Source organism: Bubalus kerabau, chromosome 17, assembly GCF_029407905.1.
Source record: "Bubalus kerabau isolate K-KA32 ecotype Philippines breed swamp buffalo chromosome 17, PCC_UOA_SB_1v2, whole genome shotgun sequence".
NCBI lineage: Eukaryota > Metazoa > Chordata > Mammalia > Artiodactyla > Bovidae > Bubalus > Bubalus kerabau.
In genome coordinates this window covers 49142892-49211173 of record NC_073640.1, presented here as the reverse complement: position 1 = coordinate 49211173, position 68282 = coordinate 49142892, and the positions used below count along the sequence as shown (strand labels likewise).

At 52.5% G+C, this 68282-nt stretch overlaps 4 protein-coding genes across 8 annotated transcripts; all 4 read right to left on the bottom strand.

The window, feature by feature from the left end:
* Positions 1-15434: 15434 nt before the first annotated feature.
* On the bottom strand, positions 15435-33352 carry MAG (myelin associated glycoprotein). Of its 3 annotated transcripts, none has more exons than XM_055551918.1 (11): positions 32828-33352; positions 29267-29334; positions 28742-29110; positions 26817-27113; positions 26431-26688; positions 24671-24931; positions 17894-18181; positions 17456-17552; positions 16907-17006; positions 16614-16652; positions 15814-15946 (listed from the first exon to the last, which is right to left on the bottom strand). In XM_055551918.1, the coding sequence occupies exons 2-10, from the start codon at positions 29310-29312 to the stop codon at positions 16626-16628; spliced, it is 1743 nt and encodes a 580-aa protein (XP_055407893.1). In that variant the 5' UTR covers positions 29313-29334; positions 32828-33352; the 3' UTR covers positions 15814-15946; positions 16614-16625. The 3 variants fall into 3 exon arrangements, with proteins under 3 accessions (XP_055407892.1, XP_055407893.1, XP_055407894.1); XM_055551919.1 differs by lacking the exon at positions 15814-15946 and adding an exon at positions 16315-16402; XM_055551917.1 differs by lacking the exon at positions 16614-16652 and having other exon boundaries at positions 15435-15946.
* Positions 33353-37611: 4259 nt separating this feature from the next.
* On the bottom strand, positions 37612-39251 carry HAMP (hepcidin antimicrobial peptide). Its single transcript, XM_055553522.1, has 3 exons — positions 38926-39251; positions 37922-37981; positions 37612-37831 (listed from the first exon to the last, which is right to left on the bottom strand). The coding sequence occupies exons 1-3, from the start codon at positions 39010-39012 to the stop codon at positions 37730-37732; spliced, it is 249 nt and encodes an 82-aa protein (XP_055409497.1). The 5' UTR covers positions 39013-39251; the 3' UTR covers positions 37612-37729.
* A 2556-nt stretch (positions 39252-41807) lies between these two features.
* USF2 (upstream transcription factor 2, c-fos interacting) lies at positions 41808-51427 on the bottom strand. Of its 2 annotated transcripts, none has more exons than XM_055552749.1 (10): positions 51357-51427; positions 51040-51086; positions 50814-50932; positions 50470-50670; positions 49900-50050; positions 49679-49766; positions 49316-49374; positions 42812-42906; positions 42541-42669; positions 41808-42441 (listed from the first exon to the last, which is right to left on the bottom strand). In XM_055552749.1, the coding sequence occupies exons 1-10, from the start codon at positions 51416-51418 to the stop codon at positions 42352-42354; spliced, it is 1041 nt and encodes a 346-aa protein (XP_055408724.1). In that variant the 5' UTR covers positions 51419-51427; the 3' UTR covers positions 41808-42351. The 2 variants fall into 2 exon arrangements, with proteins under 2 accessions (XP_055408724.1, XP_055408725.1); XM_055552750.1 differs by having other exon boundaries at positions 50551-50670.
* A 1140-nt stretch (positions 51428-52567) lies between these two features.
* LSR (lipolysis stimulated lipoprotein receptor) lies at positions 52568-67592 on the bottom strand. 2 transcript variants are annotated; one of them, XM_055552355.1, is made up of 10 exons: positions 67259-67592; positions 65719-66063; positions 60056-60175; positions 57983-58039; positions 57289-57435; positions 54151-54312; positions 53927-53986; positions 53696-53827; positions 52781-53412; positions 52568-52697 (listed from the first exon to the last, which is right to left on the bottom strand). In XM_055552355.1, the coding sequence occupies exons 1-10, from the start codon at positions 67395-67397 to the stop codon at positions 52662-52664; spliced, it is 1830 nt and encodes a 609-aa protein (XP_055408330.1). In that variant the 5' UTR covers positions 67398-67592; the 3' UTR covers positions 52568-52661. The 2 variants fall into 2 exon arrangements, with proteins under 2 accessions (XP_055408330.1, XP_055408331.1); XM_055552356.1 differs by lacking the exon at positions 57983-58039 and having other exon boundaries at positions 67259-67589.
* Positions 67593-68282: the final 690 nt, after the last annotated feature.

Genomic DNA, 68282 nt, shown 5'->3' with positions numbered 1-68282 from the left:
AGTGAGCATAGAATGTATACCAAGATCAACCAAATTTAAGGCCATAAAACAAGCCTCAAAAAAACTGAAATAATTGAAATAACATACAGTATACGCTTTAACCACAATGGAATCAAACTAGAAATAAAAAACAGAAGCATCCTCAAACACCTGAAAACCAAACAGCACACTTCTAAATAACCTATGGGTCAAAGGGAACATCTTAAGGGAAATTTAATAATACATTGAACTGAAAGAAAATGAAAATAGAGCCTATCAAACTTTGTGGGACACAGCTAAAACACAAGGGAGAAATTTATGGCACTTTAAGTCTTGAGAGTTTCCTGGTAGTCCGGTGGTTAGGACTTGGTACTTTCACTGCAAAGAGCCAGGGTTTAATTCCTAGTTGGGGAATTAAGTTCCTGCAAGCCAAAAAATAAAAGTAAGCCTCAAATCAATAACATAAGATTCCATCTCTAGAAACTAGACAAATAAGAGCAAAACAAATCTAAAACAGGCATAAGGAAAGAGATAATAAATATAAAAGCAGAAACCAATGAAATTGAAACCAGACAAATAATCAGATCAGATCAGATTAGTCACTCAGTCGTGTCCGACTCTTTGCGACCCCATGAATCGCAGCACGCCAGGCCTCCCTGTCCATCACCAACTCCCGGAGTTCACTCAGACTCACGTCCATCGAGTCAGTGATGCCATCCAGCCATCTCATCCTCTGTCGTCCCCTTCTCCTCTTGCCCCCAATCGCTCCCAGCATCAGAGTCCTTTCCAATGAGTCAACTCTTCACATGAGGTGGCCAAAGTACTGGAGTTTCAGCTTTAGCATCATTCCTTCCAAAGAAATCCCAGGGCTGATCTCCTTCAGAATGGACTGGTTGGATCTCCTTGCAGTCCAAGGGACTCTCAAGAGTCTTCTCCAACACCACAGTTCAAAAGCATCAATTCTTCGGTGCTCAGCCTTCTTCACAGTCCAACTCTCACATCCATACATGACCACAGGAAAAACCATAGCCTTGACTAGATGGACCTTTGTTGGCAAAGTAATGTCTCTGCTTTTGAATATGCTATCTAGGTTGGTCATAACTTTCCTTCCAAGGAGTAAGCGTCTTTTAATTTCATGGCTGCAGTCACCATCTGTAGTGATTTTGGAGCCCAGAAAAATAAAGTCTGACAGCGTTTCCACTGTTTCCCCATCTATTTCCCATGAAGTGGTGGGACTGGATGCCATGATCTTCGTTTTCTGAATGGTGAGCTTTAAGCCAACTTTTTCACTCTCCACTTTCACTTTCATCAAGAGGCTTTTGAGTTCCTCTTCACTTTCTGCCCTAAGGGTGGTGTCATCTGCATATCTGAGGTTATTGATATTTCTCCCGGCAATCTTGATTCCAGCTTGTGTTTCTTCCAGTCCAGCGTTTCTCATGATGTACTCTGCATATAAGTTAAATAAACAGGGTGACAATATACAGCCTTGATGAACTCCTTTTCCTATTTGGAACCAGTCTGGTGTTCCATGTCCAGTTCTAACTGTTGCTTCCTGACCTGCATACAAATTTCTCAAGAGGCAGATCAGGTGGTCTGGTATTCCCATCTCTTGAAGAATTTTCCACAGTTTATTGTGATCCACACAGTCAAAGGCTTTGGCATAGTCAATAAAGCAGAAATGGATGTTTTTCTGGAACTCTCTTGCTTTTTCTATGATCCAGCAGATGTTGGCAATTTGATCTCTGGTTCCTCTGCCTTTTCTAAAACCAGCTTGAACATCAGGAAGTTCACGGTTCACATATTGCTGAAGCCTGGCTTGGAGAATTTTGAGCATTACTTTACTAGCGTGTGAGATGAGTGCAATTGTGCAGTAGTTTGAGCATTCTTTGGCATTGCCTTTCTTTGGGATTGAAATGAAAACTGACCTTTTCCAGTCCTGTGGTGGAAATAAAATACCTGGTTCACTGAAAAGATCAATAAAATTGATGGATCTCTAGCAAGACTGACAAAAAGAGAGAGAAATTATTAATATCGAAAGTGAAACAGAGAATATTTCTACATACCCTGCAGATGTCAAAAAGATAATAAGGGAATATCATGAAAAACTCTATCTACTTAGAGTAAATGGATCAATTCCTCAAAAAGTACAAGCTACCACAACCAATCAATATGAATCAGATAATTTGAATAGCCCTGTAACTACTAAAGTAATTTAAAAAGTGCAAAACGAGCATTCAGGTCAATATGGTTTTACTGGAGAATTCTATCCATCATTTAAGGAAGAATTAACACAATTTCTACATAATCTATTTTGTAGAAAATGGTAGACAGAATGCTTTCCAACTCATTCTATGAAGTCAGTATTACCCTGAAACCAAAACAAAACAAAAAAGACAAATACAATACAAAACACAGAGACTCTCCCGGGACTCTGTGGGGTCCTCACAGAGTCCAGGCACCCTCCCAGAGGACTCCACAGGACTTGAAAAGGTCAGCTTTCATTCCAATCCCAAAGAAGGGAAATGCCAAAGAATGTTCGAACTACCGCACAATTGCACTCATCTCACACGCTAGCAAAACAATGCTCAACATTCCCCAAGCCAGGCTTCAATAATACATAAACCATGAACTTCCAGATGTTCAAGCTGGTTTTAGAAAAGGCAGAGGAACCAGAGATCAAATTGCCAATATCCACTGGATAACAGAAAAAGCAAGAGAATTCCAGAAAAACATCTACTTCTACTTTATTGATTACACCAAAGCCTTTGCCTGTGTAGATCACAACAAACTGTGCAGAATTCTTTGAGATGGGAATACCAGGCCACCTGACCTGCCTCCTGATAAATCTGTATGCAGATCAAGAAGCAACAGTTAGAACCAGACATGGAATAACAAAATGGTTCCAAACTGGGAAAGGAGTGCATCAAGGCTGTATATTGTCACCCTGCTTATTTAACTCATATGCAGAGTACATCATGTGAAATGCCGGGCTGGATGAAGCACAAGCTGGAATCAAGATTGCCAGGAGAAACATGAACAAACTCAGATATGCAGATGACATCACCCTTATGGCAGAAAGTGAAGAGGAACTCTTGAGTGAAGAGCCTTTTGATGAAAGTGAAAGAGGAGAGTGAAAAAGCTGGCTTAAAACTCAACATTCGAAAAACCAAGATCATGGCATCCGGTTCCATCACTTCATGACAAATAGATGGGGAAACAATCGAAACAGTGAGAGATTTTATTTTCTTGGGCTCCAAAATCACTGCAGATGGTGACTGCAGCCATGAAATTAAAAGATGCTTGCTCCTTGGAAGAAAAGCTTTGACCAATCTAGACAGCATACTAAAAAGCAGAGATGTTACTTTGCCAACAAAGTTCCATCTAGTCAAAGCTGTGGTTTTTCCAGTAGTCATGTATGGCTGTGAGAGTTGTACTATAAAGAAAGCTGAGTACCAAAGAATTGATGCTTTTGAGCTGTGGTGTTGGAGAAGACTCTTGAGAGTCCCTTGGACTGCAAGGATATCCAACCAGTCCATCCTAAGGGAAATCAGTCCTGGGTGTTTATTGGAAGGACTGATGCTGAAGCTGAAACTCCAATACTTTGGCCACCTGATGCAAAGAACTGACTCATTTGAAAAGACTCTGATGCTGGGAAAGATTGAAGGCAGAAGGAAAAGGGGACGACAGAGGATGAGATGGTTGGATGGCATCACCGACTCGATGGACATGAGTTTGAACAAGCTGCGGGAGTTGGTGATAAACAAGGAAGCCTGGCATCCTGCAGTCCATGGGGTCACAAAGAGCCTGACACAACTGAGCAACTGAACTGAACTGATAGTATGAAAAAGAAAACTACAGACCAATATTCTTCATGAAAATGGATGCAAAAGTTCTTAACAAAATGTTAGCAGATAGATGTCAGCAATATATCAAAAGAATTATACAACTATAACCAGGCAGGGGTTATTCCAGGGATGCAAGTCTGGTTCAATATTTGAAAATCAGTCAATGTAATCTCACATTAATGGGACAAAGAAGAAAACTCACCCGATCATATAAATTGTTGCAGAAAAAGCATTTGGCAAAATTCATCACCCTTTTATGATAAAAACTCTCTGAAAACTAAAAGTAAAAATTTTTCAACTTGATTACCTACAACTAACCTACAAAACATACTTAATTCTTAACAGTGTTAATACTCTCTCCTTCTAAGCTTGGTAACCAGGCAAGAATGTTCACTCTCAGTTACTCCTATTCACTATAGTACTGGAAGTTCTAGACAGTATAAGAAGATAAAGAAAAGCAATAAAGAGCATATAGATGTGAAAAGGAGAAATAAAATCTATTCACAGATAACATAAAGGTCTGTATAGAAAATCCCAAGGCACCTACAAAAAAATTCCAAAATTAATAAGTGAATTCAGCAAGGTTGCAGAATACAAGATAAACACAAAATTAGTCACATTTCTTTATATTGATAATGAATATTTAGAAACTGAAATTTAAAGTACAATTCCAGATTTCTTGGGCTTCCAGTTCCAGAGGACGGAGAAGAATACACGCTCATTTTCTTCTTCGAGAGCACCAAAATCACAACTAGCTGTTGAACAACCGTCGATAGGAGGATGCTGAACCTACTGAAAAAAGACACCCCATGTCCAAAGAAAGAAGAAGCCACAGAAAGACAGTAGGAGGGGCACAATCACTATTAAATCAAATCCCATATCCCCCAGGTGGGTGACCCACAGACTGGAGAACAATAATACCAAAGAAGTTCTCCCACTGTTCTGAAGGTTCAGAACCCCAGGTCAGGGTTCCCAGCCTGGGGACCTAATTAAAGGGACTGGGAACCCCCAGGGATCTGGCCTTAAAGGCCAGTGGGACTTGATTACAAGACTTCCATGGGACTGGGGGAAACAGAGACTTCAGTCTTGGAGGGCACAAATAGAAGCTTGCAAACACCAAGACTCAGAGGAAAGGAGCAGTGACTCCACAGGAAACTGAACGAAAACCGCCTCCTAGTGTTGGAAGGTCTACTGTGGAGGAGTGGGTTGCGTTGGCAGGGGCTTACCACAGGAACAGGGGGACTGGCAGCAGGTGTTTGGGAAGGTCCCTTTTAGAGTAAACTCTCTTGGAGTTTGCCATTAATTAGACCATAGAGCCCATGGACCCCAGGGCTGGGTCAGTTTAGCCACTCAATTGTGTCCAGCTCTTTATGACCCCATGGACTGCAGCACGCCAGTCTTCCCTGTCCATCACCAACTCCCGCAGCTTGCTCAAACTCATGTCCATCGAGTCGGTGATGCCATCCAACCATCTCATCCTCTGTCGTCCCCTTTTCCTTCTGCCTTCAATCTTTCCCAGCATCAGGGTCTTTTCCAATGAGTCAGTTCTTTGCATCAGGTGGCCAAAGTATTGGAGTTTCAGCTTCAGCATCAGTCCTTCCAATGAATATTTAGGACTGATTTCCTTTAGGATGGACTGGTTGGATATCCTTGCAGTCCAAGGGACTCTCAGGAGTCTTCTCCAACACCACAGTTCAAAAGCATCAATTCTTTGGTGTTCAGTTCAGTTCAGTCTCTCAGTCATGTCCCACTCTTTGCGACCCCATGAAATGCAGGATGCCAGGCCTCCCTGTCCATCACCAACTCCCGGAGTTTACCCAAACTCATGTCCATTGAGTCAGTGATGCCATCCAACCATTTCATCCTCTGTCGTCCCCTTCTCTTCCTGCCCTCAATCTTTCCCAGCATCAGAGTCTTTTCAAATGAGTCAGCTCTTCGCATCAGGTGGTCAAAGTATTGGAGTTTCAGCTTAAACATCAGTCCTTCTAATGAACACCCAGGACTGATTTCCCTTAGGATGGACTGGTTGGATATCCTTGCAGTCCAAGGGACTCTCAAGAGTCTTCTTCAACACCACAGTTCAAAAGCATCAATTCTTAGGCATTCAGCTTTCTTTATAGTACAACTCTCACAGCCATACATGACTACTGGAAAAACCACAGCTTTGACTAGATGGAACTTTGTTGGCAAAGTAACATCTCTGCTTTTTAGTATGCTGTCTAGATTGGTCAAAGCTTTTCTTCCAAGGAGCAAGCATCTTTTAATTTCATGGCTGCAGTCACCATCTGCAGTGATTTTGGAGCCCAAGAAAATAAAATCTCTCACTGTTTCGATTGTTTCCCCATCTATTTGTCATGAAGTGATGGAACCGGATGCCATGATCTTGGTTTTTCGAATGTTGAGTTTTAAGCCAGCTTTTTCACTCTCCTCTTTCACTTTCATCAAAAGGCTCTTCACTCAAGAGTTCCTCTTCACTTTCTGCCATAAGGGTGATGTCATCTGCATATCTGAGTTTGTTCATGTTTCTCCTGGCAATCTTGATTCCAGCTTGTGCTTCATCCAGCCCGGCATTTCACATGATGTACTCTGCATATGAGTTAAATAAGCAGGGTGACAATATACAGCCTTGATGCACTCCTTTCCCAGTTTGGAACCATTTTGTTATTCCATGTCTGGTTCTAACTGTTGCTTCTTGATCTGCATACAGATTTATCAGGAGGCAGGTCAGGTGGCCTGGTATTCCCATCTCAAAGAATTCTGCACAGTTTGTTGTGATCTACACAGGCAAAGGCTTTGGTGTAATCAATAAAGCAGAAGTAGATGTTTTTCTGGAACTGCTTTATTGATGATGCAAGGTAAGTTGGATGTTTGACCTGAGGGCTGGATCACCTTAGGCCAAAAACTACCAGGGAGGGAGCCCAATCCAATTATCAGCAGATAATTGGATTAAAGCTTTACTGAGCAAGGCCCTGCCCACCAGAGCAAGACCCAGTTTTCCCCACCACCAATCCCTCCCATCAGGAAGCTTATAAAAGCCTCTTAGCCTCCTCCATGAGAGGGCAGACAGAAGCAGGAAGAAAAACCACAATCCCACAGCAACTAAAACAAAACCACATTACAAGTTAATCAGCATGAAAATGCAGAAATTTATGTCCCAGATGAGGGGACAAGATAACCTCCCAGAAAAACAACTAAATGAAGTGGAGAGAGGCAACTTTCCAGAAAAAGAATTCAGAATAATGATAGTGCATATGATTCAGGATCTAAGAAAAAGAATGGAGGCAAAGATTGAGAAGATGTAAGAATTGTTTACCAAAGACCTAGAAGAGTTAAAGAACAAACAGATGAATAAAACACTAGAAGGAATCCATAGCAGAATAACTGAGACAGAAGCATGGATAAATGACTTGGAGGACAGAATGGTGGAAATCACTGCCACAGAACAGAATATAGAAAAAAGAATGAAAAGAAATGAAGACAGCCTAAGGGACCTCTGGGACAACATTAAAGGCATGAACATTTGCACTATAGGGGTCCCAGAAGGAGAAGAGAGAGAGAAAGGACCTGAGAAAATATTTGAAGAGATAATAACTGAAAATATCCCTAACATGGGAAAGGAAATAATCTACCAAGTAGAGGAAGTACAGAGTCCCAGGCAGGATAAACCCAAAGAAGAACACACTGAGGCATACAGTAATCAAACTGAGAGAAAAATTAAAGCCAGAGATAAAGTATTAAAAGCAACAAGGGAAAAATGACAAACAACACATAAGGGAACTCCCATCAGGCTATCAGCTGATTTCTCAACAGAAACTCCACAAACCAAAAGGGAATGGCATGATACATTTAAAGTGATGAAAGGGAAGAACCTATAACCAAGACTACTCTACCCAGCAAGACTCTCCTTCAGATTTGATGGAGAAATTGAAAGCTTTCCAGACAAGCAAAAGTTGAAAGAATTCATCACTACCAAACAACTTCACAACAAATGCTAAAGGAATTTCTCTAGGTAGAAAACAAGAGAATAAAAAGCCCTACCTATAGAATATAAGCCCAAAACAATTAAGAAAATGGTAATAGGATTATGCATATCGATAATTACCTTGAATGTAAATGGGTTAAATGCACTAGTCAAAAGACTGGCTGAGCAGATGAAAACATGCACATATGCACTTCCAGTTTGTAATTATCTTACACTGTTAGGTTAATCATGTTCCCATTATGGCTTGCGATTGTAATTTTCTTTTCTTTTTTTGTCCGGCTATTGATTGTGAAAACGGATAATATCTTTTACTATTGTGATTACGTAACTATTACTTACTTAATACATTGTATCATAATTGGTCAACAGTGTTCCCTGGAGGTGAGGTGACAGCCCCAGCCCACAGGCAGGACACAGCCAAAGACCCCACTCCCACCCCAGAGCTTGGTCTGCCTGGAACATCATCTCTGGGGCACAGGCGGGGAACCACGATCTGGTCTCAGAGGGCCTCTCTATCAAAATCAAGCTAGAGATGAGCAGCCAGAGGTATGTGTGACATGATGTCACCATGGAGTACCTGTCAGGCAGAACAAGGGACTATCAGCAATAACGACAGCACACTTTTACAGAGTGATGCTCATTTCATGACCACCACCGTGCAAAGTGCTTTGCATGCTCCTGATAGCTCACAGCACACTCAGGAAGTCAGAACCACCCATGTCTGCACCATCCTTAGAGGGGAAACTGAGGGACAGCTCACAGTTGACAGGTGGCAGGACTGGGATTTGAACCCAGGTCTGTTCACCAGGTGCTCATCACATGTCGTATGTCATAGGCAGCTGAATGCAGCATGTGTATGACCTCACTTAACCCTGTGAGAAAGGTGCTGCCGTCCCCATTGTTCAGGGCAGGTGACACCCCAAAACAGATACCACCTACCTCTTTGGAGGAAAAGATGTGAAGGCGCCAGAGCTATGTTCTCAGGAATCCTGATTCCTTAGCCCTGCCTCCTCTGTGCAGCCCTTGACCTCTAGAAATCAAGGCATGCCCTTGAACTCCCTGACCAATTTCCTCCTGTGACCATCAGCAATGCCTGGAGCTATGCCAGCAGACACTCCTGGCTGGTGAGCCAGAATATACATCCCCAGTAGGTCCCCTGTTGAAGATTGAGATCTTGTCCCCTGGCCTGGGAGTCCCGCGCTGAGATCACTGGGTTGGTGTTTTTTTTTTAACTTTTTATTTTGAGATAATTATAGACTCAGAGGAAGTGACAAAGATAGAAAAGTCTGGCGTGCCCTGTGATGAGCTTCTTCTGATGGTTACTTCTTACATAATTAGGTGTAGTACAACCTGTATGTGGTTCTAAGTCTTTTTATCTCATATCTAGATGTACATAACCATTGCAGACAAGATACAGAATTATTCTATTATTGCCAAGATCACCCTTGTAGTCACATCCACCTCCCTTTCCTCCACTATCTCTAACCAGTAATCTGTTCTCCATCTCTACCATTTTGTCATTTTGATAATAGTACATAAAAGGAGTCATATGGTACATCACCCGTTAGGACCTTTTAAATATTTATTTATTTGTCTGCACTGGGTCTTAGTTTGGGCATGCGATATCTTTAGTTGCACCACGGTAACTCTTTGTTGCATCATGTGGGGATCTAGTTCCCTGACCAGGGATCAAACCCGGGCTCCTTATATTGGGAGTGCAGTGTCTTACTGCTGGACCATCAGGGAAGTCCTTGGACTGTTTTGTTTGTTTTTTTTTAACTCAGTTTAATGCCCTTCAGAATTTTCCAAGTTGATGTCTGTCCCATACCTCATTCCCTTGCTACATAGTACTTGCTACATAGTACTCCTGGATATATCACAATTGTTGGCTGTATTCCAGGGAGTTGTGATACATCCACAGAGTACTATGTAGCAATGGAATGTATTATGTACATTGTACTGTGTAGCACATAGATGTATCACAATTGTTGAACCATTTAGTATTGAGGCACATGTAGATTATTTCCAATTTGGGGCTATTACAAATAAAGCTGCTTTGAACAACCATGTACAGGTTTTGGTGTGGACATGAATTTTTATTTATTGGGCATCAATGCCTAGAAGTGCAATTGCCAAGTCATATGGTAGGATTATTTCATTAGTTTTTCAAGAGTGGCTGTACCATTTTACATTCCCACCAGCCATGTATGAATGATCCAGTTTCACTGCATCCTCACCAGCATTTACTATCATTATTATTTTTAATTTTACTTGTTTCATTGGTATGCAGTGATTTGCACAGTCTTGATTTGCATTTCACTAATGGCTAGTGGTGCTGAACATCTGTTCATGGGCTTCTGTGCCATTTGTGGATCCTCTTTGGTAAAGTATCTTTTTAGGTCTTTTGTCCATTTTCTAATTGCCCATACAATCCACCTACTTAAAGCATACCCGTCAGTGGTTTTAAGTGTAGTCACAGCATTGTGCAAATCCTCACCACAGCCAATTTTAGATCGTCTCATCACCCCAAAATGCTCATCACCATTAGCAGTCACCCCCTGTTTCCTCTTGACACTTGCACCCCAGCCCTAGACAACAACGAAATCTACTTTCTGTCTCTACAGATTTTCTTTTCCTGGTCATTTCACAGGAATGCAATCATACAATATGTAGCTTTTTGTGATTGACTTCTTTCACTTAATGTTTTTAAGTTCATCATTTTGCAGGATCTGTACAGCACTCCATTTCTTTTCATTGTCAAGGAGTGGTATTTCATTGTATGGATATATTGTATCTTCTTTATTCATTCATCACTCGATAGACATTTGGGTTGTTCCCATGTTTTGGTTTTTATGAGTAATGAGCTATCAACAGTTGTGTTCAAATTTTTGGGTGGATGTGTTTTCATTTCTCTTGGGTAAATACCCTAGGAATAGAATTTCAGAGGCAGATTGGAACTCTAGGTTTAACCTTTTGAGAAACTGTCTTGAGACTGTTTTTCAAAGTGGCTGGACAATTTTACATTCCCACTAGCAATGTATAAATGCTTTAATTACTACACATCCTTTCTAGCATTAGTTGTTGCCACTGTTTTATACTTTAGCTGTCCAATAGGTGTATGAGAATGATAGCTCATTGTGATCTTAACTTGAATTTCTCTAAAGGTTAATGATGTTGAACATCTTTCTATATGATTATTTTCTATCCAAGTACTATCTTCAGTGAAATGTCTCTTCCTGCCTTTTGACCACCACCCCCTTTTTTTTTCACTTATCTTTTAGTTGTTTGATGTTTGGTGTTTTTGAATGTTGAGAGTTCTTTATATACTCACTCTAGACATGAGTTCTTTGTCAGGTTAAGTGACTTGAGCTATTTTCTCCTAGCCTATAGTTTGTCCTTTCATTCTCTTAAAAAACTTTCCCGGAGCAAAAAGAAATTGATTTTGAAGTCCAATTTATATTAGGGGTCATGTTTTGCAGAGTGAGGAAGGTGGGGAAAGAAGGAGGCGTGGCTTCTCCTGAGCAGAGCTGTGGGGTTCCTCCTCCCACCCCCAGGAGAGTGGCCAGCACACAGCCTGGAGCCCTTTCTTCGTTGGGTATGTGGAGCTGCCTGCCCCAGGCACTAGCTTTCAAGATAGGGTGGGAGACCCTGCTGGCCACTGTGTAGACGGTGAGCACAGGGGATCATCAGGCCACGGGCTCTGGAGGCCATGACTCCTGTCCAAGAGAGATGTTTGAGGATGGCGTTTCTCAATCAGGAATGACCCAGGAGTTTGGTGGGAGGGGAGGGACAAAGCAGTCCTTGTTGACATGCCCCGGTGCCTGGCCCCTCCTTCACCAAGTGGCCCCTCCTTCCTGACAGGTGCAGCTGTGAGAGCAGCCCAGCCTGGCCAAAACTCTTCTCCTGCTTGTGTCCCTGGCTCTGAGTCATTGTGTCATGGGGGCTAACTCTTCCTCAGCTTGAAGTGTCCTGAGAGAAGAGTCCTGTCAGCCTTGCCTGTCCTTGAACATACTGAGTGCTGTGTTCTCCACCAAGCTAGCTCCTCTCGGCCTCTCCAGCACCTAAGAAAGCTGTCAGCATCTCGGGCTCCTCTCTTCCTTCCCCTCCGTATCAGCCGGTCTCCTCAGGGCCCCCTCCAGAACAGGTCCTGACTCTCTTCCCTCTCACCACCCACTTCCCCTCTCTCTTGGACAGGAGTCATGGCCTCCAGAGCCCCTGGCCTGATGATCCCCTGTGCTCACTGTCTAAACAGCTGCCAGCAGGATCACCAAAACCCATCCCTAATGTTCCTCTTTGTGTAAGTCTCCAGCAGCTCCCCAGTTCACTCAAAGTCTGAGTCCCGCTGTGATCCAGCTCCCTTGGGCAACTTCTCACTCCTATACAACATTCCAGCCATGCTGGTTGGTTTCCTTCTTGTTCCATGGCCACCACAAGTACATTCCTGTGCTGGACATTTGCACCTGATCTCGACTTTTCCGGGACCCTCATTTCCCAGAAATCGACTGAGCTCCCTCCGTCCCTCCCTCCCTTCCTTCCGGTCTCTACTCAGTTGACTGCTTTCTAAATTAGCCAACTTGCAGGCACATGCTGTCCTTCTATCTCTCTTAGCTTCCTTCTTAGCCCACTCGCTATCTGACCACACTTTTATCTGGTCTTTGTCTATCTCTTCCATTTGGTGTCAGTCCCAGCAGCCCGAGTGTGGGTCTTTTGGTCTGTGCAGCAGCCCTACCAGGAAGTGCTCAGTAACCTCGTGTTGATGGAACTGGTGAATTCTGGGGGGTCCAGGCGCTGGGCAGAGTGTGATAGCTGAGTGTCATCACTAAATGTAAGCCTAAGAGATGGTCTTTGTGTCAGATCACAGCACTGTAACCCAAACTTTAATGGTTTGCCTGTGACCTTTAGGACTTTTGTCCTGTCTGTGAACCACCTGAAGTATTGTTATTTCGTACGTTTCTTGAAATCAATTCACTTGATTGGTTTTTTAACTTACTTCTTCCTAAGCTTTTAGCAAAAAAAAAAAAAAAAATCAAATTTCTGAATATCCCTTTGGGGATGGGCATGTATGCACTGCTGTATTCAAAGTGGATAACCAACAAGGACCTACTGTATAGCACATGGGACTCTGCTCAATGTTACGTGGCAGCTGTATGGGAAGGGGGTTTGGGGGAGAATGGATATATGTATATGTATGGCTGAGTCCCTTTCCTGTTCACCTGAAACTATCATAACATTGTTAATCGGCTCTACTCTGGTATAAAGCAAAAAGGTTTTTGAAAAATTTAAAAACAATCACATTTGGCAACCTAGTTTCCTTTTGCTCGGACATAGACTAAGTGAAGTATGACTATTCACCTAAAAGTCCCTCCACACGGCTCCCCGGGACACCCAGCTCACCCGGGTGGCACTCTGGCTGCACCTCAGGCAGCACAGGGTTACTCGGATGGCTCCGATTATTGACATTGCTCTGCCTCTCAGGGCGAAGTCCTTAGGGGTATTCCTCCCCAGCCAGACCTGCTGGAGCCAGAGGCTGTTGTCAGGGGACAGGTCTGTCAGGGCAGGTTCCCACACATGCACAGGAGAACTGGTCAAAATGTCTAGTGGGGCAGCCTTGAAGTCCCTGCTGTTCTCTGCCACCCTCTCCGGTTTTGGTTCAGCTCCTGGAACTTTGCCAAACGTGTTTCCACTTGGGGACTTCACACAGGGTGTCCCTGAGTGACATTCCTGCCATACAGACACTTCCCCAACCCCGAGACCCTAAGTCTCCTTTCATTCTAGTCTCCGCTAGCCTTCCCTTTTGGGAACAGGTGTCACGTGTAGTGGCCAGGTGTTCTGTCTGATGTCATTTATTTAATGTCCTTCACCCTGAGTGACTGCCAGCACCGGGAGGAAGGGGCAGGCCTCAGGGTGGGGTCCCGCCCTGCTACCACCTGCCTCTCTGCCTTTCTCCTGCATGGGGACAACCCATTCCAGCTAAAGTAGCCTTGTCCCCTTCCCACTCAACACAGTTTAGTTATTTCTGCCTCTAGACCTTGACTTTGGTCTCTGATGTACCCCCCACTTTCTCCAAAAAAAAAAAAAAAAAAAAAAAAAGCCAGGGCACAACCACCTTCCTTAGGAATCGCCCGAATCCCCCATAGCCCTGCAGCTCTATTCTTACTGCTCCTTCGGCACCCTCATACTCACAAGCTCCTGCTGCTTCTCACTGAAACGGCAGTGCTGTACAATTGTCAGTGCAGGGGAGGGGGTGGGACTCTAGGGCCAGGTCCCAGGTGGGTGCTCAAGTCGGGGCTGCACAGTCCTCAGCTGGGGGCCCTCAGGGAAGTCATGTCACCCGTTGCCTCGGCTCCTCCAGATTCTCCATATCAGTGCACGAGAATCACCAGACGTGTACGTGCATGCTGAGTCACTCAGTCGTGTCGGACTCTTTGCAGCTCCGTGGATTGTAGCTCACCAGGCTCCTCTGTTCATGGATTCTCCAGGCAGGAATACTGGAATGGGTTGCCATGCCCTTCTCCACCAGGAAGAGTCATGAAAACACAGACTGCTAGGCCTGGGTATGGCCTGAGAATCTGCCTTTTTGGCAGGTGCCCAGGTAAGGCTGATGCTGGTAGTGCCAGGACCCCACTTGGAGAACCATTGTCAGAGTCGTCAGGGAAGGCGGATGGAGATTAATTCATGTAAACCAGGTAGAATCATGGGGCACATAGTAAGCACTCGGCAAAAATGTTAGTTGTTGATACCAATTCATGCCAGAAAGTCTGGCCTTCTTTAACTTCAAGAAGACTTGAGTCCAGGGTCTGGCCACACCATTTCCTGGCTCTGAGACCCTGGGAAAAATCACGGGGCTTCTCGGAGCCCCAGAGTTCTCACAGGGTTGTCCACCAAGAGGTGGGGGTTCCCTTCCCAGGATAGCCTGAGCTTCCTAAAGGGGTTCAATACACAGCTGGTGCCTGATGGATATTTCTTGATTCAAATGAGGTTTGAGAGATTGAGAATTTCCTGGTGGTCCAGTGGTTAAGAAGCAGGGCTTTCACTTCTGGGGCTAGAATTTGATCCCTGGTGGGGGAAACTAAGATCTCACAAACGACATGGCACAACCAAAATAAATACCTCATTTAAAAAGAAAGATTGAAGCTGCAGAATGCAGTATAAATGTGAGGCATGGCAGTCAAGCTGACACAGGCTCAGGAAACACTGAGACCCGGGGTCCCCCTGGGACCCACAGGGGGCAGGGGGGAAAGTCAGTGAGTGAAGCCAACCGGGTGGGGACAACAGGGCATGGTGGGCACTGTGGCAAGTCAGGAGCCAGGCTCCTTCTGAAGAAGCAGCCGCCATCTCTGTCAGTGAGACACGGTGGTATGGAAGTGGGAGCCTTGGGCTATTGGTCACTCTGACTGTGGCACAAGCAGGAATGAGGGTTGTTAGGTGAAATCACCCAGCAGTCAAACATGACCTCCCGTGGACCAAACCCAGCCCACAGCTGCCAGATCAGAGGAGCAACAACTTAAGAATGGCTGGCCTGGGTGCCGGGCTAGAATCCCAGAGGACCCAGGGGGAGGGCAAGGAGGTGAGTGGCAGGCTTCCCAAGGATGGGTCAGAAATCATCAGGAACTAGGTGGGTATTTGGTTTCAGGGCATTTATTTCACATCCCTCCGTACAGGTCCTGGGGCCAGGTGTGGGGGCAGGAGACCAGGCAAGGGGTAGCAATAAATAACATGGACAGACAGAGCTCCCCTCCAGACAGATGAGGTTAAAGGAGGTTAGAGGGAAGCCACAAGGTGGAGGCGGGGTGCTGGCGGGGTGAGGCAGCTGGGAAGGAGAGGGAGGCCAGGCCCCCAGAGCTCTCCGTCACCTGCCCCGGCCCTTCCCTGCCCCAGCCCCCACGACTTTGGGGAGGAAGGGAGCCCACAGCCAGTGGGGGCCAGTGAGGGTCTTGGAGGGGGTGGGTGACCGCACAGGGTGCCCCCAGCTCCCTCACTTGACGCGGATTTCAGCATACTCAGCTAGCTCCTCCGTCAGGGTATAGCTGTCCTTGGTGGGTCGTTTTCCCAGGTCCGAGTGAGAATAGCTCAGGTCCAGCTCCGGGGGTTCTCCCCGAAGACCCAGCAGCCTCCTCTCTGATCCCAGGCGCCTCTCACTCTATGAAGGGAGCCAACCCATTAGGCGGTCCTGTCCCACCTTTCCCAGCTGCAGATGCTGGGGTTGCTGGCACACCCATGGCTCTAGAGCATGTGTGAGCCTCCTTCCTCAAGGACCACCCACCCAGCCGACCCCATGGTCCTGGGTCGCCCTTGGGAGCCCTGCCCGCACCAGTGCCCCCTACACAAAACAACCTCCTCGCTGCTAAGCCTGAAAGCTGCCCACAAATTCATTGTCTCCGAGAAAACTTCATCAACCTGGGAATTTGAGGGGCACACAATTCAACCCATAATGCCTTTCTAGATGGAAGCCACCTGGTCGGGAAGCCACTTTTCCCAGTTGTTGTAAGTGCCTGGCTCAGCAGGTTTGGGTCTGGTGTGGTCCCTCCTCAATCTGGGACATCCTCCAGGTGCAACTTCAGCTTCCCCATCACACCTGCCATCCTTGACCTCCCTCCTTCAAACACACACACACACAGGACAGTGGCCACAGACATACAGACGGGAGCAGTAGTGGGACAGAATAGACAAGGCCAGGGGCTGCTGGGCAAGGCCACACTGAACTGGGGACCAACCTGGACACCTGACGGGGACGCACACACATGCACGCCAACCCCAAGGCCCAACACGGGCCCAGTGGTGGGCACACTGAGTCCCCCGGAACCTACCTCCTGGGGTGCTCATTCCAGGGTAGAGACCTCTCTGGACTATTGGAGAAGGAAATGCAGTCATAGACCCAGGCGGGGAGGGTCAGGGCTTCTCATGGGCCCCGAACTCTACAGCCCCGCTCGCAGCCTCAGCCTGAGCGCCCTGTCCCAGCCCAGGGCCGAGCCAGTCTCAGCAGATCTTTCCTCCCTTTCTTTGGGGCCAGCTCCCCCTCCACCCAGAGCCTCCCAGGCCCTCAGTGTCCCTGGCACCCAGGATCTCCAGCCAGCTTGGCGCCACGGGGCTCTGGCCTCACCTCATATTTCTCCGGCGCCCCGGAGATGCGGAAGTCGCTGCTGAACACCACGGGGGGGTTGTCTCCCCCCGAGAAGCTGGGGCTTTCCGTCACGTTCTTTCTGCAGGGCAGGACATGTCAGCCCCAGTGCGACTTTTGGGTTCCCTACTCCTCTCTCTGCAATCCCTTCTACCTTAGGAGTTTGGCCCCATCCCTATGTGTAGTTGTTGGAGTTTATGGAACCCACTGTGACTGATGCTGTGCCCGCAAGCCAAGGTACTGGCTCTCCACATCACAAGGGAGGGGCAGGAGGAGACAGCAGAGAATGTGGGGCACCCGTGATGACTGGTGGGAAGGGTCCCGTCCAGGCACCGACACCTGTGACCCGACCACGGCGGCTCCTGTTGGCCAGAGTCCACTGTCCTCCACCCGGCTGAATTCTCACAGCGGAACCTGCCCTCTCTTACCCACGCCCAGCCTCCAACTGGTCTGCCCTGCCCTGTCCCTGGAGGCTTCCTGCACCCACCCCCTGCCCTTCCACCCCACCACACTCCAGCTCAGCCCACTCACTTTCTGCGCGTCTGGGTGATGTAGCACACGATGGCGATTAGGATGGCAAAGGCCACCACAGCTCCCACAGGCCCGATCTTGGCCCACATGAGGCGGTCTGAGGAAAGAGAAGACCCAGGCGCCCTCAGGGCTGCTGGTGGGAGGAGGACACCAGGGCTCTTAGGAGACGGGCTGGGGCAGGGGCGGGAGTGAATGTGTTTACACAGTAGGCACACCCTTGCACTGACTGGTTAGTTGAGCTATTGGAGGGGCCCGTAAAGTGTCAGCAAGCTTGGGGCAGCCTCTCCTAACTGGCTGGGAAGCGCATCTTGACCATTTGATCAACAGCATAGCAGGACCATCGCTCAGTGGCCGATAATCAGCCTCGGCGAGGGGAGCTTAGATCCAACGGGGGTCCCATCTGTCTCCTGACTCCCAGCCCCCGGCCACATCACTCACAGGCTCCCTGGAAGGGCAGCTCCAGGCTCTTGGTGCCGTAGAGGTTGTGGGAGGTGCAGATGACCCGGGGTGGGGCCTGGGCCTGCCCCCGCAGCGTCAGGATGCTGGTGAGCAGGAGGCCGCTGCGCTCTGAGTACACGAACTCGCGCTCCGTCTCGTTCACCGTCACGTTGCGCAAGGGCAGCTCGAAGGCCACGGAGGGCTCTGGGTTGGCTTTCACCACGCACAGGCACTGCACCGTGTCACGGGCTGCCGCACAGTGGGACTCCAACAGGATCACAGGAGCGACTGTGGGGGCGAGACCAAGACCTGGTAGGCTGGAGATGGGGACTTAGGGGCTTCTGGGCTGAGATGAGCTACCTGTGCCCCCTGCACTCTCTCTTGTGCATGCTTGCTCAGTCATTTCAGTCACGTCCGACTCTTTGCAACCCCGTGGACTGAAGCCCGCCAGGCTCCTCTGTCCATGGGATTCTCCAGGCAAGAATCCTGGAGTGGGTAGCCGTGCCCTCCTCCAGGGGATCTTCCCGACCCAGGGACTGAACCTATGTCTCCTGCATTTTCTGCATTGCCAGCAGATTCTTTACCACTGAGCCACCAGGGACGCCCCACACTCTCTCTAATGCCCTCGCCAATGCTGCTCACCTTGTATAATATAAATCAGATCATAGAGACTTCCCTGGTGGTCCAGTGGCTAAGACCCTGCACTCACAGTGCAGGGGGCCAGGTTCAATCCCTGGTTAGGGAGCTAGATCCCATGTGCTGCAACGAAAACATCTCCCATGCCGCAGTGAAGATCTCGAGTGTTGCAACTAAGACCTGGCCCAGCCAAATAAATAAATATATATTTTAAAAACATGAGGGGCTTCCCTGGTGGCTCAATGGTAAATAATCCACCTGCCAACACAGGAAACACAGGTTCGATCCCTCACCCGGGAAGATCCCGCATGCCACGGAGCAACTAAGCCTGTGCTCCACAGCTACTGTGTGCTCTAGAGCCCGGGACCTGCAACTACAAAGCTCATGTGCTGTAGCTACTGAAGCCTGTGCGCCCTAGAGCCTGTGGTCCTGCAACAAGAGAAGCCACCTCCGTGAGAAGCCCAGGCACCGCAACTAGAGAAAAGCCCATGCAGCAACTGAAGCCCAGCACAACCAAAAATAAATACAATTTAAACAAAAAAAACCTGAAATAAAATCTTTAAAAGTGATCATTATAATATAAATAAATAAATCAGATCACGGCACTCCCTGCTTAAACTCACCCCCTCCAACTGCTCCCCGCGTCACTTAGAATAAAACCCCAATACTTTGCCTTGGTCTGCAAGGCCCTGCAGGACTTGGCCACACTCAGATCTTCTGCTTTCACTCTGGCTCACTCTCTTCTGGCCACACCAGCCTCCTTGCTGTTTCTCATACTCGTGGAACTTTTTCCCACACCCAGAGTCTTCCGTTTCTCCCTCAGCCTTGAGCACTTCCCTGACACCTGCCGTGCTCACACCCTCACTCCAGGCAGCTTCTGTGCAGACCACGCTCTTTCTCTGACCACACCATGTAAGCGGCACCTTGCTGCACTAACCATTCACTCGGGTTTGCTCCTCAGCACTTACGTCTACTGGGGTCACATACTGATGTGACTGCTCTCTTATTTCCATCCAGACAAGTACTTGCTCTGTCTCCACTCTGTCCCCACTGTTAGAATATCCTTTTCTTTTTTCTTTTTGCCACACTGAGAAGCATGCGGGAACTTAATCCCCTGACCAGGTATCAAACCCATGCCCCTTGCAGTGGAAGCTCAGAGTCTTAACCACTGGAAGGTTTCCAGAACATCCCTTTCACCTGGCAGGAGCTCTGGGAAGACTCATGGGATGAGTGGCTGAGTTCAGCCAGCTCCGCCTCCTGGCCATCCTGCAGATGTCCCCACTCACTCCCCAGAGACCCTGCATCCTGACCCTCCCTCCCTCATAGGACACACCAGACACCACCCTCCACTCAAGATAATTTTGTTGACCTTTGCTGCCATTTGAATTACAAAAGTGATACTGGATAAATTTAAATTAAAAAAGAAAAAAGAAGTGATACCGGGATGGTTTTTCCCCTTTCATTTCCCAATATGAAATTATAATAGAACATTGAATGTTGCTTTTTAATCTATGTTCTCTTTCCTTCTGAGAGTTTGGCACTCACCTCTGCTCACTCTAGTCTGACCTTCAATTTCCATCCAAAAAGAATATGCAGGTAACAGTGATGGGGCAGGGAGCCATGAGACTTGGGTATTTGCAATAGGGATCATTCCATTTGGAATGGGTACATATCTCTAAGTCTAGTAAATCAAAAGTTAAATAGTCCAAATTCTGCTTAGGTAGACATGTATATGCTTGCTATGTTGTTGTTTAGTTATTAAGTCATGTCCAAATCTTTTGGGACCCCATGGACTATAGCCTGCCTGCCTGTCTCCTCCCTCCATGGGATTTCCCAGGCAAGAATATTGTAGTGGGTTGCCACGTCCTTCTCCAGGGGATCTTTCCAACCCAGGGATTGAACCTACGTCTCCTGCATTAGCAGGGGGATTCTTTACCACTTAGCCACCAGGGAAGCCCGATGCTTACTATAGTATTAACGAATTAAAACACCACAGAGTAAATTAGTAATGACCATCCTGAACTGACAGTGATTATTTTAAAAAGTAAAAACCTTTTCATTCTAGACTGTACCGCCAGTACAGCTGTGGCAGGGCTGCGGGAATGCTGACACCTTGCGGTGTGCTCAGCATCTTTGCAGAGTTGCCGGCAGCCCCGAGACCTGTGAAGCCCTGACTGATACTAGACAAACCCCAGGTCTCACAAAAGATGGGAGGTTTGGGGCGTGAGACAGCTTTGGCTTGAATTCCAGCTCTGCCATCTACTGGCTGGTGGCCCGAACCAGGCCACCCAGCTTCCTGGACCTGCAAGACGGACTTCTCTTCTGTGCAAACAGGGGTAATGGGTGCTTGACTTGCCAGGGGCTACAGAGAATACACTCTGAAGTGGGAGTACGAGTGTATTGAAAAGAAAGCTTAACATCCCACCTAGGGATTTAGGATTAGATAAAGCGACTGAGCCGAGCGCGACTGAGCGACTTCACTTTCACTTTTCACTTTCATGCATTGGAGAAGGAAATGGCAACTCACTCCAGTATTCTTGCCTGGAGAATCCCAGGGACGGGGGAGCTTGGTGGGCTGCCGTCTATGGGGTCGCACAGAGTCGGACACGACTGAAGCGACTTAGCAGCAGCAGCAAAGGGACTGAACACGCACGCATGCACATAGAACTATTCCAGCAGAGGGCGCACGTGAGCAATGCCTTGGCAGCAGGAAGGCAGCGGATATCCATCCAGCTAGGAGTTCAGGGAGATGAGTGGGAAATCAATAGGGTGTTTAAGACTTACAGGGCACGTGGGCTCCTTAGTGTAAGATACTGTCATACCCATTTTTCAGAGAAGAGAATCAGAGCTCAGCAAAGGTGAAGCCACTCGTCTGGGATCACACAGCAAGACGGAAACAGAGCTTGGATTCAGACCCAAGTCCATTCAGTTCTGTCAGGAGCTGGACACTAGTAACACTTCCACTTCTTCATATCAAACTGGGGTGACAAGCGATCCCTACCCCCAGTCACATTGTTGTGAGAACGAAACAGGTCAATATGTGCAAAGGGCTCGGACCTGCTCGTCACAAGATCTCAGTGAGGGTGAGCGCCCTGCAGGTCCCCTGCTGGGACCCCCTCCTCAGGAGCACCCACCGTTGTCAGTGAGCATGGAAGCCCCAGTACTAGGAGACACAGACTTTGGGGACAGAAAGGGGACTGAGGGATGGCTCTGCCCAGCAACCTGGGGCTGGACTCCCAGAGCGCAAGCACTGTGACCCAGACCTCAGAGCCCAGCGATGGGCTCAGCAGGGGTGGGGGTGGGAGCACAGCTGCTTGTCCCCTTTGGCACATTGAAGGCCTTGAGTCTTGGGTACCAGGGACTTCAGGGGAACTGAAACAGCCAGAGGTTTATGAACTGGACAGACAGGGTCCAGAAGAGTCTTGACACTGGCCAGCCTCCCAGCTGCATGGCCTTGGGGAATTTTGTCCTTCCGTTTCTCCTCAGTGAAGGGAGATGATGACAATATGCAGCTGCTTCAAGAGGTGACCAGGGAGGGGGATGGGGACTTAGTGTTTAATGGGGACAGAGCTTCAGTTTAGGAAGGTGAAAAATTGGGGAGATGGGTGATGGTGAGAGTTGCACAACAGTATGGATGGACTTAGTGCCACTGAGCTGTACTGTTAAATATGGTTAAGATAGTGTGTTTTATATTATGTGACTTTTACAACAATTAAAAAAAAAAATTAAAAGAAAAGAAAGAGGCCACCACAATAACACGTGCTGGGGATGCAGTCCTGGCTCAGGGTAGGCCCTTCAGCGTTGTTTGCTGCTGCCACTCTTATTGTGCTTCTCTGGTGGCTCAGGTGGTAGAGAATCTGCCTGAAATGCAGGAGACCAGGGTTCAAACCCTGTTGGGAAGATCCCCTGGAGAAGGAAATGGCGGCCTACTCCAGTATTCTTGTCTGGAGAATTCCATGGACAGATGAGCCTGATGGGCTACAGTCCATGGGACAGGATGGTCTGTGACTGAAAATGTACATGAGGTAGAATTGTGTGTACATTCAGGGGCTTCCATCAGGTTCTCGAGGGGTTCTCTGGCTCTTACACCTAAGAAGCTCTGATTAAGGAAGTAGATATAATGGGGAAGACCAAGAGGAAGAAGGAGGGGCATGTATGAAGAATGCAGAGTATACACAACCCATACACATATCACATATTGATGCTGGGAGGGAGCAAACTGGGAGGAAAGATGTCCCCAAGATGAAAGGTCAGCAGAGCAGTGATGGCCATCACGTTGCCCTGGAATAATCTATCTCCACTTTGCTGACAAAGCCATAGTCAAAGCAATGGTTTATCCAGTAGTCATGTATGGATGTGAGAGTTGGACCATAAAGAAGGCTGAGCACCAAAGAACTGATGTTTTGGAAATGTGGTGCTGGAGAAGACTCTTGAGAGTCCCTTGGACTGCAAGGAGATCAAATCAGTCAATCCTAAAGGAAATCAATCCTGAATATTATTGGAAGGACTGATGCTGAAGCTGAAGCTCCAATACTTTGGTCACCTGATGTGAAGAGCTGACTCATTGGAAAAGACCCTGATGCTGGGAAAGATGGAAGGCAGGAGAAGAAGGGGGCAACAGAGGATGAGATGGTTGGATGGCATCATTGACTCAATGGACTTGAGCTTGAGCAAACTCCAGGAGTTAGTGAAGGACAGGGAAGCCTGAAGTGCTGCAGTCCATGGGGTTGCAGGGTCAGACTCGACTTCGCAACTGAACAACAATTGACTGTGGCCACTTGCAGACTGTTGAGTATGGACTGTGCTCAACACCTTCTAACAGACTTGTGTGTGGGGACCACAGTAGGTGGAATAAGTCAGTCTGGAAGTGGTGACTTTGGAGACAAGTGCCAGAGGCCAGGCTGGGGTTGGGGAGGAAGCAGAGAGAATGGAAATATGGAGGTGACATTCCAGAAGGAGGTGCTGGAGGAGGGGAAGTGGAAACCATGACTTCGGAGCTATGACCTGAATGATGGCTGGGGTGGGAGCGGGGTGTTGCCAGTGCTGTCCAGAGAAGGGAGGTCAGGAAGGGGACTGGTTGGCAGTGGAACAATGAGCTCCATTCCCGAGACAGTTAGCTTTTTATCTGCACCCATCTCATCTCTCTGGCTGTGCTGTATCTGTTAACATGCTTGGCGTCCTCTCGGTCCTATCCCCCACCTCCCACTGAGCCACACAGCTCGTGCACATAACAACGGCTTGACCAATGTATTCTGATGTCATAACACAGGATGAGGTCAGCTTTGGGCATTATAGAAGAGTGGAACCAGACTCCTGCATCTGAATCTCAGTTCTGCCTGGGTGACCTGGGGTGAGTGACATAACCCTTAAGGGCCTCAGTTTCCTTCTCTGGAAACTGGGGACAGTAATAGAATCTCCCTCACTGGGATGTCAAAGAGGTGAAAGAGTAGGTTCCTGTCAAGAGCTTCCAGCAGGGCCTGATTCCTAGCGATGCTCCACAGGGTTAGAGGTTGCGGTTTTTGTTTTAGTTAACGCATGTATGCTTCCCTGGTGGCTCAGACAGAAAAGAATCTGCCTGCAGTGTGGGAGACCCGAGTTTGATCACTGGGTCAGGAAAATCCCCTGGAGAAGGGAATGGAAACCCACTCTGGTATTCTTGCCTGGGAAATCCCACGGACAGAGGAGCCTGGTGGGCTACAGTCCATGGGGTCGCAAAGAGTTGGACATGACTGAGGGACTAACACTTCTACACTTCGGAGAAGCAGTGGCCACAGGATTCAGAAATATCCTTGGTCAAAAGCCCATCCCAGGGTGTGGGAATATTATATTCTCAGGTGGGACTTTTTTTTTTTTTGGCCAACCTGCACGGCATGTGAGATTTTAGTTCCCCAACCAGGGATTGAACCCATGCCCCTGCATTGGAAGTGTGGAGTCTTAACCACTGGATTGCCAGGGAAGTCCCTTAGGTGGGCCTTTTCTTGCTGTGGATTTAGCTTCCCCACCCCCAACTGCTGGAGCAAAGCTGACCCTTGGTTGGGATGCTGAGTGTCCCCCATTGAGCTCTGCCACAGGGGTGGGTGGGCAGGAATCAAGCCCACCTGCTCTCATCAGGGGAAGAAGGTCGAGGAGGGGGGTACTCACACTCCACAGACAGGTTGAAGGCGGTGGCCCTCTGGCCGTACTGGTTCTCGGCCACACACCAGTACTCTCCGTCGTCCTCGGGGGTGACGGCCGGCAGCTCCAGCTGCAGCTCACTCTCATAGATAACCGTGGCCAGAATCTGCTTCTCCTTGAAGATGGTGAGAATAGGATCCGGGTTGCTCTGTGTGGAGCACAAGATGGAGACTGTCTCGCCCTCCACGGCCACCACTGTCCCGTTCACTGTCGGCTTCCAGGGTGCATCTAGGGGGCAGGACAGGGGGCCAGTGGTCAGAAGCCAGGGGGGCCTCTTCTGCCAGCCAACTCTCACCCCTAAATGTGACCCTCAACACCCCAACTGGAACACACCATCTCAGGACAGCCCGGGTAACCCCAGGCCTGGCTGTCTCCTTTACAGAGATTCTGCAGACACGGTGCTTGTGTCTGAGTCCCGGCTGTACCCCTTCCCAGCTGTATGTGGACCCATGTCTTAACCCTTCGGGGCCCCATTTTTTAAATCTGGAAACTAGACTTAAAAATATTCCCAACTTCATAGGGGGTCACTGAGAATAGACTATGACGTGCGCTGCTTTGGCCTGAACAAGGCAGATGAAGATCTCTGTCCATGTGGACAGGTGCTGTATAAGGAAATCAAGTATATAGTTGGCAAGATGGGGAGGAGCACTTTGGAGAAAAATAAAAGTGGGATGGGAAGTCAGGGTAGTTATGGCTTTAACTAGGATGTGGAGGGAAGGCTCTCTCGAGACTAGAAGGGGGCTGGGAGGAGGCAACCAGCCGTGGGGATGTCTAGGGAAGGACCACTTGCATAGGGCATTCAGAAACTGCTGAGGAAATCAAACGCTGCCTGGTGCTGCCATTTTTATTATCCCCAGTCCTGGGCACTGTGCCTCAATAAATATTTGTGAGCGAATGAATGAATGAATGACCTCTCCTTGGCTCCCAGCCAAGAATCCTGTTTGACCCGCCCCCTCCTCCTGAAGCCCCATAATGTTCCAGGGTGCCCACAGGGGCTGGATCAGGCTTGGGTTCCCCTCAGCCCTCCCACTGGAACTGTAATAGGGCTCATTTTAAAATGCAGATTTCAGGGCTTCCCTGCTGGTTAAGAATCCACCTTGCAATGCAAAGGACATGGGTTTGACCCCTGGTTGTGGAACTAAGATCCCACCTGTGTGTGTTCAGTCGTGTCCGACTCTTTGTGACCCCATGGACTGTAGCCTACCAGGCTCCTCTGTCTGTGGGATTCTCCCAGAAGGAACTGGAGTGGGTTGCCATTTCCTTCTCCAGGGAATCTTCCCAACTTAGGGATCAAACCTATGTCTCCTGCATTGGTGGGCAGATTTCTTATGATTGAGCCGTCTGGGAAGCCCCTGAGATTTTAGGCCCGCATGATACAGCCAAATAAACATATTTTAAAAAATTATAATAATAAAATGCACATTCCTGGGGCCAAGCCCAGCTCTACCCCCCAGGAAACTGAATTTAACAGGCTTTCCTGGGTGCGCAGAGACCACCTCTGATTCTCTCTTCCTATCTCCATCTCCTCCTAGCCAGGAGATAGATGCCCAGTAGGTGTTCAAGAATGAAAGAACTCTTTAACCTGAAACTTCCTCTCCATCTTCATCTCAACTGCAGGCATGGACCTGACCGCCATCGCTACCCTCAGCCCCGGCCCCCCAAATCTGCCCTGGGCGAGGTTGGTTCCCCAGTGTCCGGTGTGTGGGGCGCACAGGGCGGCGACTCACACATGACGCTGAGCTCTACGGTGCGGTTGTCCTGGCCGTAGGTGTTCTCAGCCAGGCAGAGGTAGACGCCGTCTTCGGCAGGGGTCACTTCGTCCACCTCCAGGGATAGGCTCTCGGCCACGGCCTCGCGGAGCACCGTGCCATCCCGCATCCAGGTCAGCAACGGCGGCGGGTTGCTGTCGGCCCCGCAGAACAGGCTGACGTGGGAGCCCTCGATGGCCTCCACCGTGGAGTTTATCTCCACGATCACCGGGGGGTCTGTGGTGCGGTGGGAGGACACAGGACTTCAGGGGGCGCTCGCTCATTCCCCGCCCCCGGCCCTGACCCCGCCCCCTCCCTAACCCTGACCCCACCCCGCCCCGCCCCTGGCCCGCACCCAGGCTCACACTTGATGTCCAGGCTGGCGTAGCCCTCGAACTGCAGGGTAGTGTTGGGGAACGAGGCCTGGCAGCCCAGCCGGTGGCCGTTGGTCTCCCTGGTGGGCACAAAGTGCAGCAGCGACACCTGCACCCAGGTACCCTCCTCCTCGCGCAGCCGCCCCAGCACAGTCGGCTCACCGAGCCCCTCGTGGCCCAGCCAGCTCAGCTCTGGGTGCAGCTCCGGGCAGTTGTCAGGTACCATGCAGCTGACCTCCACTTCTGTGCCAGCCATCACTTCCGGGGGGACCACGATGTTGGGGGTGTCTACATGAGCCCGGGAGATGGAGGGTGAGGAAGCAGCGTCGCCCACCAGCCATCCCTCACCCGCAGGCCGCTGTCGGACTCCATTCCTGGCTCCTGGTTCCCTCCCCGCCCTTGGATGCCGAGTTCCCCACAACCGGCTCTTCTCCTAGGTACTGTTCACCAAGAAGCCCTCTGCAGATCCAACGAGGGATGTAATAATAATGGAAACAGCAATATAGTGTTCTGAGTACTTCACTGGTTTTTGACCTGCCAGTCCTTCCAGCCATGCTGAAACTAGAGGGTGGGTAATGTTATTTTGCTCATTTTACGGATGAGGAAGCTGAGGCCACAGCTGGTACCAGATAAAACTGAGCTTCAAACCCTGTGGCTCTTGCTTCATCATCTGTGCCCTATGTGCGCATGCTCAGTCACTTTCAACTCTTTGCAAGTCCATGGACTATGTAGCCGACTAGGCTCCTCTGTCCATGGAATTTTCCAGGCAACAATACAGGAGTGGGTTGCCATCTCCTCCCCCAGGAGATCTTCCCAACCCAGGGATGGAACCTGAATCTCTTGCATCTTCCTTCATTGACAAGCAGATTCTCTACCAACTTTGCAACCTGGGAAGCTCTGTGCCCCAGACAATATATTATATTCCTCAAGAAACTTTTGTCCTTCTCATGTTTGCTTTGCTTTACCTTCCACGTGTGTGTGCGCGCATGTGTGTGGTGTGTCCTGGAGCTGTGTCTGTCTGTCTGTGGCAGTTTGGAGTTGGGAGCGGGGTCTCTTTCTGCATCAGGGCTATAATCTGGCTCCTCACATGGTCTCAGAGCTGATGGGGAACCTGAATCTAAGGATTCCATGCCTCTCAGGGCCTCTCAGAAATGAGGCAGTGGACCCTACTCTGCCCAAACTGGCCCAGAGCTGCCTTTTATTTGGCGTAAACTTAAGACATTAAAAAATATATATCTGAAGTAGCAGCCTATGCTGAAAATACACAGTTCTGATTTCCCTTGAAAATTCAGAGAATTTCCTGGCCATTCAGTGGTTAGGACTCCAAGCTTCCACTGCAGGGGATACGGGTTCTATCCCTAGTCAGGGAACTGGGATCCCCCATGCCACTTGGCATGGCCCAAAACAAAACAAAACAACAAAAACTCAGACTGCCTGATATCTATGGCCCTGCATTCTCATGCTACCCCATTTAGCTCGAGCCAGGCTCCATGTGCCAGGCACTATTTTGAGCATTTGACAACTATTCCTTTATTGAACTGTAAATGCTGTTCTTATCGCCATTTTACAGAAGAGGATAACAAGGCCCAGAGAATTTCAGCAAACTGCCTACAGTAGCCCAGCTAATACAGGGATGCAGAGGCCTTACCGCAATCCCCGAGCCCCACTGCCTTTCTCCCAGGTGTCTCTGAGGAGTAAGAGCCACTGCTTTCCTCGGGGGAGGACCACACAACTTGGGGCCCTGCTTTGCCCCTTTCTGTCATCTGCCTGCTCATGTGGGCCAGAGGCTTGGCACCCCTCCCTCCAGCCAAACCAGCAAGTCCTTGGTTCTGCCGACCAGACCTTCCCAGAAGGGCACTGGGAGGGCTTCCTGTTTCCCATGGTCCCCGCCCCCGGCACAGCCCCCCGAGACTCACTGATGATGTCCAGGACGCTGTGCTCGGAGAAGGTGTACTGGTTGTAGCCCCCCAGGTCCCCTCGAAAGTAGTATTTGCCGCCCAGCTCGGGGCTTAGGTTGCTGAGCAGGAGGGTGCAGTTGCGCAGGCCCAGGTCCCCCAGGAGGCGGCTGCGTCCCTGGAAGCTCTCGTGCACCACCTGCGTGCGTGACTTGAAGACCACCGGAGGGTAGTTTTTCGGATAGGGGCTATTGAAGTACCAAACGCCATGCACGACGGCCGGCCGCAGCTCATCAGGGAAGCTGAAGCGGCAGGGGATGGAGACGCACGTGCCCTCAAAGGCCGAGATGGACGATGGCATCCAGGCGCCCCACTGACCCCCACGAGAGGCTGTGGGTGAGCAGGACCGCTGAGGCTGAGAGACACATTCTGCCTGGGTGCCCCCAACCCCCACTCCCATCACCTCCCACCACCTGAGGGGTCCAGGGACCCCAGCCTGCTCAGGGGCCAGGACCCACAGACCTCCAGATCCCCATGCATTATTACCTGAAATCATAATCCAAAATAGAGACAGTGCCGTGAGGAATATCATTTTGTACAGCAAGTGAGCAGAGCTGGAGAGGGGAGAGGAGAGTGTTCAAGGCCCAGGGAAGTGAAAAGTAAGACTTCTGGTAAGATTTTGGGAAGCAGCCCGTTCAGATGTTAGCTGCTGCTGCTATTAGTATTTATGATCACAGACACATCTATGGCATCAACCATGTACCACCCGTGGTACTCTACAAATTCATTTGAGGTAGGTGCAATTATTATCCTGTTTTTGTAGCTGAGCTCCAGCAAGATTGAGTAACTTGCCCAAGGTCACACAGCCAGCAAGCAGCAGAGCTAGGATTCAAGCCCTGTCTGCCTGTCCAGGGTTGTAGACTTCACCACCAAACTGTCCTGACTCTCCATGTGTTTGTTGTTATTCAGTTGCTCAGTCACATCCAACTCTTTGCAACCCCATGGACTGCAGCACGCTAGGCTTCCCTGTTCTTCACTATTCAAATTCACATCCATTGAGCCAGTGAAGATATCTACATGGTTAGTGATGTGCTAATAATTATCTTCATCACCATCATGCCCTTGGGGATCTCCAGAAAGTAAGGATAGAGCCAAGTTTGGATGAGCAAGAGGAAGCAGGAAAAGCAAGGAGGAAGGGAAGTTGGAACCCTCCCCCCTCACCTCCGACTCCCTGAGTTGGGAATGCCTTCTGGTCCCACTTGCAGCTGTCAGCCGGCCAACCTGGAGCAAGAATCAGACAGGTGCAAGGAAGTGGGGACCCGAACATCCCCACCCCCGTTCACAGGATCCACCACGAGTCGTGGCCTTTGCCAGGCTGCCCACACAGCCTCTGTTGCCCATGGCCTCTGGATGTTTGAGACCCTCCCACACAGCCTCAAAGCTACTCTGTGGTCACCTCCCGTGGCAAGCCATGATGGATAACTCCAGGGAAGCAAAGGGGAGCAGCAGTGCTTTGGGGTAGGGGGAGGCGAGGGGTGTGAATGGGGCAAGGGAGCACTTGTCCCATGGCTGAGACCTGGGGGTGGCAGGCAGGGACCCAGCCCCATCAATGACTGGGTTTCACAGCATCAGCATTCCCAACATGCCGCGGGAATTCCTGCCGCCCTCTCCCGCCCCACAGATGGCCCCTGGTGTCCTCACCCTCCAGAGGCCAGAGCCCGGTTACAAAAGAGGCCTGTTCCCTCAGGGTGAGGGCGCCTCATCCTGGGGGGCTTCTGAGGTAGGTGGGGTTGAAAGAAGAGCTGGGAACGCCTGGCCGGGCTCTGAGTGGAGCCAGGAAGGACCAGGGACTGGGGTTAGTGAGTCCCTGGCACCCGGCTGCTCCGTGGGTCGCCTCGGATTGGAGCCAGAGTTTCCAAGTGGCTGCTTTTTTGGCCTCTGACACTGTCTTCCCACGGACAGATGCACGTAGTCAGACACATGCTGGCATGAAATGTTACAGATCTGGACAAAACCAGAAGGAGCCGGCTCACACCAACAGCACTGCTCAGGACCCTGCACACACCAACAGGCACCGGGACCCACGTGCAGCAGATACCCACATACACCTCACCCTCCTGCCCACCACACCCCTGCACAGCTACAGGCAGGGCCATCAGGCACACACACTGCGTGCCATGCTCCCAAAGGCACTTGGACCAGCACACACATGGAGGTGTGGCTGTGGCCAGACCCACCCAGACCCATGCCGAAGAACACAAGGCAGATGCCGTCTTTGTACCTGCCACAGGGAGGTACAGCGGGTAGACACAGGTGAGGGCCACGGGCCCAGACTTATGAACCAAGCATGTAGACCATGCATTCTGAATAAGGATGAAAACTGGTTCTTGGGGATGGGGTCCAGATAAGCCTGAGTTATTATGATGGTTTGTGGCTCTTTAAAGGGCTGTGGTACATAAACACAAACAGTCCATCCATTATCTTAAGATTTCATGGAGGAAGTGGGTTTAGGAAAAGCAAGTCTGAAAGGTTTCCTTAGTGAGATGTTAAAAAAAAGATCGAGAAACACTGACGTGGATTAAGGCTCACTCAGAGAGGTGCACCCCTGTCATGTGCTCAGTGCTGGAACTTGCCCACTCAACCCCCCCTCCCCATCCCCTCCCAGATGGCAGGATACAGACCTGTGATTACCTGGGCATCCTTTTGGTCTTCTCCTGGCCCTGGACCACTTCCACCCCAACTGCCACAAACCTAGGAGCCCCAGGGCAGAATCTCCACTGGAGGGGTCCCAAGGAGGGAGCCTCATTCTCTCTCTCTCTGTGGTTTGCTCCCAAAGCCCAGTCAGTGTCCGTGCCATGATCCCAGCCCACGCCCAGCGCGGTCCTGAGCAGCACCCTCCCCCATCCTAAATTAGTGGCAGCTCACAGCCACCATCCATGGCCCAGAACGCCCTGCGTTGCATGCACCCTGGCTGACCCTGCCCCGTGCTCTCAACCCAGGTCCTTGGCTCTCCTCCCCGTCCCCAGCCCTCTCAGCTGCAGTACTCACTTGATGCTCTTGCTTCTGCACCCTCTGCTCCGCCAGCCCTGCTCGCAGTCCCCTGGCCTCCCAGGGTCTAGGCCCCCACTCGCCAGCCCCTCCCCTCCCCCCGGGTGCCAGGGGCCGCCTGCCTCCAGGGCCCAGCTCCTCCCTGCCCCCGGGGGAGGGGGGCACAAAGGGCCCTTGTCATCACAGAGCGAACTGGGCAGCCTGACGCCTGGGTTCCACGAGCTCCTTCCTGGAGGGGCTGGGGGTGGCTGCCTCACTCGTTCCCCGCTCCATCCCTGCGCACCCTAGTTCTGGGTCCCTGGGAGGAGGGCGGGGGGCGTGTCTCTAACATATCTGGAAGTCTCAGGCTAAGGGGCAGAATGTGTTGTCCTCAGCTTCTGGGGGATCTTGGTGGCAATGCTAGTAATAACCTTAGGCCCAGGAGGCCACAGAGGCCAGTGTGACCAGAAGGAGGCAGGCTCTAGAGCTTGCTCTCGGCTTTAGTCCCCTCCATCCTCCCTAGAGGGTGTCGTCTTTGGTGCCCACACCCTGGTCTATTCTCTTCCAGGCTCTTCTTGCCATTGGAAATGACTTTATGTGTTAACTGTTTCCTCCTGCGAGAACATGACCTTCAGGAGGACAGGGCTTTGCTTCCTCCCAATCTACCCTGTGGGCAGATGGACTCCTGAGTTAAACTTCCTAACCACAGAGTGGGTGCACGAGTGTGTTCCTCAAATACCCTCACTGGAGGCCTTGGCACTGTTCCTTCCTCCTGGAAATTCCCCTGCCCTATTCCACTTTCCGATCTGCTGCTGACCAGCCCCTATCCGCCAAGCTGAGCCCCGCTGTTTAAAGGCTGCCCCAGGGGCTTCCCTCATGACTTAGTGGAAAAGAATCTGCTTGCCAACACAGGAAACATGGGTTCGATCTCTGGTCCAGGAAGATCCCACACGTCACAGAGCACCCACATCCTTGTACCACAACTACTGAGCCTGTGTTCTAGAGCCCATGCTCTGCAATAAGAGAAGCCACTGGCAAGGAGAAGCCCTCATTCCACAATGAAGAGTAGCCCCCACTCACCTCAAGTAGAGAAAGCCCGCGAGCAGCAGTGAAGACCCAGCACAACCATAAATAAAATATTTAAATGCTGCCCGGTCCTTCCATGGCCCTCAGCACCTCGTTCGCCCACCTGCACCCTCAGTGAGCTGCTTCCCCACTGGTATCTGAGCTCAGGCTTCCGCCTGTCTGTCTGTCTGTCTGTCTTGTTCACCCTTGTGTTCCCTAGCACAGTGCCTGGTGCGCGAGGGTGCCCAACCCGGGCTGTGCTGACTCTCTGAGCTGGGTGGGGACCCTCTGTGTGCAGATTCCATGGGGATCCTCCTGCTGCCCCAGGCCCAGTCATGACCTTTGCCTGGTGGTGGTGTGACTAAGTGTTCAGTTCAGTTCAGTTACTCAGTCATGTCTGACTCTTTGATACCCCATGGACTGCAGCACGCCAGGCCTCCCTGTTCATCATCGACTCCCGGAGTTTACCCAAACTCATGTCCAGTGAGTCGGTGATGCCATCCAATCATCTCATCCTCTGTCGTCTCCTAAGTGTAGTAGTGGCTTGATCGTGAGCTGCTCAGCCACACTAGGGCATCTTCTGTCATCCTTTGGGCCAGAGCAGCGGGGAGGAAGGGAGGGAGAGAGGGCCCTTTCTCCCAAGGGAGAACCCGGCCCTGAGGCACAGGGATGGGTCGAGGCGGGGAAATCCCCAGACTGGGGAGTGAGGAGTCAGAGAAGCCTGGGGCGGGGGTGGGGGATGAGGAGTCCCACCCCCACCTCAGGCTTCATGATGTCAGACTCTGCCCGTGCCTTTCCCAGGCAGGGACAAAGGCCCATTGAGAGTGGGGTGGGGCCTGAACGCCTGGGTCTCAGAGAAGAGAGGGACCTGGTGCGTGGGCTTTGGGGGAGGACACGGAGATCTTGGAGGACTCAGATGTCACAGCCTTCCACATCAACACCAGCCACGTTGGAGTTGTGCGTCTAGTTTAGGGGGTCCGCCATCTCTCTGGGTGTGAACCGAAGGCTGTCCCTGGGGGCGGGCTGCACAGTTGAGTGTGTCCCACAGAGGGTGCTATTGCTGAGATCTGCACCCGGGTCCCCAGCCCACAGGAGGACTCAGGGACCTGAGAGCCTGTGCCCTCAGAAAGGTGAGGTGCCACTCAGATCCTGCTACCAGTGCTGCCCAATCACCAAGTCTTTCCAGGCAAGGCAGGTTTGCTAGGGTGATTGTGACAAAGCCTCATAAATCAGGTGGCTTAAAAAATAGAGTTTATTGTCTCATGACTATGGTTTCACCAGTAGTCATGTATGGATGTGAGAGTTGGACCATAAAGAAGGCTGAGCACCAAAAGACTGATGCTTTTGAACTGTGTGTTGGAGAAGACTCTTGAGAGTCCCTTGGACTGCAAGGAGATCCAACCAGCCCATTCTGAAGGAGATCAGTCCTGGATGTTCATTGGAAGGACTGATGCTGAAGCTCCAATACTTTGGCCACCGATGCTAAAGAGCCATCTCACTGGAAAAGACCCTGATGCTGGGAAAGATTGGGGCAGGATGAGAAGGGGATAACAGAGGATGAGATGATTGGATGGCATCACTGACTCAGTGGACATGAGTTTGAGCAAACTCCAGAAGATAGTGAAGGAGAGGGAAGCCAGAATCAGACACGACTTAGCACTGAACAACAGCAACAAATTGTCTCATGGTGCTGGAGACTAGAGGTCTCCACATCCACGTGGTGCTCTCCTATATGGGGGTCTCTGTGTCCAAATTTCCACTTTTTATTAGCACAACAAAGCTACTGGATTAGGACCCACCTAATGACCTCATTTTAATGTGATTATCCCTATAAAGACTCTATCAAAGGACATCCCTGATGGTCTAGTGATTAAGACTCCACACTTCCAACACAGGGGATGGAGGTTTGATCCCTGGTGCAGGAACTAAGACCCCACATATTGAGCCAAGCAATCAAAAGAATAAAAAAAAAAAAAGACCCTATCACCAAATAAGGTCACAGAATTGCATTGGGGGTTAAGATGCCAACATTTACATTTAATTAATTTATTTATTTATTGGTCATGTGGCTTGCAAGATCTTAGTTTCCCAACCAAGGGTCGAACCCAGGCCCCAGCAGTGAAAGCACTGAGTTGAGTTCTAACTACCAGACTGCCAGAGAGTGAAAGTCACTCAGTCGTGTCCGACTCTTTGCTACCCCATGGACTATACAGTCCATGGAATTCTCCAGGCCAGAATACTGGAGTGGGTAGCCATTCCCTTCTGCAGGGGATCTTCCCAACCCAGGGATTGAACCCAGATCTCCCACATTGCAGGCAGATTCTCTGTATCATCTGATCCACCAGGAAAGCCCTGCCAAGGAAACCCCAGCATATAAATTTCAGAGGGACCTAGTTCAGTCTGCAACAGCAAGAGTTCAGATTTCTATGTGAAATATCTCAGTCTTTAGGTATTTGCCCAATTTTTGCCTAAAACATTGTACAGACTGAGCAAAACTCATCTCAGGATAGAATCAAGCCCTTGCGCCCCCTTGCTCCACATGCTCTTGACTGGGAGCAGGTGCTTGGTCTAACCCAGAGGCGCTCTCTGCCGTCAGCCAACAACAGGAGTCTTCGAAGTGTGGCCCCCAGGCCAGCAGCAGCAGTATCAGCTGGGAGCTTGTTAGAAATGCTCATTCCAGGGCCCCACCCTGGACTTGCCAAGTCTGCCTTTCACTAGGCCTTCTGGGAGATTCAGGTGCACACTGATGTTTGGGTACCTCTGCTTCCCATCACTAGGACCACCTGGAGGACTGGCTAAGCTGAGAGAAGAGCACTGGTGTGGGGATGACTCTGGTGGTCCAGTGGCTAAGACTCTGCTCCTGACACAGGGGGCCCAGGTTCACTTCCTGGTCAGGAGCTAGATCCCACGCGCTGCAACAAAGATTACGCATATTGCAATTAACACCCAGTGCAGCCAAATAAATAAATAAAAATAAATATTCTTTCAAAAAGCCCTGGTGTCATCAAATGCCATCAGCGATTTCAAGTTTCCCACCTCCAGGGTATTTATTTATGAGGAGGGTCTGAGAGGCCTCCACCTCCTGTCAGTACGAATACTTCCCGTTGATGAGGCTTTGGATGGTTTCCAAAACCGCTTCACACTCTTCTGTTGCTGAGCATCATGACAGTCCAAAGAACTGAGGACTCTAGAAGCTTCTCTCCTTTTACAGATGAGGAGGTGGGGTTTCAGAGTGGGGCGAGGATGCCTCAGAAATCCCACAGCTGAGAGGTGCAGCCAAGCTCCCCACACAGCTCTTCCTCTCCCTGTCCTTCCATCTCTGTTTAGGAAAACTTCTGGCAGAGGACGAGCCTCTTGTGGCTTCCAAGGCAGAAGCTGATGGTGTGCAGAACCAATCTGGCTCCCAGCTGGGTTTAGTTTGGCTCCCAGAGTGTTGATTTTTAAAAAATTGGATTCCTTTCATCAGTTGCCAAGATTTTAGGAATCAGGAAATTTCACATAAAAATAAGGATCGCCACCTTCTTTTGAAAAGTAGCTCTAGTGATGTTTGGCTTGCCAGTGGGCGCAGCAGCCCTGCCTGGCAGCCCTCATTGAAGGGGGCCCCCAGCCTCCCCACTCCCTATCTTTACACGACACTGAGGCCAAGTGGCTGAGGCCCTTTATCATCATGCTAGCGCCGATGTGCTCTCACGGGCTAAGATCATAATGAAATGCATCTTGCATCTCCTCTTCTATCAAAAGTGGGCAAATCACATAAGTTGAGAGGAATGCAGTTTTCAAGAAGAAAGGGAGGGAATTCAAGCCCTGTGGAGGTGAATGGTATTGTCCTATGGGTCCTAGGCCAAGCGTGGCTTAGCTGAGAGCATACAACTGAAGACGCTCCTGTGAAACAAATCCATCAGGCCTCACTCATTTACTGCACCTGTCTGCTCCCTGAAGGCCAGTGGTTCTCAAACTTTTTGGTCTCAGGACCCCTTTATACTCTGAAAACTTGTTGAGAACTTCAAAAATCTTTTGTTCTAGTGAGTCATCGCTATAGTTGCTTTATCTATTAGAAATTGAGACTAGGTATTTTTTATCTTTTATTATTTTTTTGGCTGCACTGGTTCTTCGTTGCTACGAGTGAGCTTTCTCTACTTGCAGCCAGCGGGGGCTACTCTGTAGTTGTGATGTGCAGGCTTCTCATTGCCATGGCTTCTCTTGTTGTGGAGCCTGGGCTTAGTTGCCCCACAGCATGTGGGATCCCAGTTCCTGTAGTAGGGATCGAGCCCGAGACTCCCAGATTGGCAGGCAGACTCTTAACCACGGTATCACCAGGGAAGTCCCGAAACTGGGACATTTTTAAAGCACAAGACACAGAGCACACCATCAGCTAGCTGTCAGAAGGATAAGATCAACACATGTCATGGGGCCTCTGGAGAGCTCCACAGTCTGTTCTCAAGAGAATGAGTGTGAGAAAGATAGGTAGCATCTTTAGTTGTCTCCACTATGTGGGGCCTTGGAGGAGTCCCCAGACCTTGCTCTGAGAACCCTTGCTAGGAATCTGAATTTACCCCTGTTTTTAAGAAGATTTCAAAGAGGAAACTTGAACTTTCACTCCCTGCTGTTGCAAAGTAAATTCAAGGTCTTTTGAAGTAGGGGAAGAAGAGAAAACATATCCTTCACCAAGCTTCCTTGCGACCTCCCAGTACACACAGACCCTGCACACCCCACCGAGGAGGACTGGCCCTCTGAGACAGAGCCCAAGACAAGCCTCTGGCCTAGACCTGGGCAGGGAGCAAAGACAACAGAGACTCTGGTTTGGAAAACAGGAGCTGGAACCAGCCATTTTATTTCAAGGCTATTCATCGAGTGTTGGAGAGCAGCAGGAATAAATAAGGGAGGAGGGCACGGAGGGTGGGGGTTTGGGGGGGTGGTCTACGTCCTGCAGCACATCCCACACGTGCCTTTACGACAGCAGCCACAGCAGAAGATGCAGATGGGAAAGTGGGTGTCTCGTCTCCGTCTCTGGAGCACGGGCTGTGGGAAGGAAGGGCAGTGAGCTGGGCGTAGGGGGCGCAGGCACGGGAAGGCGGGCGAGGCTCAGAGGGGAGTCCCAGGGGCTCTCACCGTCAAGCCAGCTGCCGCTCCAGCTGTGTCCTTGGTTTGCAGGTCTGTGAGCTGTCGTGTCTGTGGAAAGCAAAAGGAGGTACTGAGGACGGCAGGGCACTGGCAGAGCTCTCAGTCTAGCTCCCCGGAGCAGTGCCTCCCCAGGGGTTGGCATCTCCTGGCTCAGCTGGAGTCCCAGGAGTGGCCTCTCGTTCGGACCTTTCCTCTCCTTCCCACGGGCGGTTCTCCTGTCTGCAAACATCCCAGATCTGTCTCCTCCTCTCTCTGCAGCTGCTCACTCTTCTATAGGATCCTCCGTGGCCCGGAGGCCCGTCCCCACCCTGTATCTTGCCCCTTACAACCCATTCCCCACGTGTTATCAGTCAGATCTCAGCTTTCTCCATTTCCCAAGCCTGCAGGGCTTCCTCTGCACTTGCCTATAAGACTTGGCACGGCCACCCCTAGGTCTCATCCCCAATTACCATCTCCTTCACTCACCCAGCCCTCTGCTCCTCGGGTCCACCGTGCTTGCCCCCACCTCGGTCTCTGCTGGCTGCCCCTTTCTCTTTTCCTCCCAAACAGGTCAAATAACATTTTCTCACAAAATAGCCAACCCCCACCATTACTCTCCCACCATCTTTTATGTTATTCATGGAATAGCATTTCCTAAACACAAGTATTTCCTTGTTTTAAGTTCATTGGCTGGGTTTCCTGCCCAGGATGTATGAGAATATTCATGAGAATATTCAAGCTCCATGAGACTATTACAGCTTGGTCACCGCTGTCTAGAATAGGACTTACTGCCAAGCAGGCACTCAGTAAATTACCGTGGAATTAGATCAGGGCTCCCAGACCCTGCCGCTTGGTACCCCATCTCTGTGCTCTGAACAGCTGCCTGTCCCCCCTTCCCTTGCCCTGAGCTCCGCCCGCATGCTGGGGGTCTCCCGCTGCCCTCTGCAGTCGTCTCCCAGGGGCTGTAGCGATTCCGGCTGCCCTCCGGGGCCCCAGGCCCTGTGGGCTCTCACCTGGGGAGGGAGAACGGAGCCGCTGGTCAGGCTGAGCAGGACAAGGAGCAGAAGGCAGGTGGCCCGGATCTGCGTGTTCAGTGCCATTGTGCCGTCTGTCTGGCCGTCCTGCCGTTAGGTCTAGGACCTGCTCTGGTGTCTGGGAGCCCAGTTACAGTTGCTTTTATGGGTCCTCCTGGGGGAGGCGGGGATGCGAAGCCCTCTCCCCTTTGGCCCGACTCATTTCCAAGAAGGTGGTGGCGCCGAAAAGGCGGGAGAGATAAGCGGGAACAGAGGTGACAGGGAACAGGGTTGTGTCACCCTCATCCGACAGAGGTGTGTCCAGGAGGTGGGGCAGACATGACCGCAGACACATGCCTCTAGTCAGCCACCTGGGAGACACTTTCCCTGACATGACATCACCTTGTTGATTTCAGGAAAAAAATTCCCTCTTTTGACCCTGCGGTAGAACGGATTGAAGAGCAGGAGTAAGGTTTCTTCCACCCCGCACCGTTCCTGACCTCGTCATTCATAAGCAGTACGGCTGTTACTTCCCGGGCCCCTCATCACTCTCCCACCATCTTTTATGTTCTTCATGAACAGCATGTCCTAAACACAAGTGTTTCCTTGTTTTTAAGTTCACTAATTCCCTGACCAGGATGTCAGCTCCATGAGCATATTCTTCTCTCATCTACCTTGTTCACAGCTTGGTCACCACTCTCTAGGATAGGGCTTAATGCAGAGCAGGCACTCAGTAAACCACAGTGGCACTGGATTGAGGTTGGCTTCTGGGAGGGAACACCGTGATGCCCATGTGCAGGAGCTCGTGTCCACAGGAGGCCCCAGCACACATGTGGGGTTTCTCAAGGGTCAGAACCTTAAGACGTGGCCCTGTGGATCTGGGAAATGTTCCTGTGAAGTTTTGGCCAAAAAGGACAGTGGTGATGGTAACAGTGAACACCCGATGACTGCACCTCACAAGCCAACAGATACACTGGCTCACTTCTGTGTTAACTCAGCCCGTGCGACCTTGCCTCTGAGCAGCTCCTGCCTGCCCCATCCCAGGCTCTGCTCTGCTTTCAGGGCCCTAGCTGCCTTCTCAGCCACTGACCACCCTGGCTTCCCAAACCCTGCTCCTGGGAGAGGAGCCCGCCATGCCCACCTAAGACTTTTTAACTAAAGATTTATTATTTATTTATTTATGGCTGCCCTGGGGTCTTTCATTGCTGCACATGGGCTACTCTTCCTTGCAGTGCCTGGACTTCTCGATGCGGTGGCTTCTGTTGTCGCACAGCAGGGGCTCTGGAGTGTGCGAGCTTCAGTAGTCGCAGCGCACAGGCTCAGTAGTCACGAGAATGGGCTAAGTCACCCCGTGGCTTGTGGACTCTTCCCAGACTGGGGATCAAACCCACGTCCCCTGCATTGGCAGGTGGATTCTTAACCACTGGACTCCCATCAGGGAGGTCCAGAGACTCATCTTCTTCACTGTTTAGGGAGAGGAGCTGAAGGCAAAGATTTAAGACACTGCCAAAGATTGGTCAGCCAGAGGCAGAGTTGGGCCTCTGGCCTGGGTCCTGTGTCCTCAGCACCAGGCTTTCCTGCCTCCAGAAAACACAAGAGGGCACGGTGGGTCTGCTGAACCACACTTGTACAGGCTCAATGAGCACACCATGTGCATCCCAACTCCAGTCGGGAACATCATGTTGGCACCTTGAAACCCACACTGGTGGGTGTACTTACACCACAGACATTGGCAAACACTACAAATCAGGCTTTTCTTTGGAGGGCTGGCTTCCTGCATATGATGGAAGAGGAGCTGAACCAAGGATGCCTGGCTGTGGCAATCTCACTGCTACGTACGACCTGAACCATCTTAGGGTGCTCACAGCCCAAGGGAACAGCAGATCGTGACTTCAGAGATAGGTCCTTGGCCATATTCTCTCTCTCACTCCCAGGCCACCCAGTGACAACCCTACGAGCTTGTCCGTCTCCCTTCTCCCGGCCCCCACTCAACCCGGCACTTCTGGTGGTCTCACCTGGAGGCCAGAGGGAGGAGGTGCTGCCAAGGAATGAACTCTTCTTCCTGGCCCTGAACTGCTGCCAAGGCCCACTCGAAAAGCATGAAAACAGGGGACCCTGGGAAGTAAGTTTCCTGCCATCTGTTAGGCTCCCCCAGCTGCACACAGCTTCACTCTCCAACAGAGGAAAGGCCAGGACAGGAGACGGGGCTCTCAGAGGGAAGGAAGAAAGCAGCCGGGGGTCTCTGGGATGGGTGCGGGGTGGCAAGCTCAGCAAGGTGACCAGACCTAGATTCTGGGAGTGGCTGGAGTTGCATGGGGGCTGCATGCTCACCCACAGGGAGACACAGCAGCACCCCCCAGGCATCACTGCATCATCTCAGCTCAGGCCAGGTTTCATCATCAACCAGGGGCAGGGGTCACAGCACAGGCGCCAGAGTCGCAGTGCAAGGCGACAGGCTGACGGGCCAAGCCTGGCTTCCTGGCCATCTGCCCTCCCTGAGGGTGGGGGGCTCAAGGCCAGGCCCCACCATTGGCTAGTGCAGAGGGGAGGGCATTAGCCCAGAAGGGTAGGGTCAGGAGATAGTCCTGTTTTTAGGAACTGGTGACATGCAAGACCCCAGCCTCTCCTTCAAAAACATGTGGCATATCCTTGACCCTGGCTCCCCCTGCCCCCCACACCACATATGCACCACCTGGGGCCTCAAAGACACTATTCATCCTTTAATTCCTCCATCTGTACAACCAACAGACTGGGTACCGGGCGGCGCGGGATGGCCGGGACTGGTACACAGCCACGAACGGAAGAGCGAGGGCCTGTCCCCGGGAGCCCTGCATAGACCCCAGACCCCCTCCCCACATCTGAGATGGACAAATACACAGACAGACAAGGCGGGGCCACATGGGGCCAGTTTATTGCAGTTAAATACCTCTCTCTCTCTATTTTTTTTGTCCATTTTTTCCATAAAGAAAATTAGAACGCACTCACACACCCAGAGGGGAGCAGGGTTCCAGAAACAAGAGGTGGGGTGGGACGTGGCCTCCCTGCTTGGGTCCAGGCCCCCCGCAGGACCCCCTCCTCCCCATAAGCACCCTGGTCTCAGTACCTCGGGAGTCCGAGGAGGCAGCGGGGTGTGGCAGGGGCTCTGTCCTCCTCCCTCTGGCCTCCAGGTGAGACCACCAGAAGTGCCGGGTTGAGTGGGGGCCGGGAGAAGGGAGACGGACAAATGGGGGAGGGGATATGGTTTCCAAGTTGAGGAGGGCGGTGGGCGCTTATCCACAGAAATGCATTATTTCTCCCCATTTTTTTGTTAAAAATCTACTATAAAAAACGCAGCTGGGGGAGGGGCGTCTGTCCCTCTCTGTGCTAAGGGCTGGGGAAGGGGACGGTGGGGGCCTGGAGGCGGCCCCCGCCGCATGGTAGGTGGTGTCACTGCCGGGCGCTCTCGCCCACCATCTCCAGGTTGTGCTGCTGCAGCTGGGCGCGGAGCACGGCGTTCTCGTTCTTCAGCTCCTCGATCTGCCAGACACGACGGGGGACAAGCAGCCAGAGCTGGCTCCCCGCGTCCTGGGGTTCCTGGGCGCCCCCCGTCCCTGCCCTCCCAGCCCTGTGGCTCACCTGTTGCCGCAGGAGCTCATTGTCCATCTGCAGCCGCTCGGCCTCCTTGAAGGTCTCCTGCATGCGCTGGTTGGTCTGGCGCAGCTCCCGGATGTAGTCGCAGGCCTTTGACAGGATCCCTCCTTTACTCTGGGGAGTGGTGGGCATGAGCATCAGTGAGCACTGCCTGGCAGCCGATGCCCACCAGTCGTCTCAGCCCGAGACGACTCCCGCGCCCAGCACTCAAGACAGATTCTCTACAAGGGTGTTGGGGGACCAGGGGGATACTCACCGCTCCTGTCTTGCTATTATCTGCATTACAATCTGGAATGATTTTTGAAAGCTGGACGATCCAGTTGTTGATCTTGTCCCTCCGCCTCCGCTCCACTGCGGCGAGAACAGTAGGAACAAGGCTGTGTCCAGCATGCTCCCTCTGTGCCCAGGCGAGTCACCTCCCGAGGCAGATGCCACGAGAGCCAAGGCCGCCGAGGCACAGCCAGGCCCGCCCAAGGCCACATGGCCAGCAAGTGCAGGGGCCCGACCTGAACCCAGGCAGCCGGCTCCAGCCCGCTCCACATGGTTCCTCAATAGGAACCGAGAAATTCAAGCGCCACTCTCAAGTGCCACATGTACCCTCAGGGCAGCATCGACAGCTGAGGGGCTGCGGGGTTTGTTCTGTTGGTTGGCCCAGCAGGTTTTGAAAAATTTGAGTCAACATTTAAAAGTTAGAAAAGTTCACATAACAACTGGCCTTTTTTGAAAAAAAGGAGTTGTGGTGCAGTGGGCATGTGTCCCTGGCAGGCAAGAAGGGGCCAGAGCCCCTTTACACAGGACCCGGATGAACCTTTCTGGTCCCCACAGTCCCTGAACTTGATTCTCCATGACGGTACTCATGTATCCCGAGTTCTGGACCCCACAGTCCTGTTTTTCTCTTCATCATTAAAATCCCAGTCTGACCACATCTCACTCCACTTACACTCCTTCTCCATGGCCCCGGCAGCAAGCCTCAGCTTCCCCAGCTGGCACTGCAGTTCTCAGGGGCCTGGCCCGTCATCAGGGCACTGGGTCACCCAGAAATACCGCGAACCCTATCTTGAAGGCCAGGTTTGACAAGCTACTGGCAGATTTTACTTGGAAAGTCCAGATGTGTGATTTACTTTATAACACTCTGTCTGCTCTGTCTCACTCTGTCTGCTGAGTTGAGTGGCAGCTGCCCCTGCACTTATGACAGTGGCCTGAGGGCTGCCTGCACTGCAGCCTGAGACCCCTGGTTTAGGGCTCGCTGAGAAAGCTGTCCCAGCCTTTCCTCACCTTCTGAGCACAGTACGAGGCACTGCTAGGGACACACAAGAAAGCCCAGTTGGCCCCACAGTCTCACCCTCCTGCCAAGGCAGTTCATGGACAGATGCAGGTGGTCACTATAGGGAGGGGAGACTGTGGGTGGGATTTGGAAAGGAGGGTATTTTCTCAGGTTTGGGTGACTGGGGGAGAGGGTCCGGATGTGAGTGAGAAAAGTAGGGTGGGCCAGAAGGCTGCCCTTGACCCCCTCTCCTCCTGAGGCCAGCACTGCCCCTCAACCCAGCTGTTCCCTCAAAGAACGTGCCTGGCCACTAGAGGAAGACCCGACTGTCTTCCCCTGGCGCTTGCTTTTGTCCTCTCGCTGCTGACCAGTCCTTCCAAGTGCCCCCACTCTGGCCTGGGTGACAACACCCTCCCACATGGACTTGCTTCCTCCCTCATTCTCCTCTCTTGCCGCCCACAACCTCCCTTTACCACAGGGATAAGAATACTGCCTGGTATCGAGCTTCGCCTGACCCTGGCCCTGGGGTCAGTGAGTACACAGCCACGTGCCCCATCACTACCCTGGTGAGTAAACCTTCCCAGCCAGGGCGGCCATGTCTTACGGTCTTTGGGGACTCTGTGGCCCCGAACAGCAGCTGAGCTAAGAGTCTGGCCCAGCCTCCACATCCATTCTCAGGTGCCAACTGAGGAGCTTGCGAGCAGACAGCTGCCCTTTGCTACCCTCCTGCAGTCTGGCATCCTTGAGCCTGGGTCCCATGCTGCAGCCGCATCCCATGCCCACTCCTCGCTTCCTCACTGGGGGCTGGGCAGGGGGTAGGGGACACCTCTAGCTCGTATTCACTTCTTCAAAACTTACTGCTTGCCCTACTGTGTGCAGGGCACTCTGCGAGGCCAGTCCATGGCGGACTCAACCGCTGTCATGCCAGCACTCACAGCACCAAGGTGAAATTCACGTGAATGGGAGACACTGACACCACAGACTGGGGAGTTACAACTGAAGACAGTACCCAGTGCCTGGGGAATGCCAGGGCAGAGTACTGCTTTCAGCGTGGAGTGGGGTGGACTGTCTCTTCAGAGAAAGGTTTAGAACGGAAAGATGGGGCTGGTTTCTGAGAGGAAGGGCAGTAGGCAGACAGGCATCATGAACCCAGAACAGGCGACATGGAAACACTTTGGCGGGCGCAGGAGTTGGGGCAGGGGGATTGGAAAGGGTGGCAGAAATAGGTTGTGAAGGCCTTGAATGCCCTGTCAGTGGGTCTGGACCTTGTGTTCTCTTCCCCGAGGGGTCTAGGCCCTCGAGTCTGGGGCCCTTCTTGGCATGCGGTCAGGCCTGTGGCTTGGGGAGACCACTTCGGCACAACTGAAACGGAGGAAGACCAGTTAAAACCAAGGCCACGTCTGTTCTTCAGAAGGCTTAAGTCACAGCCATACAACATTTAAAACACAATTTAGAGCAAAATCTGCCAGGACTGATGGGAGAAATGGGCAAATCCACAAATATAACTAGGGATATCAACACTCCTCAGTAACTGACAAAACAAGTAGACAAAGAAATGAAGACAGAAAATCTGAACACTGTCAGCCAGCTTGACCTAGTTACCACTGATGGAACACTCCACACACATCAGCAGATATGCCTTTTCAAGCACACACAGAAACTTTCACCAAGATAGACTGTATTTAGGGCCATAAAATAAAGTCTCAATAAATTCCAAAGGACTTAAGTTATATACAGAGTATGTTCTCTGATCACAACAAAACTCATTTACAAATCAGTAACAAGAAGATATCAGGGGACTTCCCTGGTGGCCCAGTGGTTAAGAATCTGCCTGGCAAATGCAGGCGAGGTGGGTTCAACCCCTGCTTGGGGAGCTAAGACCCCACATACTGTGGAGCAACTAAGCCCTCACGCCACAACTAGAGAGTCTGGGCACCGCAACTAAAGATCCCACATGATGCAACAAAGGCCCAAAGCAGCCAAATAGATAAATGTTCAAAAAAAAAAAAAAGATATCCAGAAAGCCCATAAACATTCATAAGTTAAACAACACATTTCTAAATAATCCCATGGGTCAGTGAAAAAATAATCAGGAAAACAAGAAACATTCCAAATTGAATAACAAGAAAACACAAGTATCCAAATGGGAGGATGCTAAAGCAGTATAAGACTGAAATCTGCAACTATAAAGGCTTGTATTGAGAAAAAAGAAAGGTTTAAAAATCGTCTTAAAAAGCTGGGGGAAGACACCCAGCAAACTAAACCCCAATTAAGCAGAACAAATAAATTGGTCATAGTATGAGTAGGAACCAAGAAATAGAAAAAGCAACTAAGCAATCAGTTTTCACGTAAAGATCTGGATTTCTGGCTTCTTCAGAGGTTGAGTAGTGAGCCCAAATTCTGACACAGCAGCAACAGCGGGCACTGTGAGATCACCCTTCAGGCAGGACAGACACACTGGCCCCCAGTCACTGCTGGGGACCACCACTCCCCTTTCTGCTACACCAGGTATACTGACTTCCTTGGGGCCCTGAAGACATCTGCCTGCGGCCCAGAGATGGGCCCCTGTGGTATCAAGAAACATGGCAAAGAGGGAAAAGCAGAAAAGGTCGACTGGAGGTCCACTTTGGCACAGTGTCTCGGGTCCTGTGGCTGTGAGGGACGAAGAGGGCAGAGTTGAAGTGGCCTGGCTCTCAGGACTGGCTTGGGTAATCATGACAGGGATCCCTCTTGCTGCTCTGGAAGAAGGAGGCTTTGGGAAGGAGGGAAAACGGCAGGTTCTGGTTTGGACAAGTTGAGTGTGAGATGCTTCAAGAACAACCAGCAATAGAAATTTGGAACGAGCATCCCAAAATATGGGTCTGGAGGAGCACGAGAGAGATGGAGCAGAAAGACAGCTGTTGGCAGTGCACGGGGTGGGGGAGCCCTGGGAGGACATCAGGGAACAGTCACATCTTTTTGGAGTCACATACTTTTCTGGAGAAAGCCCACAGACCCTCTCCTGGGAGAAATGACACACACCAACATCTGGAGATAGGGACTAGGGGAGACTGACTGTCCCCGGGCCTGATGTTTCACTCTCCTGACCACTGGAAGAAGGGGCTGGACCCCAAGAGATACTAACAGAAAAAGCAGCTTCCCAACTTTACCCATCATGAAGAGTCACCTGGGGAACTGGTTTTAGTGCAGACTCCCAGACACCCTCGGACCTACCCATTCAGCATCTCGTGAAGATGACCTAGAGATGGTGATCATTAACAAGCCTTCCAGGTGACCAGGAAGCCCTGCCCTCTGGAACAGGCTCGGAAGGAGAACCAGGGCAAGGAGAGCAGAAAGGAACGTTCCCGAGAGGAGGGGAACGGGCAGGGCCAGATGCTTGGAGTGCAGGCAGGAAAGGAAGCCAGTGGATTTGGCAATGAGGTCATCACGGGTGACCTTAAATGGAGCCGTTTTGGTAGAGAAATGAGCCAGATTGCCAAGGGTACAGGGAGGCTGCCGGGCAGAGGGTGGGTCAAATGTTCTGCAGGTTAGGACAGAGTGGGCTGGCTGCAGCTGGTCAGAAAGGGCAAGGTCATGAGCAGGACTGACTTTTATAGGATGAGGAAGAGTCAAGACTTTGGAGCTGGATTAACCCAGTGAGAGGCACAGTGACAGCAGGGTGGAGAGTGACTGGCTCATCTTCCAAGAGTTGTTTGCTGTGGTCTTAGCAGGTAGCACACTAGCCTGGGGGTAGCTGAGGGCTCACGTCTCAACGCGCTGCACCCTCACCATGAGCCTCTGGGGTAGTCATGTTAACACATTCGTACACAGGACTAAACAGGCACAGAGATGAAGAGCCAGTCCAAGGTCACACGACTGGTATGTAGCAGAGCTGGGACTGCCCGGGAGCCAATAGGAGACCCCTCAAACCCACCACACCCCAAAAGCAAGCTCATGCTCACTGCTTCCCTTTAAATGAACCTGACCCCATCATAAAATCCTGATTCTTCAGCCTTGGCCTCTTCTCCCCTACAGCTTGTCCCCTCCCCTGACCCCCTTTCATGCCCTGTCCTGTCTGAGGCCCACAGGTGCAGTCACCTCCTATTTTCCTAGCTTCTGGCATCCCGTCACCCTTAGTATCCAGTCTCCATAAACAACCCCTCTGTTGACTTCCCCTCGAACCAGCACAAAGATCCAGGAGTGGGGGCCCTGGGAGGGCCTGTGACAAGACCCATGTGATCTGGCCCTGGCCAGTCCTCCCATGACTCTGCCAACTTCCCCTTTCCTTTCCTGAATTCTGCTCTTCTTCAATCACACCGAGTCTGTTCCAGCTCGGGCTGGGTGTTTGTACTTGCTTATCCCTCACTGTCTGGGACTCCTCCTCAGGATTGTGGCCAGCCCATTCAGGCGCCTGCTCAAGCGTCACTTCTAGAGAGACCCACAAAGCTCCCTGCCACCATAACCCTCCAAGTCCTTACCAGCCTTATCTTCCTTCATATGACACATGACTTACGTTCCCTGACCTCTTATTGCACCTTTGTGTAGTTTCTGTCTCTCCCACCAGAATGAACAAGGTGCCTGTTCCATTATCTGGGTGTATCTGAGGCCTAGAACAGGGGCTGGCACCTAGCACATATATGCTGAGTAAAGGTCTGAATTCACTGAGCCGCTCAGAGCATAGCTGCGTCAGCCACCCCCCATCAAACACAGTGAGGACTCTCAAGGCCTCACCCTGACATTCAGGCCCTCCTTGGCCCTCCCAAGCACTCCACAAGGAACCTCTGCTGCAACCAAACCAGCACCCCCGGAGCAACCCTTCTCCACCCTGACTTCCTGTGCTTCCCTCTGGTGGACAGGCACTCCTAAAGGCCACCTCCCTGGGGAAATATCACCTGCTCCTCCAGTCCGTGTTCAGTCACACACTACCTTGAGCCACCCTGAGTTTCCTAAACATTCCAGTCTAGGTCCCGTACCTAGCACAGGGCACATACTGCCCAGCCTAGAATCCTCCTTAAGGATGTATCTGCCAAATGACGGCTATTTGGGTGGAAGTGTTCCCTAGACATGTTTATGCTCCGGCCTCAGCCAGAGACACAGACTGCCCGCAATTTCATTTCAGATGTACTTTCTCTCAGATCAGAGCTACTTCTGGAAGCCAGGCCAGCAGTGGGGTTGGGTGGCTTGAGCAAACCAGCTGCCACATGGGAAGGCAGGTCCAGCCGCGCCAGAGCAGCCCAACTTTCCCAGAGGAGCAGAAAATCCACACATGAATGTGAAACTCGCCATTTAAACTGCTGGTCATTACTTTAGAGTCACCAGCCAGGGAGACAAATACACTACAGCTCACGCCTCCTGCCTATATCTGCTCCTGACAAGTAGCCTCTCTGCTTCTGCCTTCCCAGCATTCAACCAACACCTCTCGAGCACTTGGATCAATAACCCGGCCACTGATCTGTGACTCCAATCACCCAGCTGGGGTTGAGCCCATGAGGCCCAGCAGCTCCTGCCTGACCTTACCTTCATTGTGCTGAGCTCTCCTTCTCTCATCCCGTGGCGTTCTCGTCCCGTCGATTTTCCTAGAAGAGAATGGAAAAAATGGGTACACGTTACCTCCAGCCCGTGTGTCCAAACATTTATTAAGGAGTCAGACTTAAAAATGATCTCTGCAAAACAAATCGACATGTAGAGACAAAGAGAGAGAGAAAATGGTATTTTCTTTACTTAAACTAGAAAAGCAAAAGCTGACCAAAAAATACACCAACTGCCTGCTGTGTATTCAACTGCCTGGTTCCCATCCCAGGAAAACCTCCTCTTCCTTGGGTGCCCACAACAGGCCCTCCCAGTGTCCCCTATTCCTGGGACCAGGTCTCCTGCACATACGGGGAGTAGGGGTGTGTCCGAGGTGCAATTGTCCTCTGTGTTCCTGTCTGAAGCACGTCCTGGGGCGTCATCATGACATAGAACTGGCCTGCAAGGAAAGTGGGGGTTAGCACTAAAACTGGGGGCAGAGTCAGAACTGGCTAGGGGTTGGGGGGGAGCTTCCCTCCCTGCTAGGCCTGTTGCCTCCCCTGCCTTCCGCCCTGGCCCCTTCCTTCCTTTACCTCCAGCCTGCAAGCTCTGGTCTGTGGTCTGTACGGACACAGCCGTGGTATCTCCCACACTGGACGCTGGGAAATAGGCAAACCGGGCCTCCCCACTGACAGCCTCAGCAGCCGGGCTGCCACCATTGCTGAAGGGATTTTGGATAACAGCCTAGGGAGCAGGAGGACAGAGGCCACCCTTAGCCATCTTTGCTTCCCAATCCATCCCCTAGCCACCATATTTGATGTTTACTGCATTCTCTACAGAGAGTGGGGAACCCCTGTGTCCCACTCTGCCCTGTGTCTCACAGCCCTGGAACTTGACAGATACTAAGCAATCACTTGGGGAGCTGACCCACTTTTAACTCTAAGAGAGTGCCCTGTGACCATGATTCCCATTTCACAAAACAAACAGAAAACGATGTTCCGAAGGTCTTGCCCCAGGTTTCACCGTGCAGAACAAGAGATCTGACCTGAGGGCCTGAAGGCAGCATCTTAGTCCCACGTGCCCCACCCCCTTGGCGCTCCCCAAGAACAAAGTCAGTGTCCAGGGCCCCTTCTCCATCCCCCCAGAGGATGCTGGGCACCTACCAGTGGGAAGGGCGCTGCGGGACCTGGGGGCACAGAGGCAGCAGCGGGGCCGGGGCGCTGGGTGGCCCCATCCACACCCACCTGGGTCACAGCCTGCTGCCCCCCCGCGAAGGCAGCCGTGGACACGACGCTGACGGCGCCTGCTGTGTCGCCCTGGCCGTCCAGCTGACCATCAGTCACCTGGACTACGCGGTACGTCACCTGCAGGGGGCGGCAGAGCAGCGAGACCCGCGCTGGGGCCCGGGCAGGGGCCAGGTCCGAGCCCCTCCCAGCCCGCTCGCCTGCCCGCCCGTCCGGGACTCAGCCCTCCACTTGCCCGCCGGGCTCCGGGCCCGTAGCCTCACCTGTCCTCCATTATTCTCTGTGCGGAACTGGTACTGGATGTTGTGGTCGCCGAACGCCGCCTGCTGGACGCTGGCGATGGCCACCGCCGTCTGCTCCTCCGCCCCAGGCCCGTCCCCGCCTGCGGTCAGAGGGTCGCAGGGATGGTCAGAGGTGGCGCGAGCCAGGGCGCCCCCAGTGCCCTCCCGGGCGCAGTTCGCGGCCCTGGTGGGCCCCGCGAGCACTCACCTTCCTGCAGTTCGACACCCTCCTCTGCCTCGGGTCCCTTGTCGTGACTGCGGGAAGCACAGGAAGAAGAGGGGATCAGGGCTGCCCGCGCCCCCGCCCCTTCGCCCAGGTGCAGGGCCCCCATCCCGCCCAGCCCAGTCTGCGACAGCGGCCCCTCGGGGACCGGGGACCGGGGGTATATGTGCCGGTTCCCCCTCCCTCGCGGCCTCCATTTTGAGCTGGGCCGGGCGGTCGCTCGGGATCATGGCGGCCCGGTCGCCAGGCCGAAGGGCCGGGGCCAGGGCGCGCGGGGGCACGGGCCGGCCGAGCTCCCTTACCTGGCGGCGGCAGCAGCGGTGGCCGAGGCAGCGGGATCCAGACCCGGGTCCAGCATGTCCATGGGGGGGGTGGGGGTGGGGGGGGCGCCGGGCCCGGGGGGGAGGGGAGGGGAGGGGAGGGGAGGGAGGGGAGGGGGCGGGCGGCCGGGGGGGCCCCGAGCCCGGCGCTCACGCCGCGCGGCAGGAGGGGACGGAGGAGACACGGGAGCCGCTCGCGCTGATCACGGGGACAAACAGTGGGGTCATGTGAGGAGGAGATGCCGCCGCCGCCGCCGCCGCCGCCGCTGCTGCTCCAGCAGCCGCCTCCGCCTGCTCGCCCGCCGGCCGGCTCCCGGCGGCTCTAGGCTCCGGGACGCAGCGCAGCCGCCCCCTGCCCGCTGCACGCGGCCCTTGGGCCTCCTTCTCTGAGTAGCCGCCGCCGCGACTTTTTTTTTAAACCCGGCCCGCCCTGGATGGCCTCCGCCTCTCCCCCAGATCGCCGGCTTGCGCGTCCGCCGCCCGGCCTGGCCCAGTACGGCGGCGGATCGCTGCTGCAGCCGCCGCCGCTTTCTATTTTTTCCCCCTTTTTTTTTTCCTCCTTTACTTGAGCTGCGCGCGCGCGGCGGCAGCGGCGGCGCGAGCCCGGGGCCGACGCGCGCGAGGGGGGAGGGCAGCCCCTGGGGAGCGCGCGCGCTGTCTGTCTCCGACGGAGGGCGGGCGCGCGGGCCCAGGTCTCGGCTGGGAGCGAGGTCGCCGCTGCCGTTTCCCGGCACCCGCCGGCGGGCCGCCCGAGTGGAACGTGGGCCCGGATGGAACAACGGGGGACCTGGAAGAAGGCCTCTGGTCGCCGGGGACGAGGCAGGCGGCTAGGTTTGGAGACAGTAAAGTAGGTCGGGGGGGGGGGCGCGGGGGAGGGGGCGTTGGGTGGCTGGGGGGGAGCGCGCACGCGCGCCCCCGTCGACCGGACTGAAATGCGCGAAAGCGGATACCCCAGGCGCATGCGCACGTCTGGGCGGGGCCGGAGCGCGCACGCAGGGCGGGGCGGAGCTAGCGTGGGGCACGTACTCCGGGCGGTGGAGAGTCGGAGAAGGCAGAGCCGGTCCTCTCCTCCTGGCTCAGGACACAGGTCCCATGAGAGAACTGGACATGCGGCCTTTTGCAGACACACACAGCAGCTGTCCGGGCTCCCCACCTCGCGCGGCAAAACAAATGCTTTCCTCCAGACTCAAGACTTGTGATCAGAAGTTTTATTAGTTTTACGAGATCATCAATGATCCCTCCAATTAAAAAAAAAAAAGTACAAAAACTACATACAAAATGTTGAGATCAGACGACTAAACTTTCCCGACTCAGGGCCAAGTTCTGCAAAGGAAAAAGAAAGACGGATGTGAGCCAGGGAGGACTGGAGAAGAGTCCAGGAAGGCTTTTAGGGCCTTATCACTCACCTTCTTAAGCCTCCGCTCCCGTGAAGCCTGGGAGTCAGTCTCAGAGTAAGGGGGAGGCGCTGGAGGGTAGTAGGCCTCTTCTTCCTCTTCCTCCCTGTAAGGCCTCCTCTCCGCTGGCCCCTTTTTCCTCAAGGCCTCTTCTAGTAGCCGCCCGTCATAGGGGGGGTCCCTGGATCTGGAGCCATCATCCTGAGGGTCCCGGGAGCGCTGGTAGCGGGCCCGAGGGTCAGCATGAGGTTGGTCCCTAGACCTGAAGTCATCGTAGTGGGGATCCCGGGAGTGTGGAAAGTGCCTGGAGTCGTCTTGGTCTTGGTCATAGAGGTCATCGCGGCTGCGACTTCGCGGCGGTGCATAGGCCCGGCCTCTCCTCCCACTGCTTGGGGGAGATCTCCTCCCTGATTCAGCAGAACCCGGCCGGGTAAAGTCATCCAGAGCATCCACAGAGCGGGCTCGGGGCCGCCCCGCACCTCGGCTGTTCCCTGGCCGCTCCAGGGGGGCCTCTTGCTCCCACCGCCTGGAACTCCGGGGGGAGTGGTGACCCCATTCCTCATCCCTGATGGGGGTGAGGCCAGGGCCCCGTGAAGGCTGGGATCTCCAGTCGTCTTCGTGGAGAGAGGTGACTTCACTCATGGCTGTAGGGAAGGAAGGTGTCTCTTACTGGTGGGAGGCGGTCAGGACCTAATGTCAGGAGCCCCGGGGCCCAGTAGTGTCACTCATTTGGCTCATACATTCTCAAGGGAGCCCCAGGCTTCTCACCTATTTAGTGATGATCTGCAGGGTTCTGTACACTTCACTGTGGCCATGGTAGGGAATGAGGGATTGTGTTCAGGATGTGGAGCAAGCATCCCTGGGCAGTTATCAGGGAGACCTGCTTCCCCCAGCCCCCTCAAGAATCCCTCAGATCCTAAGGCTTACCTCGTTCTACACGGCCATTGGGGGGCCCGGGTCGAGAAGGGTCGAAGTTGGCCAGCTCCTTCTCCATGTAGTATAGGACCCGCATGGAGTCGTCCTGCTGGTTGGCCTGAATCCTGTAGCCACTGCGGATCTCTAGGGACAGGAGTTGGAGGTGATCAGTTCCAGAGGTTGGATGCTGACCACCCCACCTCCCCTATAGGCATGTTCAACTTCGTAAGGATTGGTTCTCACCAGAGGTCACGCTGCTGTCTGTGTCACGAAGCAGGGGTACCCGGGAGCTGTGGCCGCCAACTGGGGGAGACTGGCTGTCAGGAGCAAAACCCTGCATTCCCAGCCCCCTGCCTTCTGCCCCCAATTCCCTCTTCCAACTCCAGACCCCTTAATAGCCAAATGCCCAGCCTCCCTGCATCCCTCCACATCCCACCAGCTACTCCTGGCTGTCCCCAGGGCCTCACCTGAGCTATTCCTGTCGAAGTCTCCAGAGTACCCATTGTAGAGAGGGCCCATGGGGATCATGGCTGGCGGGGGCGGGGTCTTGGCAGGGGAGAGGTGGGCGTAGGTGCTGGGGGCGTAAATGCTTGGGACGCCAGAAGTGGCAGCTTTGCCTGCAGCATATACTGGGGAGAACACACAGCATGAGAAGAGCCCCAGGGCCACAGGTCTTCTCCCCAGTCCCCTGTTGAAGAGCTTCCCTGGGTGCTTGGTTGGTTGCTATAGGGTCCCTGAGGTCAGAGGACATGAGCTGCATTGAGTCCACACCTCCTGAGCCATTCTCACAAGAGTTTTAGGATGGGAGGGTGTACGCCGGCGGCCCCAATCAGGGATGCCAGTTTGTTTGACAGTACAGTGGTTTCCCAGCATCTGACAAGGTTTTATGTCAAACTCTGCTGCCAACTTATAGGACACGGCCACCCTGGACCTGCGTTCTTACAGAGCGACAGGGACAGAGGTATCTTGTAGATAAACACCAATGTGTTGGACCCACAAGCCAGAAATAAGTGTTCCCTTTGACATCCAAGCCCTTGCGCTAGAAAAATGGATCATCTGGGGGCAGGGATCCCATGCCTGCTCCCCTTTCATGCCTGCTGGGTCCTCCCTGCAGGGTCTTCCAGACCCCGAGGTGATGGGAAGCCGTCTTGGGAACCTCAGCATTCACTTCCTCAGCCAACCAGCAAAGCACCTCCTCTAGTGTTTCCACCTTGGGGGCCGCACCCATCCCGCCCCCGCCCGGTTCTAGGCTTGACAGCTCAAGGGCACATCCTCCCCAGCACCCTCCTCCCCGGGCAAGAGGCTGGGGTCTGGTGGCTGCTCTGAGGCAGAGTCACGGGCCTAGGCAAGTTGCTTCCGTCCCGGAACTCCAAAGATGATGTAACGCTCTGTGTAGGCCAAGCCCCACTGGGAAAATGGAGTGGGGCATCGGGCTTAGAAAGCTCCCTTCACCCCAATTCAGCTGGGCAGCAGAAGGCTCAGTGCTTACCCCACCACACCGAAGAAGCCCCTCAGCAGTTGGCGGATGTGCTGTTTTATAATTAGCTCTGGGAGTTGCTGCTCTAGGACGGCTCAGGAGGGCTGTGGCTGTGGCAGAAATAACAGGGCCTCTGGCGGGGAGTTAATGGGATCTCAGTTTGGGGGAGCAGGGTCTCAGGATGGAGGAAATTGGGCCCTGGGACTGGCATTCACAGTCCTGGTCTCTGCCTTAATTAGCGCGGTTAACTGCAAACTTGTTTGCACCCCTGGGGGGAATCCCACCCCACCTGTGAAATGGACTAACACCCACTCCCGCAAGTAATAAGCAAGATGCCCACAACTAAAAATGTTGAGAGGGAGGAGATGGCCAGTGCGGGCCTCCAGAGAGCAGTGGATTTGATTTCTCCAGGCAGCGATGAAACAGGTTGCCCACTGCTGAGTTCAGTCAGTGACCAGAAAATTAGCCAGCATGGTCTGAGCCGTGCCCCGTGCTGGGCCCTGACACACAGCATTTCCCTTAATGCTCATGACACCCCATGATGGCAGGACCCTGCAGAGGAGGAAACCAGCTGCTCACCTGAGGTCACATGGTGTGAGTGGTGGGGGCTCTAGTTTGCATCCTGGCCCTCGGTCATTACCGATGCTGACAGCAGCAATGTCTGGCAGCTGTGGGCGTGGAACGCTCTGTGTAGGCCAAGCCCCACTCTAAATGCGGGACACACCAGTTCACCGGATCCTGACTCATGCTGTACAGCGGGCTCTGCTGTGGCCCCATTTTACAGAGGAGGAAACTGAGGTTGAGAGGGCAAGTCCTTCAGTGGACTTCCCAACAGGTAAAGAGGTCCAGCCAGGCCTCAAACCTCCACCTGCCCAAGCTTGCGATGACTGCCTATGATTTTAACCTGGACTGTGTTAATTACACTGGAGTCATGGCGCATGGAAACCTTAAATATCAGGATGCTAACACACATCCATCTGAGCCACCTGGGTAATTCTTTCTACCACGTGTTCACTCTTGGCCTAGAAATAAGCAGGTGCCATGAGAGAGGGCAGGGCTGTACCTCTGTTGGTTTCCCAGTCTAGGTGCTCCTAACATATAAAGTTATTTCTTTCTAGCCTCCAGGGTCATCTGTCTGTCAACCAAAGATATGCTAAACTTGACAATGACAAAGGAAAAGTGAGGCACCCTCACTGAGAACTAGTAGAGAAGTATGTTTTCACAGCCTACTTTCAGTATAAGGAACAAGAGAGCAGGTATGTCTGGGTCTAGAACTTCCATGTCAGAGTTGATAGAAACTTCCCAGTAACTGAGTACAGAGGTGCTCTTGGGAAGGTAACCAGGGAACTGGCAGCACTGACGTCCCCAAGGGGGGAAGTGGGGCAGCAGGAGGGAGGTGGCTCTCTCTTCCTTTCCCGCCTCTCCTGTTTGCTTTTTCCCCCTCTACCTCGGGTCCCATGTCTAATCCCAGACCCTCTCTGATGTGCTCAGTTCAATTCAGTTCAGTCGCTCAGTTGTGTCTGACTCTTTGCGACCCCATGAACCGCAGCACGCCAGGCCTCCCTGTCCATCACCAACTTCCGGAGTCCACCCAAACCCATGTCCATCGAGTTGGTGATGCCATCCAACCATCTCATCCTCTGTCATCCCCTTCTTCTCCTGCCCTCAATCTGATGCGCTGGATGGTCCTTACACAGCATCCGTGGAAAAATCCAGCATCCTTATGTGGCTGTGGGTTGTTAAAAGGTGCTTAAATTTGGTGGGGCTGTAAACCTCACTTGGTTTCTGACCTTTTTCACTTCAGATTTTGTTTTTAAAAGGACTTTTACTTCCTGGTGAACAATGTTTTGTACTATTTGAAATTTTTTTTTTACCTTGTGCATAAATTATACCTTCAAAAGGAAAGACTTGAAATAAATGAAAAGTAAAAAAATAAGTGAAGAGTTGAAGTATGTAAATGATAATGTAAAAGAGCAGGTCCTCCTTGGCCCACTTTTCCCCAAACTACTCCCCTCATGACCTCCAGAGTGACACTGTCCCAGGAGGCAGGCAGACGGGCGCCTCCTCCCCTTGGACCCAGGACAGACGCCGAGTGGGAGTGGACGTGCGGCGGGTGAGGGGTACTCACGGGCCTCGGGGCAGCAGCACTTTTCCGGGCAGCAGGGGCACCTGACGTAGCAGCAGCAGGTATGGGGGCAGCACTGACACCAGCAGATGCCCAACAGGAGGATGACGAGGAAGGCCGCCAAGCAGACAACGACCACAAACAGCCAGTCTGCAGGGACACAAGAACTGGCCCTGAGCCAGGAGGCCTGGGAGGGAATAGGGATGTGGGCACTGGGGGCGGGGTGGCGGGGGAGGGGGTAAGGGCAGCGCATGTCTGTAAAGCCCATCGGGGAAGCTGCAACCCCAGCCCTTGTTGGAGTCTCCAAGCCAGGGGCTGGGGTGCAGCGCAGAGGGATGCCCGCTCCACTACAAGCCAGGTCCGCCCCAAGGTTAGGGAACCCACCCTGGGCTCATCTGGACAAGGCAGTAAACAAGAGCAGACCTAGCCAGAAGAAGATGGGCTGTAGCCTTGAGAGGGGACAGAGCCAGCTGCCCAGACCCCGAGCGCTAGAAGAGCACCACAGGCACCAGTCACGGGAGCCCTCTGTCTACACCCCAGGCCCCTCGCCAGCCAGCCCAACCCACAGCCCAGAGCCAGGCCGCTAGACGCCCGGAATCAGTGGGGTTATTAGTGGGGTCCGAGCAAACTGTGTTTAGAAAAGGGGGAGAATACTTAGAAGCAATAGGTGGTATGTAGGGGGACTCCACCCCCGTACCTTCCATGGGCCCCGCCTGAAAACCAGGTAAGAGCTCGGCCACCCCCGAGGTCCTGCCTGGAGGGACAAAAGAGAGACAGATTATGCTGACCAGGGCCAGCCCAGGCCATCCCTGTCCTGAAGCCCAGCTCCAGGCGCATTAGGGTGGAAGAGATGGGATAGGTGCCTAGGAGGGTCCTAGCATGCGGTTCCTGCCCTCCACACCCCCATCCCCTGTGGGTGCTGTCTTCGAGAAGGCTTGTGTCACATGATTCACTCACTCACTGTCCCCACAGAGGATTCTGTTGCCCAGAAGGGTGCCAGGACACATCCCATGAGCTCAGGAGGTGGGACCTCAGTTTGGGATTCCATCTCTTCCAGAAACACACGGTCCTACCATCTCACGTAAGAAGGACAGTCCTAGTCCATGAGGCTCAGGAAGACAGTACACTAGGGCCCAGGAAAATGTCTTAACTGTTTTGTAAAGGCTGAAGAAGAAAATGTAACAATACTGAATACATAGTAATGAATGGTCTTTGTAACAATCTAACTGTAAAAGAATTTTTGTTTTTAATCTGGAGGAAGAAGCCCTTGAAAGCAAAAGTGCCTACAGTCCAGGGGGCCTCCTCTGGTGGTCCAGTGGCTAAAACTCCATGCTCCTGCTCCCAGGGCAGGGGCCCTGGGTTCAGTCCCGGGTCAGGGAACTAGATTTCACATGCTACAACTAAGAGTTTGCAACTAAGAAAGACCCGTCGCAGCCAAATAAAAATAAATACAATTTTTAAAAGTGCCTTACAGCCCATAAAAGTCACAGTATGGCCCAGGTTCTCTGCCCACCAAGGTCCCCTGTGCAAGTTTCATGGCCCAGCTGGTGCCTCCTTTAGGTGCCACCCACCACTCGGTGCTGCACAAGTGCTGTATCTCCAGGGGTGTCCACACACCTGGCTGTACATCAGCACTCCATGCCGCCTGCCCCCAGGAAGGGGCGTCCAGCAGGTAAAACAGTGGTTCTCAAAGTGTGGTCCCATCCCGGAGGCCAAGCCATGTTCCAGATAACTAAGCCACTGCCCTTTTTACTCTCCTTCAGTAGAGATACAGCGGAGCTTTCCTGAGGCTCCATCACACGTGATGATGTCATTTGCTCTGATGGTAATGCTTGTGTGCCAGTTTCAATTTCTAACATGTCAAGCAACTGTAAATGTAACCCACAAAAACTTAAACAAACCTTCTTTGAAATCCTCAGTAACCTGAGTGTAACTGGCTCCTGAGACTAAATTTTGAGACATGCTGATATAGACTGCATTTTACGGAAGAACACGCACGAGTTCTGTGGGCCGTGGGTGCATGCATTCTGTCATCCAGACATGAACTCTTGTCACGTGATCTGAGCACCCTGGGGCGTGGTCCCCCATCGTGTGCTCGTTCACACGTGGGTCACCTTGCATCATGCGTGTGATGATGGCAATGTGTGGCCCAACAGCATGTCACATATAGCACGTGCCACATGGGACTATATGTGTCGACCGAGAACAGAGCATCTGGCTAACAGCAGCATCCCTTTCACACGTGGCTGGGGGCCTCACAGTGGGGCAGGGGCTGCTGGTGGGTATCCCAGGCCACTCCTGGGCATGTGGGGGGAGGGTTTGCTTGAGGGGAGCACTAACTATGCAAACCACACAGCACCATCCCAGCAGGGCAGAGGGACTACAGGGTGAGATGTAGCCTTGGTGGGAGGGGGAGTTGTGGGGTAAGGGTGAAGCAGCCTCTCGGTTACACACGCCATTACCCCTCCTGGCTCAATGCGCATCCACTCTGACCATTTCTGTGCTTAAGGACTGAGGCCAGGAAGGGGTAGAGGCCCCATTCCTCTCCACTCCTGGTTTGGCTCTGGCTTATTTGAAATGTTGCGGGGTGGGGGAGGGGGTCCCTGTCTGGGGTGGAGGATACAGATAAGCCCAAGTGACTGGTGGTGCTGTGGGGGGAGAGCGAAGCAGGCAACGGAGCACAGAGAGAGAGCAGGAGGGCAGAGGGCGGACACACAGGAGTATCAGGAGAGGCCCATCCCCAACCCCGTCCCTCAGGGCCCAGACTCACCCAGGACGATGAGCTCTGCGTAGGCCTCGTTGTTCCCCTGGAGGTCCTGGGCTGAGACCACAGAGCAGTAGTACACACCGCTGTCCCCCCAAGCTGTCTGGTCGAAGGTCAGGTCAGCATCTGTGGCAGGGGGTAGACGGGTGAGGGCCAAGCAGGTGAGGGGCGCCTGGGGGGAAGGGGGCGGGGGGATTCAATCCCTCATCCTGAGGGCCTGACACCTCTCAGGCTCTGTTCTAAACCCTTCACATGGGGAACTTCAAGCAGTCTGTGAGGTGGGACTGTTATCTTTCCTGTCTTGGAGAAAAGAGCAGTCTGCTGAAATTACTAATGAGCTGTATAGCTGTGGGGAAAACGGGGGTGGTGGGCCGGGATGGTCTGACTCCAGTCAGCTTACGGCCTCCACACCCCCCCCATGGCCCCTCCCCTCCCCTCCCCATCCCACCTCTCAGAACAAAAGTCAGCCCCCTGACACGACCCGCCATGGAGCTTAGGGCAGACCTAGGGACTGGGGCCTGGGTAAGGAGGCAAAGATAAACAGGTCAGATTCCAGGAAGCAGGAGACTTCCACACCCAGCAGAAGGCGGGGGTGTGAGGGAGAGACTTAGACCAGTTCCCTCCTCCATCCAGCTATCAGTCCCCACATTCCAGATCAAGGCCCAGGGCTAGGGACGCTCCTGTGACACAGCCCCAGGCAAGGAGCCTGTTAATTACAGCAATAATGAAAGTCTTTCCGCACATCCGGTTTCCTCTGTACTCCTCAGGCCCTAATTAGTTAAATCCCTCAGCCATTCTGCGGGGTGGGCCCGCTGGGCAACTCCACCTTGGGCCTGTGGCACACAGGAGGTAGTAACCACAGGAAACGGCCAGAGACATCCTCACAGAGCATCCTCACAGCCTTTCTCCCCAGCTGCTCTGGCTCCCGGGGACCTACCCAGCACCTGCCCCACGGACCTCCAGCCCTTCCCCAGGACGGCTCAGAGGGCAGCCACTGTGTGTGCCACACTCTTCAGTACCCGGGCATCAGTCAGTTGCCAAAGGAATGAAACAACCAGAGCCTTCTTCCTTCTTTGGAAAGAAGACCTCACATCCATAGTAAAACCTCCTTTCAGTGCCTATCTACACCGTTCCAAGGGCTTCCCGGGTGGCTTAGCAATCAAGAATCCACCTGCCAGTGCAGGAGATATAGGTTCGATCCCTGCGTCAGGTGGATCCCCTGGCAAAGGAAATGGCAACCCACTCCAGATTTCTTGCCTGGGACATCCCATGGACAGAGGAGCCTGGTGGGTTACAGTCCATGGGGTGGCAAAAGGGTTAGACACAACTTAGTGGCTGAACAACAACGACAGCACAACATTCCAACGCCTTACCCTGGCCCACAAGGCCTCTGGAGCCATCTGACCACTGGTTACCACACCAGCCTCATCCACACCGTCCTCCTCTACTCGCCAGATCCCAAACACGCCGGCCTGCTCATTGTCCCCCACCACGTGCTGGGCTCACCCTGCTTTGGCATGCACTCCAGCTGTTCCTCTGGCCTGGCTCTGTGTTCTCAGACCCTCCCAGGGCTGGTTCCACCCCCCTGACACAGCTCCCCTGCCCTACTGCCAAATTCTATCAGCCTGCTTAGGGGCTGATGAGCCCACCCCCAGGGTAAGGTGGGCTCCAGGTGAGCAGAACCTGGAGTCCCAAGGCCCTGGTCAGTATCAGGAAAACGAACCCCTTTCCTCCTCACACTGACTTTCCTCAGTGTTCTAGACACGTGGCTGTCCTCAATTAGGCACATGATACAGTCATTCAGTATCTGACGCATTGAATGCATCTGATGTTTCAGGCAGTATCTGAGGTACTGCCATACTAGAGAGCAACAGTTCTCAAAAGTGTGCTCCGTGAAGCCTGGGGTTCCCCAGACGTTTTCACAGAGGGTCCCTGAGGTCAAAGTTATTTTTACCATAATAGTAAGATATTTGCCCTTTTCACTTAATCTCATGAGTGTAGTGTGGAGTTTTCCACAAGTTACAGGCATGTGTTATCACAATATACTGAATGCAGAAGCTGCTTTGAGAATCCAGCTTCTATGCAGCCAGACTGTAAGGAGATGTGCAAAAATATAAAAGCAACACCATACATTTTCATTAAAGTTTTTTTGTTTTGGGAAATATGGTTATTTTTTTCATAAAAGTATGTTATGGAGACTATAGTTTACTAGGGCTTCCCAGGTGGCGCGAGTGGTAAAGAACCCACCTGCCAATGCAGGAGACAGAAGAGATATGAGTTCCATCCTTGAGTCAGGAAGATCCCCTGCAGGAGGGCATGGCAACCCATTCCAGTATTGCCTGGAGAATCCCATAGACAGAGGAGTCTGGCGGGCTACAGTCCATAGGGTTGCAAAGAGTTGGACACTTAGCATAGCATGTGAAGCGGCTTAGCACAGCACGCATACTTTATCATCATTAAAAAAATGTTTAACTTTTCTCAGTTTTATAGTTGTAAAAACAAAGTTCTTTGAGGACCTCAGTAAGTGTGTAAAGTGACCCTAAGACCCACATGTTTGAGAACCACTGCTCTAGAGGACAGCTAGGAATCCCCACCCAGACAGGGCTCACGCTCCTAACTGGAAAGAGAGACAAATAAAAAATTTAAACATATTGCGCTTCAGATGGTGACAAGCAGTACCAAACTCAGACAGGAAGTGCCTCTGTCGTGGAGGCGGTGACTGAGTTTAAAGTGACGGGAAGGCAGGGTGACCTTGGGCACTGACATTCTCCTTTATGGTCAAGCATCCAGCCCCCAGTTATTGATTTTTTACTATGTGTTAGGTACCTTTGTATATATTCTTTCATGGAATCATCCTAAAACTCTAACCTACATTCTCCCAAATCCTCTGAATTCTCTATAACGCCCTCCCGGCCCATCATTTTTTCCACTTGTATCTTTGAATCAGACTCCGAACGCACCTCTCTAAAACCAGAACCCTAGACCAGGGCCCTGCCCAAAGCTGGAGTGGGGCCTGAAGGCAGCCCCTGCCCACTCCAAGAGCTCCTAGGCCAGGAGCTGATATCTGGTCCTGTGGGCCAGATCTGGGCCTCAATGCGTTTTGTTTGGCCTATATGATGTTTTCAAAACTCACAAAAAACATGGCTTTCCGGCTTCTTTTGATCCTTTCTAAGGCCTGAGTTCACCTCCTTCCTCCCGGCCGCACCCTGTTCCCAGTCTGGGTCTGGTCCTGACATCACCTGGGCTGGGCACTGCTCTAATTGTTTTAGATACAGGGAGAAAATGCCAGGTCTCCAGCTGGGCACAGGAGCTGGGCTTCCCTCCACCTCCCTGGGCCTCTGGTTCCTCATCTGCACAACGCAGAGGCAGCCCTCGTGATCTCAGAGGGCTCTCAGGTCCAGCGCTACCAAGTTGGGGTGCACATGGTTCCCAAGCAGCCTGAAGAGGTAGAAATAGGGCCCCGATCTAGGTGCCCCATCACCCAAAGCGGGGAACAACGGAAGTGGAAGCGGAACCACCCAAGCTGAGGCACACCACTCTGGCTTGCCCAGGACGACTTTCACTTTTGAAACCTGGGTGGCTGGTGACCCTAAGAACAGCAGAGGCAACTCTGCTTTTCTCCATCCTCAAAGCTGAAATGGAGGAAGCTCCCGTGGCTACTGGGCTTCCTGAAGGGACATACACACAATGGATGTTTATAAATCACAGCCTGTATCAAACCCGGACCCAGGGCCTGTGGGCCTCTGGAGCAGGAAGAATCTGCCCCAGATGGAGCCCGAAGGTCACTCCAATGATGGACTCAGCAAAGGGGACACGATTCCAGCCAGCCTTCAAGGGCACTCTCAGTACGGGAGTTGTCCTGACAGTGCTGGCCGGTCATACCTGATCCAGGCTGGAGAAGCCCCTGGATTATGGGGTAGGGACTTATAGAGGCTGAACCCCAGCCAAAAGTCTTTTATCCACATGAACAGCTGCCCAAGGAAATTCAAGGCCAGCAGGGCTAGTCCCTCCCCGAAGCAAGACTGAGAGGCTGGGTCCCTGCCCATGATCCAGACAGAGAGGGAAGGGGTGTGCTCTGAGGCCTGGTTTCCTGGGGTCTACAAAGGGATGCCCCCTTCCCTCCTCTGCCCCCATGCCCATGATTAAAATACTCATCCTTTATCCCTTGCCCGCTGCTGCCCATCACCCTCCTCTCTGCCCACTGGATTCTTTAAGGCCCAGTCCCAGTTCCTCTTCAAATTATATTCACAGCAGTCTTGAATCATGATCACCTATCACCCAGGTGGGGTTTCTTTGTAGCACTCGGCAGCACCCTCTGAAATCCTCTTACTCTTTTGCTGCTTATTTGTTGCCTATTTCATCCCACGAAAGTATCGCCTCCTTGAGAGCAGGGATCACCTGTCCTGATCACCTCTCTAGCTCCAGCAACTACCATAGCTTCGGGCGCTTAGATGATGCCCAATAAATGCCAAGTGAATGGATCAATGAATGAACAACTTCCCCATCCCTAACCTGGTCCCAAGAGGCACCTCCTATGAGCAGGGAGCATGACGGTGAAGGACAAGGGCTAGGTTCAAATCTCAGTGCCAGACCTTTACTATGTGTGCACCAAGATGAACTATTCGATCTCTCTGTGACTCCGTTGTCCTGAGTGTAAAATGGGCATAAAGCACCTGGCAAGATGTAGGCTTTCTCCATTAATATCCCTCACTCCTTCGGTTCACTCCTGTCACCTCCTCCAGGTGGGTTCTTTGCTGACCTTCCTGGGTAAGCAGAGGGGTTACTAGCTTGGAGACTAGGCCCCAAAGGGCTGACTTATAATCCCACTAGCTATGTAACCCTGTGCAAGTCACTTTAACTCTCTGGGTCTTTGTAAAGTGACAGTAACAGAAGCTACTTACTCCATTATTATCATCTAAGTGAGCTAATTCACATCAACCTGGATTAGAGCCTGGCACACAGGAGGCCTTTTATAGGTTATTAGTTATATGCATGCATGTGTGCTAAGTCGCGTCCTGCTCTTTGTGACCTATGGACTGTAGCCCACCAGGCTCCTCTGTCCATAAGATTCTCCAGGAAATACTGGAATGGGTTGCCATGCCCTCCTCCAGGGGATCTTCCCGAGCCAGGGATCGAACCCATGTCTGCTGTAGCTCCTGCATTGCAGGTGGATTCTTTACCACTGAGCCACCAGGAAAGCCCCTGTTACTTATATAAATTTTACTTATTGTTGCTGATATTACAAGTATTATTACAGAACCCCTGCCTCTCTCTCCATTACCCACTTTTCTTTACCTTTAAGCACTTGAAAGTATGTGTTTATTATTGTTGTTTAGTTGCTAAGTCGTGTCTGACTCTTTTGTGGCACCATGAACCATAGCCTGTCAGGCTTGTGTTTGCCTTATTTGTCTGTCTCACTGGAATTCAAGCTCCAGGAGGGAAGGCATTTGACAATTTTGTTTACTGCTGTATTTCCAGGGCCTCAAGTGGTGCCTGGTATACGTTAGGTGCTTGATAAATCTTTGCTGTTAGAGAAAGGGATGGATGGATGGGTAGAAGGAAGAATTCATCCCTTGGCCAGTGCTTTCAGACACCTATGCTGATGAACTTCTAAGAGGGAGCCAACACCAAAACTCAAGCCCACCCCGTCCAATCCCCTGCCCACATACTTCCTGTGATGGTGATCCTTCGGCCCTGATAGTAGTCTCCCAGGGTCACGGCATTGCCCTGCTTGGTGGCCACAACCCTGACGGTGCGTGCGCTGTCCTGGCACTCCACGTAGGGGTTGTAGCCTGGGTTACCAGCCGCCAGCTGGGCGTTGAGCTGGTTATCAACACTGGCAGGAGAGAAGGCATCAGCGATGCGGTCCCGGCAGAAAGACTTGTACTTCCAGATCACGATGGGCGCCGTGGGGGTCGTGGTCAACTGGTAGGTGCAGGGCAGGGTCACGGGTTGGAATAGGATCACCACGTGGTAGGGGTCTGACACAGTCACCTGGATGGCGCTGGTGGGGGCTGAGGACAAGAAGACAGTCAGCAGAGGGACCGCTATGAGCGCAAGGAAGTACTTCAGTGGGAAGAAGCCACATTACTCGTCACATCACTGACATTTACAAGTGTATGGTTTTAGAGAGTGCCTGGCACACATTGTTCCTTAATCCTCAAGGCAGCTCTGATAATCATGCCCATTGAAGAGACCCAGGGGGTTGAAGTGGCCACTGCAAGGTCACACAGCCAGATTCCTTGGAACATCCTGTCCATTCATCTAACCAAAGTACAGTCTCTGCAGAGTGCAGCTTCCAGTCCCCTCTTCCCTTGGCCACCCTCTCATGGAAAGGGTCTGTGGCCTGCACAGACAAGTCCAAATGGCCCCCCCAAAGCCCACAGTGCTTGAGGCCCCCTTTCAAAAACAACCAAGTGTTCCAAGTTACTCCGGGTTTTGTGAATTTTGGGGGGGGGGGCGGGGCGGAGGGGAGGGTGATTCTGGAGTTGTTTGGATTGCTTCACCATATAGTAGCTAAACTCCCAGTTATGTCACCACCAGCCTTTCACCTTGCCCTACCCAAAGCCATCTCAAATGAATATGCCAAAACTGCTTGCTGAAAGATAAAGTCCCCCTGAAACCCCCTGCCCAAACAAACATCAGATCCAGCAGAAGATGGTTTCCAAGTTAGGTCATAAGTCCGTTTCACCAGACTCTTACGCAGATATTCTTACGACATGACTGGGTTAGGGGGTGGGGAATTTTCAATACCGCACCCACCCGACGCCTGGGCGCTGCTTCTTGATCTCACCCCCTAGGAATCGTCCGATCCAGCCCTCAGGTGCCTTCTCCCTGTTACCCCAAGACTCAGAAATCTCGACCTGCTACCGAGTCCTCATCCCCGCCTTTGTCAGTGATCGGGTGGTCCTTCACCCCCACCCCACAAACAGTCCCATTCTCCCTGCGGCTCCCGGGTTCGCTGTCCCGGGAGTTTCACTTCCTGTTATCTCTGAACAAGGGCGGAGGAGCGCTCTCAGGCACTAACAGAGACTTCTTCTCCCTCTGGCACACAGGGATCTCCGGAGACCTTGGGGATCAGGAGGTCTTAGTCTCTGCGCTCCCCCTCCCCCAGCTCTCCTGCCTCTCGGGTGCTGTGGAACTCCAGGCATCGCCCTTCTATAGTGCCCTCCCGGCGTCCTGCAGCACCAGGGACCCCGCGCTCCGTACCTGTGCACAAGGAGCTCAGAAAAAGCCACACGAAGACCACCGCTCCCCAGCTCAGGGTACCCGGGCAGGACTCCAGTCCACTGGAGAACAGGCGGGCCAAAGGCGCCATCGCGGCCGTCTGGGCGCGTCGCGCCCGCATGTCCCCTCCCAGGTACCGGGAGGGTAGGGGGCGCGGCCCCCACCAAGACTGGGAGGGGTGCCTGCTCCTCCCCTTCCCGCTTCCGCTCCTTGTCTCTATTCCAAGCCCACTCTACCCTATTCTAGGATTTTTAACTAGAGGAAACATAGTTGATGAAGAGCACGCGTCCAGCTTGCAGGGAGAAACTTGCTTGTCCCACTGTGGCTCTGAGAGCCACTCCACCCCCCGTGGGTCCGGGGAATGGATCGGCCCAGGTACACAGGGTGAGAGCAGAGGGCAGGGCTAGGGGGTGGGCGACGGGGAGGGGCTCCTCCACCTCCCTCCCCGGAAGTGGGCTGACCCAGGTGCGCGCCGGCCCAGAGGGTTGGAACCAAGTGACCAGCCCGCCGGGAGGGCGGTTGAAGACCAGGGATCGCGGTCCGGCCCTCTCCTGCTTCGGTCATGCCGAACAGAGTGTGAATCACGAGAACAGAGACTCAACGGCGTTGATTCACCTGTTGAGAGAGGCGGGGCGCGCCGCGCACCTGTTCCCTGTCTTCCCACACCCCTCTCCTCGGCTGGCGATGGACCCGCCTAGGTACACACTGCGGGGAGGGGCGAGTCTGAACGAGCTTTGGGCTGGAAGAGGCTTGTTAGTTGCCGCGCTTGACTTTGTCACTAGCCCTGGGGGTCCTCCCGTCACGGGGGACGGAGGTGCCGCAGCCCTCGCGCGCCTTCCACTTAGGTGATATGAACAACCGAGCCAAGTTCTCGGAAAGGAAGTCTGCCGCCTTTAGGAACGCCCGAGGGGAATCGAGCCCAGGAAAAGTTGGAATTCTACTTTGGAAGTTTTCTCCGCCTCTACACCCCCCCGCCCCATTCCTAACTCTTGGTTTGGCCTCCGGG

Coding starts and splice junctions, on each gene's coding strand:
- MAG (XM_055551917.1), bottom strand. CDS start 29,312: ATGATATTCCTCACGGCACTGTCTCTATTTTGGATTATGATTTCAG. Junction 18,182..24,670: donor CTTCAACCTGTCTGTGGAGT/GTGAGTACCCCC, acceptor TCGCCCCCACAG/TCGCTCCTGTGATCCTGTTG. Junction 17,553..17,893: donor GCTGCCCTTCCAGGGAGCCT/GTGAGTGATGTG, acceptor CTCTTTCCTCAG/ACCGCCTCATGTGGGCCAAG.
- HAMP (XM_055553522.1), bottom strand. CDS start 39,012: ATGGCACTGAACACGCAGATCCGGGCCACCTGCCTTCTGCTCCTTGTC. Junction 37,982..38,925: donor GCTCCGTTCTCCCTCCCCAG/GTGAGAGCCCAC, acceptor TGCTTTCCACAG/ACACGACAGCTCACAGACCT. Junction 37,832..37,921: donor GAGCGGCAGCTGGCTTGACG/GTGAGAGCCCCT, acceptor TCCTTCCCACAG/CCCGTGCTCCAGAGACGGAG.
- USF2 (XM_055552749.1), bottom strand. CDS start 51,418: ATGGACATGCTGGACCCGGGTCTGGATCCCGCTGCCTCGGCCACCGCT. Junction 42,670..42,811: donor ATAATAGCAAGACAGGAGCG/GTGAGTATCCCC, acceptor ACCACTCCCCAG/AGTAAAGGAGGGATCCTGTC. Junction 42,442..42,540: donor ATGAGCTCCTGCGGCAACAG/GTGAGCCACAGG, acceptor CGTGTCTGGCAG/ATCGAGGAGCTGAAGAACGA.
- LSR (XM_055552355.1), bottom strand. CDS start 67,397: ATGCGGGCGCGACGCGCCCAGACGGCCGCGATGGCGCCTTTGGCCCGC. Junction 53,987..54,150: donor CTTCGACAGGAATAGCTCAG/GTGAGGCCCTGG, acceptor AGTCTCCCCCAG/TTGGCGGCCACAGCTCCCGG. Junction 53,413..53,695: donor CAATGGCCGTGTAGAACGAG/GTAAGCCTTAGG, acceptor CCTTCCCTACAG/CCATGAGTGAAGTCACCTCT.